Here is a 71,177-nt window from a genome sequence, read left to right as displayed (position 1 = left end):
ATCTATTTTACCCGAACGTATGAAAATATTGATACAGTCCAAGATCCCTATTAAGTTAGCAATAATATTCTCTTGCATTTATAATGAACTTCATACAGATCCAGATATAATGGGCAGACACAACACCGTCGGCAGACAAACTAAACCTATTTTTTTATTTTTAAAACACATGTTACAATGTTACATTTTCTAGAGAGATAGATTAAAAACGGAAATTCACGGATCAACTTTAGACCTTAACTGTTTTCTTATACCCTTCAAGATGTCTGATGTTAGTTTTTCTTCTTCTTCAGTTTTGTTATCTCAGTCCCGTTGTCTCAGTCATGGTGTCCACGCGCTAGGATCTGTTTTTATAAAGAAAATCCCTTATTATCTGCTGCTGTGCCTAACGGAGTTGTGATAAAAACAAACATCAACAACATATATATATATATAACAAATATTCACGCATAAAACAACTTAAGGTATCTTCAACTTCGATAACACATAAAGCAAAACATTTTTACACACGCACACTCACACACACAGAATCGAGCTTGATAGATCTCCAGACGGACGAGCAATATACATCACTGACCATACAGATCTAAACTACTGCTAAACCTGCAAAACCCAGAATTGTACACCTCAAAATGGTTTCTTTTAACTTTGTCAAACACCCACATTCCGACTAATTTGAATCAAACATAACGAAAACTCCTGTACTTAACAACCAAAGTGCTTCATTAATCAGTCTACATGCTATTCGACAAAAAGTTTTTCATTTAGGGTATCATTGCACTAGTGATAGCAGCACTTGCCATATTTCCAGGACATAAAACATCAATTTCAAAGAAAGTTATGAATTAGAATGTCCTAAATTCACTGCAGATTTCGTAGAACTGTACCCAGTAGGTATATTGTACAGTATCGTACGGTCCCCTACCATAGAATGGTTTCCAAATAAAACTGTTTAAAGTTCAAATTTAACCGTAATAATTATATTACATTTTTAATATTAGTTTAAAAAGACATTCATCTTTCAAATGTGATAATACAGTAATACGTTTAAATGTTTTTATGTTTCCATCTTCTCATGTGTATAATTTGCGTAATTAGGGCGACAAGTCACCTTATCTTCCTCATTAAATTATTCGCCTTATGCACAGTATTTGGGAAAGCAATAGCATGTTGCTCGACACGCTCATTGCGAAATACTTTCAACACATAATAATTATATCTGTTTGCTTGAATTTCTCTTTTCTAAGCGGGATATATAGGTATATTCAACGTAGGAAATTGTTCAGACTTTTAAGTAAGAAAACAAAACCTGATCACTTTTATATAAGCAAGAAGCAATAATAGTATCTGATGCATACTGTGTTTTGAATCTGCTAAATAAACTGTAAAAATACAGGGTTATTTTAATTTAGTTGGAAACAACTGGGTGAGAAAAAAGAAACTATGCACCTGTTTGTACCATGACAATGATATCCCTGTGGTTGAGTTACATTATTAGTCTCCCCACTCAATATTACCTCGTCGGGTGACAAATAATTGAATTCCCTGACTGTTGTTACCATGTCTTGCTTGAAACTGCAACCTTGATTATATTAGCCTCACATTTGCAGATATGATAGAGTGTCAGATTGTAATAAATTGATCTGCACATACTGAGTCAACCGGCTAAACGGAAGATATACAGCCACATGAATCAGTAAAGTACCAGCATGCACATCTTCAATATACACCGTATAATTATCCATATGAGCATTCCAATGAATACAAACGCACCTTAAAGTAGCCTTGAAAAGAGCTTGTTGTCCACCCTCGAGTATAAGCATTCACTATACGCTGATGACGTGGATGGTGAGTAGATGTCCGCTTAGACGATCCTCGAGCGTCGTAAAGCATCAATAACTTCTTCAACGTCTGCGGTTGGTTTAAAACTTGATTCTTTATTTATCCTTTGATTGCATTTCTCCTATAGTTGATGATTGTTAATGTTTATCGTTCGACGCATCGTTGCCAACAATTTATTTTTCCAGTTCCAGGAACTGTTCCTCATTCAAACTAAAAACCAGACTAGCCAGGAGTAGAACAAATCTGAAATTAGGAAAAGCTATAAACAAAAAGCAATAAATAAACAAGCATACTGCTGTTTCTCACTAATTCTACACAAAACTACTCTTCGAATGAAAAGAGGAAGGTAAATAAAATTTTGCATTGAATGAAAAAAGGGAACCAAATGATTATTATACCTGGTATTTCAAGACATACATTCGTTGTCATCGAATATCAGAAGAAAAGAACATATCAACGGAATAACGTTTCGAACTTAGACAAAAATGCGAACACAGTCATGTAACAGAGATCATAACTTTTTTGAATTTCAATCAATCAGCAAATGTTGTGGTTCACGTTAGAAATCATATGCATCCTTATTTTATGATAATCCTCGCTGTTAACATTTTATCCAGGTCGCAAGATGGCACATGGACTGCATATATTTGAAGCTTTAAAGCATTATTATAATTGTTGTATGTGTTACAGATATGAGAAAGCAACGTAATCCAAAAACAGATTGAATCAATACAAAAAGGAACCTTAATGATATTATAATCTTTATGACAAAATATTTTTAATCAAAGCCATACTTATAGAAATTTAAACTTTAATAAAATTTGAATTCATGAATATTCTGTTATCATATAACAGAAAAGAAAATTAGTTTTGAATTAGCATATGGTTGCAATATCTTGTGGGTCAAACAACATGCTATTTTACAAATTCATATTCATATTTACAGAACTATGTCAGCAACAATTACTACTTCGCAACAGTGCAGTACAACATATAACCTTACAATTTTAGTTCAGAGAAGCAATTTGAAAGAGACAGCTTTATTAAATTCTTATTATTGATCAGTCTTCATAAGAAATTAAAATCCGATGAATGCATACGAATCAGAAACATTAACATGTTTTACTTCAAAACTGTCTCCTACACAGAATTTACACAGAAGTCGAAACAAAGACTGAAAGAATTTAAAACATAAAATAAAGTCTATCAATAAAATCCAGTCTATCAATGCTATATTTTGAAGACATCGCAAAATTTATACTTACAAGGACTCAATCATTATCAATAATAATTTATTCGTTAAATTGTGACCAGTGATTATTCGAATGCATGTATGTGGTACATAGTTACATTTACGGTTCGGAATGCTTTTTGTGTTCTATTCGGTAATGCGAATTGAACATCTGTATCGTACCACATAGCAGAATTCTGAAATTAAATTGTTATGCAACACAAAGCAATGCATTGTTTAACTTTGTATTATTCTTTATTGTTTGCAGTAAATGTAAAGTAAACTACGTTCCAGTACAACATAGATCCTCAAAATATTACTCTCCTGCGTAGGAAGTTTGCAAGTCGAACATCGAAAGTGGAATGAAAAGAATACACCATATTGTACCAGTTCCAAACATTGACGACTTTAATAAAGCAATCACTAATGACTATCTGAAAATGTCCAAAAAGAGTGACCAGAAAGAATCGGTTCTCTATTTCTACGATATTGTGTTCTTAGGCAAGTCAATGTACTCTACTTGCCTTGGAACGATATAACCCATATAGTGTTGATGTGCAATAAAAGTCCAAACAATCGCTTATATTTTAAAGTTTTTAAAAATACATCCTATTAGCAGAAAAACCCTAAACATGCACAGTGTCCTATTCTGTAAAAGGTAGTAACCAAAATGAATATGCAAAGTTACGTCTGGAATAATATAAGTAACCAGCACGAATATGTGGATTTACCTATGTAATATATAGTTATAACCAAAAGGAATATATATGGAGTATCATATGCGGTACACAGTATTGACCTAAAGGATTATATAGTGTTACGTATGTAGTACATAGTAGTTACCATAAGGAATATATTGAGTTAAGTATGCAGTACTTATTAGTAACCAGAAGGACTATATGGAGTTACGTATGTAATACATAGCTGAAACCTGAAGGATTATACTGAGTTACGTATATAGTACATAATCATACTTTTACTTACACGCCCTAAATGGTTGTATAGTTCTTAATGGGCAAGTTAATCAAAAAGCAACGTACAAAACTTGTAATATTATAGAAAACATGTCAAGATACAAATTATTGATCCAGCCATTCTTTTAGTATCACACATTGATCAATCCTTGGTCGTTTGTAATAACACATGATCAAATTTGGCGCATGCGTTAAATTTCGTTATAAACATTGCACCAAGGAAACGGTTTATTTAGATAAATCTGGGCAAGTTAAAAAGCGAATAAAAGTTACAAAGACATATCCGACACAATCCAAATCATGTCCATATGAATTACTGAAAAGAAAATATGGGTAATTAAACTTGTCCCTTATTCGCGAATAATATACAAACACATTCAAATTTTTAAACCTGCGAAATTAAGGAAACTCTTGTGATAAGCATTATCTCTTCAGTAACAAATACAATTTTAACTTACACAATATATCCGTTTGCTGGAAAATAATGGATGAAAATGGTGAAACGTTCATATAACCGCTCATGTATATTATGTTGAAAATGGTCAAGTCACAGCCCATTCCAACTCCCTTGATTAAAGGAGATTACTGGCTCCTGGTACAGCCAGGGCGTACTTATTCTATTCTCATGACATCAGTGGGTGTCGAACGCAAGGAAAACTTAATGTACTTTGATATAGACATGTAAATCTTTGAAATCTATACAATCAAAACTAATGTTCTCACTGTTGGATAAAAAAACAACGTCACTATATTTTGAGGCCACGGCAACTACAATGAAAACTTTTTCACTCATACGGAAATTAGCTTTCGTTTCAAATATGAAATACTGAATATGAAATAATAGCATCGCAACATAAGCATCGAGAAGAATTAGCAAATTTAATTTTAAAACGAAATCGAAATTTACAATTTAAATTCTATTATAATTATCTATTTTTGTTTTCTTTTTGCATAAGTTATTTTTTCTTTAATTTATCTTCTTAATATTTCATACTTATATGAAACAGCGTTTACTAATATAACCTTTGATGATATGATATGACCCGGATTGCGTAGAATAAATTAAGCGTATTGATGACAATTCCGAATTTTGCCCTTCGGTTTTCTCTTAATAAAACTATATAAAATTTACATACACTTCTCCAGCTTATTATCCGTTCCTTAACCGGACAGTGTGATGACCAGTTTCATATTTTATACATGTTTTGACAATAATCAAATCAGTTGTACATCGTTTATGTGATAATCTTTCAGTAGAAAGAGTCTATTTGTCTATGTTAAGTTGAATTTCGTGCTGCACAAATCATTGCTGAATAAACATATTTTGATTTGTGACTCTCTATCCTATCAATTAGCTTTAATTTACACGCCAATATGCATATTTTACTTGGTGTCTATATATCAGCAGTGTTAAAAAGCAAAGTGTAGAATTCGTAATTTCTGGGTAGGACAAGGTAAATTGGAATCCATTAATTATAACACATTAGTACAATATATTATCATGACTCAGGTAATTATATATTTTCTTCACCCATCGTACAGTCATTATATTTTTCTCACGTTCCATAATTGAAAGTTTTATTAAATAATTCTTATTTGTCAATTCGTTATAAGCGTCACGCGCCTTAAAAAGAAAGTTACATACATACATACATACATACATACATACATACATACATACATACATACATACATACATACATACATACATACATACATGCAGACACAGGTAAATTAATCAGTTCACACTTGAGACAGCAATCACATTTATTTACTACCATTAACGCAGAACTGAGCAACCAACACCCACTCATCTAAGCAAATACGCGTAGGATTGCTCACACATAGACAAATATACTTCTACACTGTCCCAAATGGATTATGTGCGTGTGTGTGTGTGTGTGTGTGTGTGTGTGTGTGTGTGTGATTTGGATTTGTAACGTAGCTTGATCAATTTTGCAGTCATATAGCTACGCTGTCTGCAGTGTGACAGTTTATAGTGATGTCAGGCGGTGGAGCATCATGCCGCAGACATGTAGCATGATGTTCCACCCAGTCATATTATCCTTGTACCAGGACGACCAGTCCTAACATTAACCTCTTAATACTGAGCGCAAGCGAGGCAGCTGTTAGCACCATTTTTTTAAGTCTTTGGTATGACTAGGCCGGGGATCGAACCCACAACCTCCCGCATCCGAGGCGGTCGTTCTAACTACTTGGTCACAGGACCGGTCGCAAATAGATGAATGAAGGGAAAACGATATGTCTGTTTGCACAAATATATGTAGTCTTCTGTAGACATTCAACATGATGGAAATAAAAACAAACACACACTTAAGGACTATCTCTGGCTTATTTTAAAAATCCAAAATAAAATGTGTGTTATTGCAATGACAAGAGGCAGTGCATTGATAAAGGCGTGTGCTACTGGATGAGTTAAAGTCCCCTTTTATATTGAATGTGCACTTCTACAGTAGGAAACATAATACACCCTCCCGATTAATATGTCCTAGTGAAATACTAACATTAGTTATTTAGTACAATGTGGGCTACTAAACCAGCAATCGTCAGTTCCTTGCTAAAAGTGTGTTAATGTAATTGTTGAAGTCATGGTTTTAAGTTGTATGCTACTATAATAGCAAAATTTCATCACTAGCATGTGTGCCACTGAAACATCATTAGAAACCGTTTTCATAATAATGTTAGTACAAAAGTACAATTCACTTTTCACTGAAACGTGTCTTACTGGAACAGTAATAGTCAGTGTCTTCACTAAATTGTACGCTAGGACAGTAATGAATCGAGTACAAGTCATCATCGGAAGTCACTTTTTATATCAAATGGTGTGCTGCATGGGCAGAAAAGTCTGTGTTCTCACTTAACTATGTCGTATTGTACGAGTAAAAGTAACCTTTCCACCAAAATGTTTCCTCCTAAACACAGCAAACAATATTTCTGTCACTACATTGTGTTGACATAAGTAATGAAAATAGTAACATTTATTGTAGAAGACATTTTAGTGTAGAACCTACCTTTTTTGCTTCTGAGCACCAACTTTAATGGCGAAAATGGCTTTAGGTGTTGCAGTAGCACATAAGTTAGTGATAAATCGGGTTTTCTACTGTTTCAACAGCCCATCATTTAGCGAAAAATATTTCTCTGGTTGCAGCAGCACACAGTTAAGTGAAGAGAGTGACTTTCAATGTTGCAGTAAAAATAGTGTAGAGAAAACCTAAATATTATGTGGATGAAGTGTAATTATTGACTTATATTTGTAGTAGAACACGTTGCAGTGAAAAACACTGACCTTTGCAGTAGCACACACTGTAGTGAAAAATACTGACTTTTGCAGTACACACACTGTAGTGAAAAATACTGACTTTTGCAGTACACACGCTGTAGTGAACAATACTGACTTTCGTAGTAGCACACACTGTAGGGAAAACACTGACCTTCTCTTTGCAGTATCGCACAGTGTAGTGAACAATACTGACTTACATTTGCAGTAGCACGCACTGAAGTGAACATTATTGACGTTTACAGAAGTACACGCAGTAGTGAAAACAGACTTTCTCTTTGCAGTAGAACAAGCTGTAGTGACAACATGACATTTACTGTAGCAGAAGCACACAACGTACACAAGAAATTGATATTAACTGTTCCAGTAGTACCCACTGCATTATTGATCATAAATGTAATCCAGTGCGTGGTCTATAGTGTTTCTTGTTCTTGTCTCCATCCTTTCCACAAAAAGTTCGTAAGCGTATATACCAAATGGTATCGTCCGTCAGCGGATACGTTGAATCCATAATTCATTAGCAAACATCACAAACTGTATCGAATCCCAATGGATAGGATCAATAATAATAATGATAATAATAATGATGACTTTGTATAGCGCCTAATCTTTAGAAGCTCTAAGCGCTTTACAACATTAGACAACACTGATAAGATAAAAAACATATAATGATATGATTACCAAAACAAACACCATGAAATTAGAAAACATAAAAAAACGTGCAGAGAATATTTAAGGTAAGAAACATTTTTTGGTCTTTAAGTTTGTTCTTGCAGTCGAAATAAGGAGTTTTTAGAGCCCTTTTGAACGTGATCACTGCGTATTTGTGTTTAAGTTCAGTGGGCAATTCATTCCACGTTGCTTGGCCCTGGTATGCAAAAGAACGCTGTCCACATGACTTTGTTTTCATAGTGGGAATAATGAGTATACGATTGTCAGAAAAGGAGCGTATGTATCTTGCTGATGTCTACAGATGGGTGAGGTCGGATAGGTATGTTGGACTATAGTCCGTCAGTGAAACATAGCACAGAGAACAAACTTTGTGTTTGATTCTTGATCGAATGGATAGCCAGTGCAGGGTACAGAGCAGCTGGGAGGAGTGCTCTGATCGTGGTACTCTAAGTATGATCCGAGCAGCTGTGGTTTGAACTTTTTGATGTTTCTGGAGCAGATATTGAGATGAACCAGACAAACTTGAGTTACAATAGTCCAGTATTGAAAGTACTAATGAACACACGAGTGTTTTAGTGGCATCAACTGAAAGATATTTGCGAATTGAGCTGATGCGTTTCAGCCAAAGATCTGCAGCCTTGCATATGTTCATGACATGTTGGTGCCATGTGAGAGTACTGTCCAGAGTAACACCTAGGTTTCATACTGATCGTGTTAATTTAATGTTGGTGTTGCTGATATTTATTGTTTGAGGTATAGCATATGAATGAGAAAGTCTTTGTGTTGTGATCAAAATAGCCTCAGTTTTATCATCATTCATCTGCAGCGTGTTACATGTCATCCATGATTTCACATCAGAAATGCATCTCTCTACATCTTGGATGGTAGCATCAACTTCAGTTGGGTGGCTAGATTTGTTTATTTGGGTGTCATCAGCGTACAATTGATGAGACACTTGATGATGATCTATGACACTTGAGAGCGACTGAGTGTACAGAATGAAGAGAACAGGTCCAGGAACAGACCCCTGTGGAACACCAAAACATAGATCAACTGGGCTTGAGTGTATTCCAATTGCATATACAATTTGTGTCCTGTTGACCAAGTAGGACTTGAACCACAGTAAGGCTGTATCAGGAATGTCAAATACATGCTGTAGACGGTGAAGTAATATATCATGGTCTATTGTGTCAAATGCTGTAGACAAATCAAGAAGGGTGACGAATGTAATCTTTCCGCTATCCAACGCAGATAGAATGTCATTAACTTCTTTTAGAAGAGTAGTTTCAGTAGTGTGGCAAGGGCGATATGCAGACTGTACATTGCTAAAAAGACTGTTCGAATTTATATGAGATACAAGCTGGGATAGAACAACCGTTTCTAAGATGTTTTATATGAATGCAGAATTAGAAACTGGGCTGAAGTTCTTTAAACCGTTATGGTCTAGTGTTGGTTTCTTCAGCCAAGGCTTTACAAGGGCAGTTTTTAAAAATGATGGAAATTCCCCGGATGAGAGAGAGGTATTAATAACATCAGTTAGTGAAGGCAATACTCAAGCAGCAGTGATGTTTGAATTGTATCAAGTTCACATGACTTTGGTGCACTCTTCATCATAATTGTACGTACGAAATCCATAGAGACAGGTTCAAATGCTGCTAATGGTTGCCGCTGAAATTCTGTATCCCAACTGTGTGGTGACGACGGGTCAATTGATATTGTGGTGTCAAGCTTATCTCTAATGGTTTGTACTTTGTCACGGAAAAAATTTGCAAACATGTCCGGAAGGTCGACTGTAGAGAAGGTAGTTGGAAGTGGTGTAGATTAGTTCCTTGACATTAACTTGTTAGTAATCTCGAAGAGCACTTTGCAGCTGGAACTTTTCATGATCTTAGTAGTGTAGTGGGCTGATTTTGCAGCATGGACTATATTTGTGACATTCTTCTTAGCGGCTTCATAGATTTGCTTATGAATAGTGAGTCTGGTGGAAAGCCAAAGGCTCTCAGTTTTAAAGCGTTCTCTTTTAGCAGTGGGAAGCTGGTCCCTAACACTGCTATACCATGGAGAACACTTTTGAATTGATACTCTGCACTTGGTAGCTGGGGCATGTTTGTCAAGTAATGAACGCAGGCAGTTATCGAGTTGTTCTGCGGTAGGAGGTAAGCAAGTTGTTAGCTTAGCTTGGATGTCGTGCATTAGTTTGGTTCTATTTATCATACAGAGGTTTCTCTTAGTAGCAGATAAAGGTGAAGGGTTAGGGACTGATACGTCAACATGGCATATAATGCAGAGGTGATCTGATGCAAGGTTATGGGATACCAAGGAGAACCGTATAATGTTATCATCAGGTCTATGAAAAATCCAGTCTAACATGAGACCATGTTTATGGGTGGGTTGGTTAACTGACTGTTTGAGGTTGAATACATTAATGGAATCTATGAGTTTTGATGTGTTTGGGTTTCCGGGACAGTCTACGTCAAAGTTGAAATCTCCCAGAATAATCAGGTTGCCACCTATCGAATTTCCATAGTCCAGGAGATTCGGAGACTGCTCCAAAAAAGAGAGTCAGTCAGCCTGGTTTTTTTCTATTAGGAGGAGGCGGTATAGGCTGAAAAAATGGACTGACCTTTGCTCCAGTGTGAGTGTAGTTTGGACTAGTTCAAGCGGTGTGTGTTTGAAACTGAATGTTGTGGTGTGGTTAAGACGTTCTATCATGGAGTTCTTTGTGATGACAGCAATTCCACCTCCGCGAGAATTACGGGGGAACGACTTGATGGAGTAACCAGTGGGTGTTAGATCCGCACACTTGGGCTCATCGCCTGATATTTTTAGCCATGTATCTGTCAGGAAAATTACGTCAGTATTCTTGCCGCTGATAATATTAACTATTTCTATTTTGAATTAGGTTATCTAACGGTCGAATTTGTTTTAAATTGTTGAGCCGAAACAAGGGAGATAACTGAAATTCTTCTTTCTGTTCTACGCGGGCCAGCTTTTAAACAACATTTCCTTTTTCGCTTCTGTTTGCATTTAGGTAATGATGAATTCAGTCCCAGTTCGTTTAGTCTAGAGCACAATGTAGTGTGGAGAGCCAAAGAGTGATCAGTTAAAGCAATTAATGAGGGTCCATCGTAGCATAAACGGGTTGACTGGCGAGTATCACGTGATGGTGCTTTGTAAAATAACAGTGGAGTAAGACAGCTTAGAAAAAGTCTCGTTGTTCTCATTGCCAAAATAGGGAGATGAAGAAGCACATATGAAGTTAACAGCCAATACATAATGAACACAATAACGAATATGAAAACAGGCAAAAAGCACAAATATCATGAAAACGGCACTAAAAAACGGAACAGCTGCTTCAAGCCAGTTGAGCGATAGCGGCCATCTTGTTTTTCCCAATACATGGATCAGTCTCAACAAATAGGTTTATTATATAAATTTATCACCAAATTGATGAATATATAGATTTATCAAGGTAAACGATTGCTTATCATATTGTCATGAATATAATTATACCTAAATTTCGGTGGAAGAATCTAATACTGTTCATCAATAAATATGATAGTGTTATATTATGACATATCAAAGACAAGTATGAAAACTCATCCATGCCTTCTGAAGGATCGATCTTTATTTAATGGTAATCCAACATTTTTGCAATCATCAGAGAACATGAAAACGCTGGGTTGCTTGTCAGTTTTAGATCCAGCGTTAAGGGCGCAGTCATCAACAGAGAATAAGTCTCTGATGATGTATGTAATGACCTTGGATTGTGCTTGAAAACTCCAGAGGTTTAACAATTTGTCATCAGTTCGGTATTTGCCACTGTATACCACGTCACTCACGATTCCTGAAGGCATTAGTAAACATGGCGGAGAATACGAGACTGGAAAGTGTTGGCATTTGTGCACAACCTTCTTTCACACCGTTCGAGACAGTGAAAGGCTAGGACTTCTCGCCATTGTCCCGGACTCTAGCTACCATGCCGTCGTGGAATTTCTGCACCATGTTGATACATTTCCTTGCGCATCTGTTCTTGGACATGATCTTCCACATGTCAGTTCTGCTTACAGTGTCGAAGGCCTTTGTCAATATAGGTGGACGAAAGGGTCAACATTGTGCTCCTGCAACTGTCTAGCAGCAAACTCCTTATCGATGGTTAATTTCTCCTTCCGGAATAAGCACTATCTCTCTGATAGGAGTCCAACTACAATATTTGCTAATTACCAATCCACCGTGTAAGGAATATGCATTTCTTAGCATGCGTGCGACATAACATTTATGACTAATAAATTCACACAATTATCACATGAAATTCTTATCAAAGAATTTATGTAAAAAATTCAAAGAATAACCGAGTTATAAAATATTCACGAGAAAATAAAGGTACGTATCAAAGTACAATCGGCGTATAGATTTAATACAAATAAATTCAAACAAATAATTACGTACTCATATCATGAAAATTGCACGAGATCGCAAAAGTAATTTGAAATTAATACTACTTATAGACTCATATTAAGGAGCATATTTGTTCATTTGCTTTGTGCTTTTAAAAATCCTCGCATCTACGAAGTATAATCTTTCTCTACCTCTCAGGTTCTGTGTCCTTCAAATTTCATACACAGGTCCTTTAGAAAACTATAACGGAATTACTTTATATTCCGGGGGGCAACGAACTTTTTGCCTTTCCGCATAAAATTAAGTTGACTAATTTTTCGAGGTAGAATGCCTTAAACACTGACATTGGTCTACAAAGCACACCCCTTACTTAGCTTAGCTAATCAGGATTAAATTTATCTAACTGCCGAATATTAATGGACGTCTAACCAGGTTACAATAATTGGCTCCATTTCACCTTTATTAAATAAAGCCATTCCTGGAAACTTTCACTTTATCACACATAGTTCAAGTGGCACTTAAACGTTGTCGGATCGTCTTCACTTAGCCTTTATTTCCGTTAATTTAACCCAAAATTTACTTTGTCACATCCGTCATCTACAAAAAATATATCACGCCCTAAACAAGGTATATTACATTCACTTTAGGCTACCGCTGTAATACTGTACTTACTATACCTATCCCATTATTAAATTTAATTTGTTACGTATCACCCCGACCGCGGTAAAATTCAAAACAATAAATACCTAAGAAAAAGAAAAATGGTACAAAGAATCTTACATGCTTAGGATACATTTTGCTTTCTAAAAAATGTCTTTATTTTATATACTTATATATTAAAGCAATGGTCTCAGGTTCGACAACTAGTTTGGAGATCCCGACTCAGGAGCCTTCGCTACGGCACCTCTCGTTGCAATGTCTTATAGCAAAAATATCTTCTTAAAACGTCTTTTAAAACAAAACACATAACCCCGACAAACTTAACTTGGATGATGAAAGAAAAATAATGCCATCTGTTATACTGATTCGCAAACTTGATTGACCAGAACTTTTGCATAATTTTCATCCAACAAGGACAAACAATTGCGATTGATAAAATTAAATGAACACTAAATTTAGATTTCAAGTATGACTTCTAGTAAGTGAATTAAAGTTAAATAAACATTCCTTTAGGCACTGTAAAGTAGATATGTTTGCCTTTCCTTTATTTAACTTAGTCAGACTATTCTTCCATAGAAATTATGTAAATTAGCCCATTTATGTACGAAACTATCGAACCCTTATTTGTCCTTGAGACGTACATTAAATTAATCTAATAGCATTGTGATCTCTGTTATTGTAAACATGATACTCGTCTACGCTGATCTCAGATTTGTCCCAAACAGTCGCACATTATTGAAATATGAGTATATAATAAACAACATATTGCACTCGGCAACAGATGGAAATTCTAATTCAAATAATGCAGGTATATAACTGATGTGTCGTTTTAAATTATAGACAGCTTTTTTCTCCTTTACAATAATTTAAAATCGTAGATTAAACGTATAAAGTAAGCTGATTGTTTCAAACCAAAATGGATGCACTACTTGATTAACTGAAGCGAACGCCATCTGGCTCAATTCGCAGAATTCAATTCAACTGTCATATTGCTGCTAATTGGGTTCAGTGTGAAATGGAGATTATACCAATGGTGACTCAAAGCAAATATTGTCTTGGTTTTAAGTTACGCCTCCCGATTTGAGGTAAACAACTATGAATATGAGATATTTATTTGCCTAATACACAGAGTACATTACCCAGGAACTGATAAACCAAGATAACGCATTTAATTTATCCGGCATGAAAGTACCCTATTGCAATATATATATATATATATATATATATATATATATATATATATATATATATATATATATATATATATATATATATATATATATATATATATATATATATATATATATATATATATATATATCATACATTAAAAATGGCATGACATTAAATTAATGGTATAAAGCAATTTGATAAACCAACTATTGGTATATAAAATATTGGTCCATCCGTTGCGCAATAATAAGAATATATAAACATTCTTTCTACATCAGGCCTATAGATTAATGATGATAGATTTACTTACTCGTTAATCATAAATGACATATAAAAACAAAGATAAAAGTATTAATGTCCCTGTTTTCTAAATGAAATTAACATGGTACACAATTTCATCGGACTCCTTTCTTTTTTCCATTCCGCTCTACGCTCTCGTGCGTAAGGGATACAGTAAGCAAAAAAATGTAGAGTGAGAGAGAAAAACATATTGCGCTGGATGAACATATTTAAACTGAACTTTTACCAAGTAACCTACAGTAATCTGGATCGCCATGACGGTATGCTTACGCTTTCCTTGGGAACAATCTACAGTGTTCATATGTCAATGATACTTTGTTGCAATGGCCAGTTGACACAAAACCTATAAAATTAATGGGTTACCATGCACAAATACTAAAGTGTATTTAATTCTTTGTTGTTTTTGTTGTTTATTAAAACTATCCTAATGTTCTAAAATTCGATTATTAATTGCTAAATATAAATAGCACATTGGATACTACTGACAGATCAACCTGTTGGAGGAACTCGTAAGGCATTAAAATTTCTTTAATAATTTCAGAAATCTGTAATTTATTCTTTAAAGTACGATCACCTTGCTTCATATCTTTTAGCAACATATTTTAGGAATCCCTACTGAAACCAACAAATTTTGACAATATCATTAAAAATGGGAAAATGTTGTATTAAATCCTACCCAGTAAGGGGTAGAGTTTTTGATTTGGAATTGGAAGCTAAAAGTGATGGATTTAGAGTCCTGAAAACTTCAGTTTTAGAATGAAATAATGCAAATGCAGAGAGATAGGACAGAGGTATACAAATGCAGAGAGAGAGAGAGACCAATGTTAAGTCAGAGTGCCAAGAAGGAAATAAAATACAAACGCCAATAGAGAGAGAGAGAGAGAGAGAAGAGAAGAAAAAAATACTAAAGCAGAGAGAAAAAGAAGTGATCCACTTGCAAATTTAAATGCAAAACGAGAATAAAGAAATCGAAGTGCAACTGAAAATAAAAGAAATTAAACTGCTTTTAATGTTTTCAGCTGACTATATCATATATAATGAAGGGTTATGAGTTGGTACATGAAGCATAGAGACAAAGGTTAGAAACTGTATACATTTTACTTGACAGACATAAGTCGAATTCACAAGGGAAAAAGAACGATTATTCAATAGGTGGTGCTCAGCCTATATAGTTGAATAAGTTATGGCAATTTCAGATAACTCGTTTCTGATATAAGATTACAAGACTTTTATCATAATAAAATCATGGCGATCTTGATGAGAAACAGGCCGAAGCTTTGGTAGATATTGCTCGTACATCTGCCTGTTATTACTTGAGGCACAACCATGTTTTCTGGTCAAAGACCATCTCACTCCAATACGTTTAGTTCAAACTTTCAACGTAACCCAGCTGTTAGGAAATCTATGACTAACAAGGCAGATCTGATTATTTTCTTATCAGATGCTTGACCTTTGCCTGAGAAGTCTCCTAATGAAAGTGTTCTTATTCAGGGAGTAGAGGGTTTCCTTGTAAATATTCCTACTAACTGAGTAAATGTATCATTAGATTTTATCACAGTACCTGTGAGAGTCGGAACAGTGACGACTGTATCGACGTGGGTATTAATTTATTATTCGACAATGATCTAACTTGAGATAAGGTTGTGGTTAAACCTGTTGTAGCTAACAATCTTTGTTTGGATCAAAATGTTGATCCTGTTGCAAATTAAAACATGATGTATACCCTACTAGTGCAGTTATTGAAGTTGGGGTAAAAAGAGCTCTTGACTGATCAAGAAATTATTCCTTTGGGTGACACATGTATTTGTCAGACTTTGGTTGACGTCACATTTTCTCCTCATATTGATAGATGAAGATGTATTGCTAACAGTGATGCTCTTTTAGTACGAATTCTCTTTATTCTAATCGGGTTACAAAGAACAATTACTCTTTCAGGAAGAGGAACTAGGTCCCCAGATTTTCTGTTTGTATGCGATCGCTCTTAGTGCAGATGCAACCATACAAGTGTATTTTTTATGTGAATAAATTCGGTCCTTATGAAAAAATGGAGACCACCCGATGTACCCAGTAGTGTTAAGTGCTCAGTGAGCTAACAAATTGTTGCTCCTAACTCTTTGTTGTTCCTTAATCTGACTCAAGCCCAAGAAACGCCTTTGGCTGTTCATTTTAGGGTTGATAAGACGTCTCACAAGATCTTGAATAATTTGCATTGTAAGCGATATTATGTGAATATGAATAGTTGTCTCTGGATGCTCCAACACGAACAAATAGTCTACCATGACCCTGAGATTGTAGATACTACACATGTAAAACTGAATAATTACATGACTATTTGATAAAGATATTCAACATGTGTTGTCTATTGATTTCTTAGAACCATGTAAAAGGAAATGGAATTCACCGAGTATAGTATCGAAGCGAGATTATATTCTCCGCACGTTTACCGACTGTAACAAAAGTGAACAGGGTCAGCAAAATAGATTCCTTCCCAAGAATCGATCACTGCATTTGCGAAATTAGAAATGCAAAATATTTGACCAAACTTGACCTTTTGAAAGGATTCTAGAAAATTCTACACACAGAAGAAGCAAAGAGAATGTCAGTGTTTGTAAGTCCAGATAAATTGTATCAATGTAATGTGATGCCGCTTTGTACGAAAGGTTCTGCATTACATTTCCAGCTCAAAATGAGCATGATAGCATCTTGTCCAGACAATTGTGAAGCTTACATCAATGACGTCATCATATGCAACTACATCTAGAAAGATCACTTGGAACCATTTGTAAATTCTTTGATGGACGTGGTAATGCAACTTTGACAATTAATTTAAGTTAGTTGTGCCAGAGTTATGTTACATGGTAGGAAATATTTACCAATATGTTCAAGTTAAATCGATAAAAAATTAAGATTAAATCTATCACTAAATCGCATGTGCCTTTCGTTAAAAAGCAATAATGTTACTTTTTAGTATGGCAGGATATTATTCACAAGTAGGCAGCAGGTTTACCTTGTTGAATAGGCAACAAAATTCTCAAAGTCAACCCATGTTCCGGGGCAGAAATAGGTGTTAATTGTATGAGGCAACTACTTCATTGACTTGTCGTAAACATTACCTTGAGTAGCTTGGTTTTTATAACCAATCAAAAAGCGTAAAACATTTTTATTGGCTCTAGCACTATCCCATGCCGGCAAATTATAGTACATATAGTACTTTCAAGGTCAAGTGAATTTCGGGTTTGAGTGTTACCTTCTGCTTGATTTCTTACATGATTTATGTATCATAAGATATTTGGACAGTACATTGCAAGTGTTGTAAACGTGTTTGTGTTTTTGTCTCACATAAACTGATGGGCATATGTGGATTGTGTCTACGTTCTTGTATTGTCGAGTTGGTTCACGAAGGAAAGGGTAATACTGTCTTACATTACTATATTAGTTATGGGTGTGATTGGACATGAAACCTAAATAAATCTTCAAATATTTAGCCATTAACAATTGGTCAAATAATTTAGTTACATATTTTATCTAAATTTGAATAGAATTAGTTTTTTACTAGGTACACTCAAACCCATGTTAATCAGTAACATATCGCTAGTGTAAAAGACACTCTGGTGATATGAGACTAGTTTATAGTGATTTCTAGAATAATTGTTGTAAGGTACCTAGAAAAGTGTTTGACACGTGTTTGTATAACTAAGCTTACAGAGCAGATGTTAAATTTTAAGACGCGTTTGAATCTAAACTAAACTGTTTAGTTTCCCAACAATGTCTGGCCATTATAGATCGAATCATTATTTTCGTTTCCTTATTCTTCCACAAAGAAGAAAAATGCTGACCAAAAGCACTAAAAGAAAACGCAAGACATAATGAAATTACAAAAGAAGTTCAGAGTTTATATTGGGATTGGCATACAATTATAACGTTTATAGCTAGATGTCATTTTATGTCACTTTATAATATATTTGTCTGATGTTATTAGCGTCAATAACCAGTATTAGGTGTCAAATGTTGTTCTTCTTTGTGTGATCCGCATTTGGCTTCTTGTTTTTCTATAAGCCAAAATGTTCAGATATTATCTTATGTATCTTCTTTATAGCTACGAAACTAAATTATCAATAAACAATACATATGTCACCAACCCCCCCCCCCCCCATAAATTATCTTTGACCTGTGTTAACTCTAGGATTGTATGCTCTAGCTGTGATATAATGAGGCATGTACATAGTATATATTGTCATGATAAACTAAAATTTCCTGGACGTACATCTATATGTCATTGTGATGAGCAGAACTAAATTTGAAATCCATATTTGTCTGTACGTAAGTCTTATTTCTATATTAAAGGTTGTTTATACAATACTAGCAAAAAATTACATTATTCATTTGTTTTATTCCAATAACACACGATGATCAGTCAAGTTGTAACTAAATGTCTTGCGCAAGGGAGGAAGTGTAATGAAGAAGAAGACATATAAGCCAATCCGATGCTTATTCTGGTAGACAAAGATATTTTTGCAATATTACTGGAGCCTTCCATAATTTCTGAACTGTGATTCAAAGTGTTTACCGAACAAGTTTACGCGCAGTAATGCCTGAAGTGACATTGAAGTAGTCTTAACCTGGTGAATATACATGGAGTAATGTCTGTAATGTAACCTAAGTAGTGTTCACTGAGTAAATGCTGAACTGTTATTCGTGTAGATTTCATTCCAAAACACTTTCTATGAAAACTGTAGCGCTGTAGTCGAATAATGTATAATATCACGTTAAAACATATCTGAACTGTTATTCAAGCAGTGTTGAAGCATACGCCCATTTTGCGCAGATTTTAAATATGTCCCTGAAATGGCTGGTATCTAATTAAAATAATTGCAATCCGGACAATGACCTGTCGCCTTTTGGGTTGGTGGTTCTTTCCCGGGTTTACCTAGTTCGTGCTCCACCAAATATGCTGGCTGTCATGTGCAGCCTACCGTGTTCCTAAAAATAGCGTTAAACGTACACACAAATGGACTTCTCTGCAACTACTCTTTACTTATCTTCATCATTCGGGTTAATGTCCTTTTGTTTTCAACGTAGTCGTCATTTAGGAACAAAACTCATTATCAAAATATACCCAAATATAATCCAAAATAGATGTATGTCTGTAAACCAGGTTTACCCCAAACTCTGACAAAGCAATTCTAAGTCCGAAACAGGGAAAAAAAAAACGGTTATTACCAGAAACATACATGTTTTTAGTGGCATGAAAACTTTAAGCAGACCATGTCAGTGTGCAGACAAAAAAAGTTAAAGTTATATGTGTCTACCCCAAATTTTTAGAATTAATTATGTTGACATGTTCTTCTCACTAGAATGGTCAAAATACAAACTAATGCATAAACTATAGAATTAGTGCTGCAGTGGCAAGAACATTATTGAGACATTGTATTCATGATTATTTTAATCTGTGTAAACTAAGATGGTTCTAACTCGTACATTAGCTAGTCAATCATACTAACATGAATTATGAACAAATGCACAGATGGTAAATAATTAGAATATCGTCTAATATTACTTACCTAGTAGGCAAAAGAGACCAACTATATCATTTTAAGCTCTGAGATTTTCTTTCGAGTGAAAGCATTTTATGTTCTCTTTCTTCAAATGATTTTAATCCGATTCTTTTGGCGGTAAAAATCGGAGTAAGAATGCTTTTATTGAAGATGTGTAAGAGCCGAAAAATGAATGGTCGATTACTAAAAAAAATAATATTCCGCAAATATATTTGTGCAGCCATGATGCACATTCCCAATGTATACATTTATGTATGTATAGGCCATACTAGAGATTGGAGAGGGTCAATTGCCCAGGGACTCGGCGATTTTCATGGGCCAAACCATCAACTGTTTTAAAAATTATTTAATTAATAGCTGCAGCAAGTTATAATTTGTTCCTTGCAAGAGTCTAAGTTATAGTAAAATTCTACAGGTTCCATATGGAAAACAATAAAGAGGTTTTTATATACAAAATGTTGAAGTAATTTTGGAGCTCATGACTTAAGTGCCCAGAGGCCTGAAATTTCTGTGGGCGGGTACATGCTCTGGCGTCTTTAGTTTGTCCTAAATATCTTAAGAGAAGTTGTAGTGCTTAATGGCTTGGTTCTGATTTATGTTGATTGTCTATACATACACTGAAAATATAATTACTTAGTATAAAAAAAACGTGTCTGCTTGTCCCCTCAGTATCATTGTTATAAGAACTCGATTCACCGGAAAATATTTATGATGGTGAGCATGCAGGAATTATGCGTGTTTCATGTGAATGAGAACTATCGTATTGCTATAGACCAGGCAGACCCTAACAGGCACAGATAACCATGGATCACTGACAAGTTGTGTCGCTGGAAACATCTAAATAGTCTTGTTATCCGCATTGACACGGAAAGCTAGATGGCATAAGTTAGGACAGGATACTTAATATCAACACTCAGTTACAATCTCTTCAACAGTGTTAACCATTGTTCAATAAAATATGCTAATGGATTAGAATGATTACCTTTGCACTGGTCAGTTAAGTCATGGTATGTGAATGTTATGCAGTGCCTAATATATGTTTTCATTAAAAGAATAAAAGACCAACTCGTTCTTGTCTCAATATACACATATCTCCTGGCAATATATTTTTAAATATAAATAATATACGTCCTTTAAAGCAGTCACTACAGAAAAGACATGATCAATAACAGAAACGTAACCATGTCAACGTTTTATATGATTCGCATATGATTCGTTTGGGAATTAGAAGACTTAGCACTGAAGTGACGATACTCATTCGGTACCATAAACTATATTAAGCAAATGTGAAAGTATTGAAACCATCATCCGTAAAAGTCAGCTGATTGCTTTCCATTAAATTTTTATTCCGAATATGAAGGCAGTTGAAACGAGTTATAGAAACACTTTACTAGTTGCATGACATCTTGCCTATATAAACTGTTGCACAAGAACAGCCAAACCCCGCTGTCACAATTCAAGCATCAAGCTGTTCTTGCACTGAGTAGATTACCTGAAATCGATCACACAAGAGCGTACAGTCCCATCAACTGCGACAAGAAATGTCTATGTAGAGCAAACATTCAATAGATGTCGAGCATATCCTCCCCACAAACCGTGGCACATTGTCAGCTTCCTGTGAACCTCTGACATATCATGTCAACAAAAATTTAAAACCCACTGGTCATCTTAAACACTGCTAAAGATAAAACTGACGATTGCATAATAAATAGCTGCTAACACACATCGTCGAGTAAAAATCACGTCAATATGCCCTGCAATGTGACATCTTAGATCTTGCCGAAACCAATACTCCAGGAGTGGTAAACGTTCAGAATGTAAGATGTTACTTTGAAGGTGAAACCAAAAGAAAAAATCGAATGACTTGTGACTATCGAACTGAAACACGATGACTACATGCATCCAAAATGCAAATTCAACAATTACACATTAGTTTGGTAACTTCGGAGTCTTGATACTGCACAAAAGTGTTCCTTCTAGATCACTTAATAATTATCACGGATCGCCAGCTGACAAGGCAAACACCATGAGAAAAAAATACGTAATACTACACTTGATGATTTCAAAGATATTTACATAAAGAATACGTCATTTATCTTTTCAAAGGATCATCAAAATCAAACAAGATAATTATAGCATTTACTTCTGTCCAAGTATTTCGTCAGAAACCAAATCAGTTATCATCTCTGATTGTGCGCCTTAATTGATTAAACCCCTCCGACGAGACTGGGTTAACCCTAGCCAGAAATATAACCTCCACGGGAACACGGTCTTGTTTTCTGATACTACCTAGTTCCCAGAGAGTCTAATTCCCTTATTCATGTGATCCCTTCGTTACACTTAACAACATGAATTCAGCTGATCACCAACGTCAAACTGTCACGTGATCAAATGAAAATATCCGCATATGAAGAAAGCTCGTAAATCCAACCTTGGCAAATTAAGTCCTTCCATTTTTGCTAGTCAATGATTCAATACAAAGTCTACTAATGTTTTCGGTTTCGGTTTGATCTATAGAAGTCATTATATTGTGTCCAAGACTATGCAGCAATTTGGTCATATAATTATTTTTACAAATATGTATACTTTTAGGCGAAGCATACGTAAAGGAGTGCACGCAACAATAACTTATTAATACTGCACATTCAGTTGATTCAGCTAAAATATCCTTCTCCAAATAATTCCTTTATAAATTGTACGTCAAAATTAATATAAGATTATATATGAGAGATTCAATTTTGCCAACGATTAAGATGAAAATAATAACTCTCTTCAACCGAGATGAGGGGTAACGGTAATGATTGGTTTGCAAACAGTGCACATTTCACACACACTGCTATATGAAGGCATTATCCATATTTCAACACTTCTTGACCTTTGCGTTTATTAATTTGCTCTTTATAAATGTATGTTTCCAGCAAGGAGCATAATGACTTCAATATGATCTCGTTCTTGATTCATGCAATTAAATGACACTGGGAAAACATGCGTAAGGACATAAAAGTAGGAATCTAATATATATTTATTTGAAATTCATAAGCTACACTACAGCTGCAAAGCATAAAGAAAAGCAGCGTTGCACATAATAATTTAGTCAAAGGCACTCACTCGACAAGCTCACTCACAAATGTACTGCGCAGGTCAAAGACTATATGAATCAACATAAAGAACAAATACAATTAAAATAAAACAAACTTTCAATCATTTTCATTGAAAAATGTTTTGGAATACGTGCTGTGTAGTAATTTACGTGTGATGTTTCTCTGCTGAAATATATTATGTGTTTATTCCTCGCAAGAAATAAGACCCTAATTAAATAAAATGATCGTTGATGAAAGAAGGTCAACAACAATTCTGAAACTGGACCCATCTGTTTCTATGTCAAACATTTCTTTCTTTCTTCCTGTATTCACTTCCCTGCAACGAAACATCAATGTCAGCGCAGTTTATAATACAACGATAAAATGTATAGCCTCTAATACTTCGTGACATTATATGATATAATTGAATTGAAGCCGTTCATATTGTAGCACTGTTATATATAAAACAACAACAGGTAACCAAAATAATTTAGAATTTATTACAAGCATTAAACAAAATTGGTTGATATATTTCCCATGAATATTTAAGTTAGCATCTCATTTGACTCGTTTAAATGACTCGTCATAAATTAAAACTACCCTTATACAAATACTCCAGTTTCCCCGTATTTCTTCAAACAGACCTGTACGAGAGCGAATATGGTTTTCAATCTTTGATGCATGGCGGTTATGTCCCTTGGCAACAACAGCGGGAATAGTGGATCGTCTTTGGTTGCATCGTAAAACACCTCTGTTAAGTTCGCTGAGTACTTCAGTAGACTCTTGTACAAGTTTTTTCTAATGCTGAAAGAGATAATTAATAACAATTATGATCTATAGTTATTATCGTAGAAGTGGCAGTATTAGCAATGATAGTAGTAGTAGTAGTTGTAGTAGTAATAATACTAGTATCGAGTTTGATAGTGCATGTACATAACAATGACAAGTGACGATTACGAAACTGACAATACTAGAGATGATGACCCCATCAACGACGATTAAGATATTCACGACTATGATAGTGATGATGTCAATGAACATTGTTGCAAAACTGATCCAGAATAGTTTATTCGTAAAAGGTGTTCAAGCTCCGATTTATGTACATTTAGTTTTTCCTCATTTTTATTGGATATAATATTATAGTCCAGAGGTGCAGATTTTTGTCCAATGTAAAATGTTATGAACTTCCAACGATTTACATATTCATTTCTTGGTCCACAATTAGATATCACTGGTCAACAATTTTTTAAAAGTCGTCTGATTCAGAGATAAAATGTGCTATTTATTATGGATTTTGATGTGCTGAAGTAAAATATGACGATTAAACAAATAACTTATTGACTACTGCTTCCAGGATATTTAAGTTTTTAATTTTAAGTTTGTGTAAATTGTGTAGATAGCAGAGTTGTAATATCAAATTGTAAGCCTATGTCTTTTAATGTGTTTATGGTCGCTTTACATGATAATATTTCACCTGTTTTGTTATGGTTCTCGTCGCTCACCTTCCTTTATCATAGCTTCACCTAACGATGGTAATTGAAAGCTAGTTGTGTTTTGTCATTCTCTTTGAAAAAGTTCTTAATGAGACCAAGCTTGATGTGCAAGGGTAGTCACAAACTCTTCCTTGATTGAACAAGTGGTGGAAGCTGAACATGTTCCTCCCAGGCTACAATAACTCTCGGAGTGGCTATTCTCTCTTGATGTAGTGGGAACCCCTTGCATGACTACCCTATTATCAGCGAAAACAGCAGTAATTTGTGTATCTAGTATGCAGACCAAGCACAAGAGCTAGGACTTTCAAATCGCCTCAGAGCTGCCAGTGATTATGGTCATACTTTATGCACCTCAAACGTTGTTTCATATTTCCATAGGTTTCCTTCATAAGAACTGCATAACCAACCGGAATTAAGGGCAGGACATTGCCATTATGCAGCAAAACTGATTTAAGACTCGTCTTCGATGAATCAATGAACAGTCTCCATTAATCTGGATCATGAACGATTTTGAGGGCTGCCATTGATGTTGTTGCAATATACACGAAGAGGAATGGGAAAAGATCATGTTGACGGTCACGGAACATGGCAATTCTAATATCACCTGCCAAATGATTCCACTGTTGTGGAGCTCAACAGTCTTCCTTACTCTCGGATATTTCCACATCTCTGACAAGGTCATTCAGTTCAACCTGTGTTATGAGGTGTGGATCAGACTAGGAGGATGTGAGAAAAAATGGTTTAGGTGACATTAATGGTTCAGGATTAGAAGTTTCACATCTTCCTCATTCTCATTTGACTTAAGTGGGAATGATTCTGGTGAATCAGGAACCGGTAGTCCTTCTGCGTAGCTGATTCAATGTTTGGATAATGGACAGCCCTCTTTTACTTCTTTGACATACCTTTCACAGCCGGAAGCATCATGCAGAAGTAACAATTGCTGATATGATATGTTGGGTCTCTCCAAGTCATTGGCACTGCAAAAGGTGTATATTTACTTTTCCGATTCATCCATTAGCAAATATTTGTTGCACAAGTGTTGCAGCATATGTGTGGGGCCAACCTCTTGTCCCGATCTCCAATTTTGCATCCATAACAAAGGTGATAGGCTTTTTTAACCATAGCGATTATACTACACTTTTGTGATGCAACAGTCACTTCACCACAAACATAGCAGAAGTTATCTTCATTTGTGTACGATGGATCTCTGCTCGCTTTGCCTAAGCAGAACTGTGTCTCTTTGTAAAATCAAACACTGACAAATAAGAGAGCAGGACACTATGATTTTTAAAGCTGATATAGGGTAATTTGTTTAGCAGAATGATGTAATCTTAGTTATGATTACATCACCCGTGACGTCTAGGAATAACATCATGCGATTAGTTTCATGTATGACGCAATATCAGCTTCAGATTGCATCATTAATTGTGTGGCCTACAATTCAAGAACTGTCCAAACCCAGTCACGAATTTATTCATAGATCCAGTCAAAGATGTACTTTTGTTATTTCTGGTTTAAATTGAGATCCCTTCCCTTTATAACTCACTTACCCTCCGCTATTCGCAAGTCAAAGGTCGTACATACCAAGGCATTATCATATATTTAACACTAGAACTAATCAATAATTTTAAGCATCATTTTCATTCTCAGTGACCCAGAATTAGTAAAGTTTGGCTACATGTATTTCCGAAGCTTTTCGGCTGTAGACCAGTGTAAATAAAGGATTTTGTTTATGTCTTCGCTTACTTCCAGAGGTCTATGCCTATCCGAAATATGCCAACACAGTCATATTATACGGCATAACAACATTTGTGGCTTCGTTTGGTGCAGATGTTATTGGAGGGAAGTACCATGCTGAGGAACACACCAGCATCGTCGACTCTTTGATCCAGTGGTATCACGTATTCGGTTGCTAACCACTAATCACCCCCACCCCTTCATAAAAACGGATAATGGATATGGGGAAGATGAAGAAAAATAATTTTCTACTCTCCTGATACATCTTCCACCAACGAAACCTCTCTATTGAATTTTATAATTAGGAAAGAAACATCACTTAACTCTCTTCGACACACTACGTCATGTAATAGCTTTGTAACATTCAGTCGCAAACAGCAAAGAGGATGTAAAATCCGATCACTTTTATAACAGCCTTGAAAAAGATAAAAGCTTGAAACTCGGCATAAATGCAATTCTTTGCTTACCCAGACTAATATCGGACTCGTATTGTATCCATTTATTACGTCATGTTAGAATTATCGACAGTGGTGCCATAAATAAAATTAATAATATGACTTTCAAATAGTACGATAAACTTTACACAACTTTGAAATAAGTGTTTAAGCTACACCGTTGTTACTTTTTATTCCGAATTTCATGCAATAAATCGGCTGTGTATTTGTGTATTTTACATTCAGCTTTAACAATGAAACATACATCATGTCATATTTTTAAATATTTTTGAGCTTAAGAATTTACTTGTTTATTCTAAATATTTAATAAAGTTATAGCTCTATTAAATTGTAATATATATATATATATATATATATATATATATATATATATATATATATATATATATATATATATATATATATATATATCTCACAATTAGTTTAATTTTTAATGAAAATGATTTTATACATAACTAGAGGAATCGTGGTTCTGAATAGTCTCACAGTGATAATTGATAACGGCTTGCTTACAATAGTAAAATACCAACAGGCAAGGAAATCTCTTACGGATTGTATATTTTGCCGCAAAACGTACGTAGTAAACGACGATTAAGAAATTGAAGCAAAACATAAAGCAGGACACTATATTCTTTGAAAATGATTCTAGATGCGTTGTCGAGGACATTCGTGTATGAAAAATATTTCTTGACGCAAAGTCAAGAATTTTGCTCTTTGAAAAATCTTACTGACGCATAGTAGAAGACTTTGTCTTTTGAAAATATTGCTGGATACATAGTATAGGACTTTCTTAAGGTGGGCAATATCCTGTTTGGAATTACTACTAGACACATAACCTAGGGGTTTCTTGAGGTGAGGATAATTATACTTCTAAGCATATAATCGAATAATCGAGGACATTTGTTTCAATGGGAATGTTTGATCTCATTGTATAATTTAAGTGGTATAACTGACACTCAATGACAAAAAAAGCTCTAAAGGCACATTTTTCTGGTTCATCTTTGTGTTAAGCTGAAACAAGTTTATGGCCTTAACAGTATTGGTAGATAACAATTTTCCAATAGATATTTCGGCAAAAACGATTGAATTTTGCTGGATCTTTTACACTTTTATACGTACCTGCAGCACTGATAAATTGGTGCTAGAAGAACTGGATCATCTCTGTTGCAGAATCTGCAAGACGGAAGCTATCTAATGTTTATATCCCACATACATTGCTTTTTGGAAAAAAATGAACATTCATATATACTGTTATGATTATCTATATTTTTAACTCATGGTACATGATTGTGTCTGTATTTATGTAATATAGATTCATGGATTTAAGTTATAATGTGTGTGTGTGTGTGTGTGTGTGTGTGTGTGATTTGGATTTTTAACGTAGCTTTTATAATTGTTTCAGTCATGTCGCTACGGTATCTGCAGCGTGACAGTTTATAGTGATGTCTAGAACTGGGGCATCATGCTACAGACATGTAGCATGATGTCGAACCCAGTCATATTATTCTGACACCAGGCCGAACAGTCCTAACACTATCTTCTTAATGCTGAGCGCCAAGCGAGGCAGCTGATAGTACTATTTGTATAAGTCGTTGGTACGGTTCGGCCGAGGATCGAACCCACGACCTCCTGCATAATTGTAATGATAACTATAGTCAAGATATTAGATAGATAAATTGTGTACATGGCTATACAATTCCATTTTAATATATTAAGATTGTAGACTGTGTAGGATCTTTAATGTTATTGAGGTAGGCGTTTACGATGATTACAAATTTCGATGTTTTTATCCCACAGACATTGCCCTTGTAAAAAATACATACATACATACATACATACATACATACATACATACGTACATACGTACGTACGTACGTACGTACATACATACATACATACATACATACTTGTTTACGTACCTACATGTGAGTATTAATATAAACCAATCGATTAATGTCACCTCTAAGCCTTTAATTCTGAAGGTTAGATTTTTTATTGTCAAAATGACTGACATCATTTCTTTTGAAAACAATATTCTCCAAAATATTGATCTTAAAATAGTACATAAATGTTCCGATTTATGTTGCGATAGTGAATTAATACGAACACCACATGTGTCCTATGGACCAATCCATAGGTGTTATCATGCATGTTGTACATGATAACTGATAGAGGAAAACGTTTTTATTTATAGTCCTATTGTGATGCATTTTTGTATTTTCTTTTCATAAAGTTAGAATTATATCTTAGAAATATATCAAAGATTTGACTTCGCAGGTTAAGGCTTTTACCCTTTTCCAGCTGAGTTTCACGTGGCTTGTGTGCATGTGTGCGTGTGTTTTTGTTTATGTGTGTGTGTGTGTGTGTGTGTGTGAGAGAGAGAGAGAGAGAGAGAGAGTATGGATGGGTGGGTTTAGGATTCCCGAATATATGTGTCATTTTACAGCCTGGATTGTGATGTAACATCCTTTAGACACTCTTCAAACGATATTTTGTTTTCTGTTTATACAGTTAGTTAACCTACTTTTGTTACATTAAAAAGGTCTTGATTAAACTGGGACTCTGTCAACCATATTTTGAACTTGATCCTCCAATGCATAAGTATGATAATCATATTGTATTTAGTAAGCTTTTCCCGATGTCACATTGTATGAAGTGAGATATTTCAACCGTTTCGATTAAAAGTAATGTAATACTTTAATACGTGTGACTGTTCTACGTTAGAATATTAAATGCGCCCATTAAGCATTTGAAATATTTTCATTTAAGAGCCCTTTATCTCATCTTCTGCGATATATCTATCTATCTATCTATCTATCTATCTATCTATCTATCTATCTACCTATCTATCTATCTATCTATCTATCTATCTATAAATAAATACCTATATTTGATTAAATTGAATATCGTCCGTATAATTCATCAGCTATTTTGTTTGTGTGTGAGCATGTGATTAGGATTTTTAACGTAGCTTTAACAATGTTTCAGTTAAATCACTACGATGTCTGCAGTATCTCAATTTATAGCGATGTCTAGCACTGGAGCATCATGCTGCAGACATGTGGCATCATGTCGCACCAAGTCACATTATCCTGACACCAGGCCGACCAGTTTTTTTTTTTTAAAAAAGTCTTCGAAATGAGTCTACCAGGGTTCTAACCCGAGACAGTCTAACCACTAGGTCATCGGAGCGGCCAATCAAATTTTGCAATATAAATTTTAGACATATGCAAAAGCTAGTAATAATATTATTTTCTACGAATATAATGATATTCTTAGTGATAAATATAAACTCTGCTGATAAAATCTTACACTTAAATAAAAGTTGTCTTTGACTCAAACTTACGACATGCCGTAATCAATCATAATATTCAAGTAAATCGTTTTATTCCCAGTAGCGATGTAGGTATGTTTTCCGCCATCGTAATTCAGCAATAGGAAATCAATGGCAGCCATGTCCAGAATGTGTACAAATGAAACCGTATCTGACTTGTAAGGCTCCCTCCCTCTAAATCGATCACAATATCTTCTGTTACCAGGTAAAATGGCCGAAAAGCTGAATAATAAAGTGATATTTTACACTGATATTTTGTATTATTCCCTGCATATACTTTGCATGGTTCGGGAAGCCATCCCAGTGACTACGACACAGTCCATCATACGTGTGCTACAAAAAATAATGATTTACTCAAACGCATATAAATTTAATCCCAATTTTCAACCGAATACTAAATTTAATATTGACTCCTTCAAAAGGATATTGAGCAACAAATACAAAAAGTCTGAATATATTTATCGCATCCAGTATCTACAGCACAAAGATATAAGAAAACGCAAACACACACACACACACACACACATACACACACACACACATATATATATATATATATATATATATATATATATATATATATATATATATATATATATATATATATATACAGATAATACTTTAAAAATATCTTGCATTACCACCTTTGAAACTACTCTGCTTTATAGATAGATAGATAGATAGGTAGATAGATAGATAGATAGATAGATAGATACTACATGTTTCTTTCTGATTTCCCCAACAACTACATACAATTAGATCATACCTCTGTCACTGCACACATGCTTAATTTCATTTAAGACATCTCTGATTTTAATTAAAACTCTTAAATAGTATGGATCATTGACAGAGATGTTTGTATAGTTTCCATGCGGCATCAAACTAAACTAATTTTCTGACAAGTAATAATATTTCATTTTCTTTTGAATGGTCATGTTTGGTCTTTCGTTGTCAAATCAACATAGATATATGACTACAGTTGCAACAATAGGAAACTGATCACTATATATTTTTGTCTTGGTATGTTCTATCAATAATAAATTCTCTTTTTAAACTTGAAAATGTGCATATGACGATACTAACTTGTTATTATTGTCCAACCAGTAAAACTAGAAATAATGACACAGTTTTGGAACAGATCGAAACAAATGAGATACAGTCTCTAAGGAATCATTGCCTATGGAGCACATGCTTGTAGGGACATTTCCAGTTTCGATCAAGAATGTATTTGTTGGTATAATTCTATGCATTTGTTAGTTTGCAGCCATCTTAATCTAAGAAACAGTTAATTTAAATGGCAAGACAAAGTATTCATTTCAATCACTCTTGTAATAAACTCATATCCTAGATTCCATCTCAATACTGATGTTAGACACGATGGCATGAAATTCATGATGCCAATCATTTAGTTTCTGATGTATTCTTTCTCAGTCCTTTTTCGTAATGAGCCAAATCATGACTTTATGTAAAAAGGGGCCATATATATTTCAATTAATGTTTATACCGAGTTTGTTGGAAAGAAACTAAGAATGCCGTGAAAATCTAGGATGCTGGTATTCATTTCAAATTCATTACATAAATCATCTATGTTAATCCATGCCCCGTTTTTCTTAACTAAATCAGTTACATACGAAATTCCCCCTTTCACCCTGTGTATGTATATAACACTAGAATGTAAAACTATACTATTAGGATTCACCCTGGATTGGAGTTTTAAGAAAATATTTTACACTAATATTTGTATTTATATTTATTGATCAGACAATTTTATATTGTGGTTTATCCAATCGTCCAATCGATACACATAAACTAAAAGTTTCGTCGGATTACGATTTTTGTAAAGACTTCTCAAAATCGGCTGATGACATTATTTCATGTAGAAAAGTAAGTATTAATATTTACTTACTTTTCTAGATAGCCTCCCATGGCATGAAATTCATGATGCCAACTGCCTTTTTTATTTGCTCGTTGTAGAACAGTTCCAACCTTAATCCAGTAGATAACAGCTCCGTATATAACACCCTTTTCGAAGCAATACCTAGATCTTGGTTTCAGATAACAACGCCATTTGATGCATACATCTCCATCTGTAGGATAAATAAAGGTAACTAAGAAAGAAAAATGATTACATACATTTTCCGTACAGATTTTTAATAATAATGGTATATAGTATCGGATTACAAGAGATAATTTGGCACTATCCGAGTTAGATGCATTTGATGTATACATCACTATCTGCAAGGTAAATAAAGGTGACGAAGAAATATGATGGGGAAAGGTTTCCATAAAGTTTTGAATATAAAATTTTATAATTTCCGATTATAAGCGATAAAGTTTTAGTCAACGATTTCCATGTATCTGATTTATAACTTTCACAACGCTAAAGATACAATTATTTGATATTAATATTGGTCGTCAAGCTAAATATACAATTATTTGATATTAATATTGGTCGTCAAGCTAAAGATACAATTATTTGATATTAATATTGGTCGTCAAGCTAAAGACACAATTATTTGATATCAATATTGGTCGTCAAGCTAAAGATACAGTTATTTGATATTAATATTGGTCGTCAATCCTTTATAGCGATTTCGCTTAATAAACTTCACCTCAGCTTCTTGTCCACTGCCAGTCAGGTTCCATGTCTCCGTGCTTACCTTCTTGTACAGTCACCGATTTTCTAAGCCCTTCGGTGGCAACAGATGATATTTCCTGATTCCATGAGACACGTCTTCCAGTAGCATATGGCATGTTCCCCAGTCGGAATAATCTGTCATTCATATATATATATATATATATATATATATATATATATATATATATATATATATATATATATATATATATATATATATATATATACTACAAGCTTAAATAGCTTACATTATGAAATATAGCCCTTGGTCTACATGGAAAAATACAATGAGAATAGTTCAGTGAAAAGCAATTTAAATATGGCATATAACCCATAACATAAATCCATTTTGTTAAGGATATGCAAATTTAATGTTAGGTATTAAAAAGTTCTTGCGCCCTTATATGTGATATTTTCCATTTGGATCGTATAAACAAGACTTTTATGTCATACCTGTTCAGTGCAAAACCAGCTACCTCATACTCGGGATGTTCACATCCGGATACACATTTTGCACTTTCTTTCACTGTCTTATTTCTGAGGAAAATAGAAGATACTGTAACCACTGTGGGCATAAATTGGAATGAATTGACTATTCAATAAATAAGTTTAAATTGCGTAGTCAATTTCATATGCGTTTTACTGCAACTGATTACTTTGGTCTAGGGATAAAACTATAAATCTGTGACAAGTCGTTCTTCACAACCTACGGTACAATACATATCAATATGCGTTTATATCTGACGTAAGCATCTAGTACTTTATTCATAGCCGTCGAGGGCAAAATTAACTTTGAAAAGGTACGTTTCATACTGTATCGGTGTACGTATTATAAACTCAAACATAAGGATAGATCAATGCATTGGGGGAAATGTCAGGTGCAAAGAATTTACTTCCTACTACATGGATTTAGTAATCCTTTACAGTACCTCTGTACTCCTAAATGATGGTGACGTAGTTTAATGACCAACTAACTTCAAATTGTATGTTACATGGTAACCATTTGGTACACTTAAAATTATATATTTTTACCGAATAAATGACAATAAGTTATTTAATTTAGTAACAAATGTTAGTAGCATAGTGGCTCAATTTAGAGTCAAACGGGACTCAGGCTAATCCGATTAATACGTTTATAGAGAAAACGAGGACTTAGCATTAGACTGCCGTCTTGAAATGAATCAAAAGAATAAAAATATTGTCTAAAAAAGTTTTATAGGTCTTCTCAAGATTATTTTGCCAGGCTAGAAACGTAACCCAGTGACTTGTTAGGTCTAACTTGGTGGAAAAGGTAACTCTATGACTTGTTAAGTCTAATTCGGTGGGAAGTGTAAGGATATGACTTGTTGGGACTAATTGGATGGAAAAAGTAACTATGACTTGTTAGGTTTAATTTGGTGGGAAATGTAACTATGACTTGTTCAATCTAATTCGGTGGGAAATGTAATAGGTTGGAGTTTGCCATCTCTTTAACAGAAGTGAATATTAAGTGGTGAGTTTTCAAGCCTGTGTTTTTATGACGCTTATTGAAAATGAATTAAATTCAGTTGCAAGAATTGATACGTTTTGTTAAGGAGAGCAAGTGTATAAAATAAATCACATTGAACACATCCTTTTTCGCTGAGTAGAAAGCATATATATCGAACTGCCCACCCCCGCCCTTGTCCATTTGGGTAAGGCTCCACTTTTTAATTTTTCATTATTCGATTTAGCAACGTATCACAACACCTCATTCAAAGAGAAACTGTAGTGCCGGCCCTATCTGTTTATTTCGACTGAAATGGCGGTGCATACCCTTAGTGATAGGCTAGCTTCATTTTTGATTTCGCAATACATTGGTCATAAGTTAGTAGATACTTCCTTGAGGAAAATCGATGTCATTTAGTGAAATGTCATTTTAAATCACATTGAGAGAAAGAAAAAAAGAGAGAATTTTAACATGGAGCGGGGGTGGGATGCATGTGTGTATGTCAGAGAGAAATGTAAGATGGAGCGGGTGGGTACATGTGTGTGCATGAGAGAGAATTTTAACATGGAGCAGGTGGGTGCATGTGTGTGCGTGAGAGAGAATTTTAACATGGAGCAGGTGGGTGCATGTATGTGCGTGAGAGAGAAGGTAATCTAGTGTATCTAAAACCTCTTTGCAGGTCTGAATCGTAACATTTAATGAGACTGTCAGTTTTTGCATGTTTGAGAGCACTTTGCTCAAATATCAAATTTGAGATCATTAAATTTATGCTTGTGAATATTTTATTCATAATTAAAAAAGATCAATTCGAGGGAAAAGACAATTATTTGTTTACACATTTACCTGAGAAAATAAAATGTACATTGAAATTTCAAAGCATATCATAAATATTGTAATGATTGTCTTTATTTTCATTGTTGAGAATGTACAGTTAAATGAAATCAAAAACATGCAGTGACTAAAACACTCACGACAAATATGCTTATCGTCTTGCAGAATCAGAACTTTTTTAAATTACAAATGATTTAAATATGTGGATGTCAGATTTTTTTTTATTTTTTATTTTACTAAGGGTGGATGTGATGTCCTAACTAAAATCCCCTATTTTATTGTCACTGATTTAGATTTTGGCGTTAAATAACACAGCGTCAACCACATTTGCATTGATACATTTCTTAAAAAATGAGTGATAGACCTGTAGTTATTTGCTATTTAAAGTCAAACCCATCATAAAGGTCACATTTACTTAGCCATTACCTGTTAATTTCCCTCTGACAAATTTCTTATATAAATTTCCTGTATAGAACAGTCAACTGCCTTCCGCGATCAGGTGGTTAATGTTTCCTAACCAAACAATGGTTTGTCCCTGCTTTCACCGGTCACTAGAGCGCATCAATATTGAAAGTTCAGCATATGCGAACGGAATTTCCGCTTTGATATGGGGATATCAAGGGAAACGATGTGTAGACATTTATTATCTTTCTTTTGCTCGTGACTCCAGTCACGTTGATTGCTTAACACAAACGTATCAATATGTCAAATTCACCAGAGTGTCAGGTTTTATCATTAGAGTTGAGGGTCCGAGCAAAGTAGTGAATAGGGGCGATTCAGGGACTATAGGGACTATCATTAAAAACCACCCTTGGGGGAATATAGGGACTGTAAATTTAACATGGGGAAAAGTAGACTTGCCTTATAGGGAAAATGGGAATTTAATATGGGAATATAGTGTGGGCCTGTCTAGGGACAAGGGAATTTAACATGGGAATATAGTCTGGGCCTATCTAGGGACAAGGGGAAATGGAACAGGGTCGGGACCCTATTTTAATATGGTCCCGACCTTATGGGTCTATGGAAATGGAACATGGGCAATTGAAACAGGGAGGGTCTCTATTTTTTATTAAAAATGGGGTAGGCAATGAAGGTCAAGATCTTTTCTTTTGGTTTTATGTTAATATACCCTTAATATTAACAAAGAGGGCATCTGTGAGATCTTCTTCTCAAGCTGCGCCTGACTGCAGGGCCATATACTAATACTCTCTTTAGGCATCCTTGCCTCTCCACATATATCCTTCTTATCCACAGGCTGGTGTCTGTCCTGTGGACAACTGTCCACTTGGATCGGACATACATCAGTATTTCCGTCCAGAACATCTTGGATGAAATGATAGTTGATGACTCCACGGTAGTCCACATGTTGGGGTTCGGAGAACAGGTGAAGAAATGCAGTGAAATGGGCTTATTTATAGGAAAGGGAGGATCGAAACGGATTGAGTTAGTTCACCAATCCAAACAAGCGTTACAAAATTCAGTCACCACACGTCCAATCCGAAGAGAGTAGTCCGTGACGTCACATTTCCTATATAGATTCCCTAGCGCCTGTGCACAGTCAATCCAATCGACAGTTTTTCAACATGACGGAAACTCAGAAAACGATAATTTGGGGTGCACCAGCCGTGGAGACTACCCAAGGAAACCCGGACTTATTTTCAGAAGAGGTGAATTGGGATTTTGTGGATTTTCTTACCTCGCAAGAATTTGTTCTGGAACCTTTGCCACCTTCTCCTTCATTACCGCACGTCGAAAATTTTAGACAGAGACAGAAAGAAGAATTGGAGAAATTTATACAACAGCAAAAGGAAACGGAACAAGCTTTTCTCCTACAGCAACAGCAGCAAGAAGAAGAGGTAAGAAAAAAATAACAACAAGAAGAAGTAGCAGCAAAGAAACAAGGGTATGAAAGTCAAACGGTCACGGTGCTGTTAGACATTTTAGCAGAGTTAAGAAGTCTGAAACAAATGTATCAGACTTCTGTATTACGACCGAAGAAAATACGACCTTCCCGAGCTAAAAACTCCAACCCTGTGACTAAGCCTACCGTACCACCCTTAGTGATTTCAACCAAATCATCATTATCAACATTACGCAGTCCAGAAGTAGGCCTTGGCCGTGGCAAAGGTTTCAGATAGTTAAAATTGATTGCTTAAACTCACCCCCTAACCCCAAAGGCCCCTTTCAGGGCCACCCATTTCTCACGAAAAGAGATAGACTTTCAATTGCCAATAACTAAAAATAAACAACATTTTTACCCTTATCGTACGTGACTGTGCATGAGTGCGTGAGTGTAGCTTCTTATTTTTAAAATCAAAACCTAAAGACACTTATCTTTATATCTAATTTATTTTTTTAATAAATATTTACAATCCAATTCACAATTCACAACATAAAAGCACTTTTTAAAAAGGTGTATAGACTTCTTCTGTCTGTTTGTTCACTCTCTCTGTTTTTTTAATTTCTTCACCGTCACAATCTTTTCATCTTCTTCCTCCTCACTTTCTTCCCTTCTTCTTCTTTTCTTCTCCTGTTTCTTTTTCTTCACTTGTCTGCTTTCTTCCTCTTCATCACTTCCCTCTTCTTCTTGCTTATGTTGTTTCTTAGGGCAGTCTGGAGACCAATCTCCTTTTTCTTGACAATGATAACAGGTATCTTGACTTTTCTCTCTTTTAACCCCTGTTTTGCTTTTTTGACGGTCTGGACACTCTGAAGACCAATGCCATTTCTTCTGACAGATATAGCACGTATCTTGACTTTTATCTCGAAAGGAAGGAGAGTAGTCCGACGGCTGGTCTGAAGAAAATTTTCGGATGACCCCTCACAAAGCTCTGATGAAACGTTCGATCTGTGTATTCTCTTCCATCGTTGTGCTCGATTTGAGAGTGAAATGAATAGTGAAAGGACAAGACACATACCCTTTATATACGCTAGTCTGCCATGAATATAAAGTAGCCCATGGTGTTTAAACTTTAGTCATTTGACTTTTTGCTATCAAGATGAAACGATCCAATTCATTTGAGAAGAAAGAAGAAGAAAGTAAGAGGCAGAAACGTGATCTATCGCCTCGTACAAAAGCTGAAGTCCTGGCACAAATTCATGCCAGTGATTTTGAAGAGGACATGAATGAACCAGAATCGAAACCCAAAGAGTTTTCCTCTAAACAAAGTTCACCACCCTTAATCAACCCTATAAAATACTATTCCATTCGAGAGACGGAAAAGCGTCCCTCTAGAAAATTTAGAACCACGTCTTACAAATACACTATTTCAAGTCCGAAGTACCGTTAGAGAAAGCAGAAGGGGTCATCACCGAAATGTGGGATTCTTTGCTCACCACACTCAAGCGACAATGTCAACCCAAAGAAGACGATCGCTTGAGACTTTCCATACAACACGACGGCTTGAAATCCCCTGTTTGGATCGAGTTTAGCAGCCCTGGAGAATTGACCACTTCCAAAGTCATGAATTAGATTCAGCACGTGCAACAATCTAATGACCAGTTTGACATCAGCGGTGGAAAAGCCACACTGGACATGATCCACGTCTCTCCTCTTCAAGGGACAGGACAACGCAAAAAGGTGTTATTGGTTAACGGTCTTCGCAGCACCAAAAAGAGCCTCGTCCAAATTCACAATTCTCAAGACCATGATGTCTTTAGCCAGGACTATCGTGGTGGGACGAACCTATGTCGACAAAAACGACACGGCAGAATGGAAAAGGACCTGGAAGAACATTCGAAAATCGAACCGAACCAAACAACGAAATGAAGCAGAACTCCTGTTACAACAAGCCGGTCTGTCGAAGGACACACCCTGTGGCATTCCTGAGATGCAAAAATTGCAAGATGTCCTAACTCCACGCTACACCTTGAAAGTGCACCTTCAAGAAGTGCGCGGGTCTCTGTTGTTTCGAGGGAAAGACTTTAAGGATGGAAAATACATTCACCTCTATCATCACGATGAACATTTCGATACCATTACCAGTGTCACCGCATTCCTGGGATACAGTTATTACTGTGAGAAATGCGACTATGGCTATAACAATCGAGAGCAACACAAACATTGTGGATCGAAATGTTCAGGATGTTTGGCCTCTCAACCCTGTCTAAACTAAGGACAAGAATGACTGCATTGTCCTGCTTGTCTGCGCACGTTTGTCAGTCCTGCCTGTTACCAATAACATTTAAAGACAAAAAGTTCACAGAAGAAATGCGCTTGTCAACTGCTGAGAGTGTGCGATACCTGTGGACAAGGCCTATGTGCCAATACTGCCAAGGAACACGTATGTCGAAGAAAGAAAAAATGTCACATTTGTCACCACATCGTTGACTTGGAACACGAATGCTACGTGCAAAAATACCAACCCCAACCAGAGAAAGAGGACGGTCACAAAAAGAAAGGCAATTTCGTCTTTTTCGATTTTGAATGCATGGAAGAGACCGGCATTCACGTTCTTAATTTCTGCGTGGCTCATCGAGCGTGCGAGAAGTGAATTCAAGAACCTATCTTCAGTCATTGCCTTCACTGCAGCAACATTTCTGGAGAGCGTGAAAAATCTTTCGAGGAACGAACACGCTAGCCGATTTTGCACAATGGGTCTTAGACCCCATCGACAAGACGTGGAGCCAACAGGACATCGAACGTTACGGAGATTGTCATCATCATGCGAAGGTGATGGCTCACAATTTCTCCGGATACAATGGACAGTTTCTTTTCAGATACTATACGGGACATGGTAGCGTCCTAAAGTCACTTTGAACGGAGCTAAAATCAATTTCATGCAAGTGGAACAAGTACAGTTTAAAGATTCGATGAGTTACTTGGCCATGCCTTTGAGCCGAATGCCTAAAACGTTTGGAATGACAGAAATGGCTAAAGGGTACTTTCCACACTTTTTTAACACGGAAGCTAATCAACATGCCGTTCTACCCCATTTGCCTGTGGCTCACTATTACGACCCCGACAACATGCGTACCGAACAACGAGAAGCTTTCTATGCTTGGTACCAGATCCTTGCCTCCGATCCTTTCGACTTTCAGGAAGAAATGTTAAAGTATTGTCGTTCCGATGTGAACATTTTACGGCGATGCTGTGGAAAATTTCGAGAACTGTTCATGGAACACGGAGGGTTCGATCCTTTGAAAGAAGCTTACACCATTGCCAAAGCGTGTTCCTTAGTGTACCGGCAACGATTCATGCCTGAAAACACCGTGGCTGTCATCAGTCCTCAAACGACCAACTATGTCAAACGTCAATACTCGGTCAAAGCCCTCCGCTGGTTACATTACTTGTGCGACAAGGAAGACAAATGGATTCAGCATGCCCGCAACGGAGGGGGCGAAAAGACCATCGGAACGCATTCGTTCGATGGCTGGGACTTAGAAAACCCCAAGATCGTGTACGAGTTTAACGGTTGCTTATTTCACGGATGCCCCGTCTGTTACACTGATCGTGGCACTAAAAATCAGTTTTTACAACGAACCATGGAAGACCTGTAACAGGCCACTTGTCATCGACGCCTAAAGTTAGAACAGAAAGGATACCAAGTGGTGGAAATGTGAGAACACGAGTACGATCACCGTTTGAAAACCGATCCCGAGTTTAAACGCATCGTGGAAAGTTACCAGTTCATGGACCCTCTGAACCCGAGGGATAGTTCGTACGGAGGAAGGACCAATGCCATCTGTTTGCTGTACCAAGTCGACGAAGAGAAAGGAGAAGAAATTAAATACTTGGACGTGTGTTCCCTGTATCCCTACGTGTGCAAATATTGTCGCTTTCCTGCAGGGCACCGCAATTGCTAACGGAACACATCGACCCGAAAAACATTCGACAATACGAAGTCTTGATCAAATGTAAAGTTTTGCCTCCCACTGACTTGTACCATCCCGTGTTACCTCACCATTGCCAAGACAAACTGATGTTTCCCTTGTCCCGTACTTGTGCTGAAACGTGCAACCAGGATCAACCTTGTCATCACACCCAGGAAGAACGGGCCTTGACGGGAACCTGGGTCAGCGTAGAATTTTTTAAAGCTCTGGACATGGGATACAAGCCGTGCGGTCTTGAGAAGATGAACACTTTAAAGTGACCACCTATCAGCCCAACAAGACTGTACGTTTACCCACTCACCACATCGTCAGTCGACCCTTGGAAAAAGTCTATCAAATCGTGTACCAGAAGCGAGTGCGGCTTCCCAACCACTTTACTTTATCGTATGGACATGTTGGTATTGGTCTCTATATAAAAAGGGACAATGTCCAAGATCGATAGTTCCTTGTGCCTGCCAAGGTCAAGCGAACAAGATGAATACTTTCAGAGAAACACAAAACAAGTTCAGACAGGCATAATTCAAGTTTGGGGCCTCTGAAGTGGAATGCGATTGTGAGCCTTGCGATGGCTCCGATGCTGTACGCTTTGACCTTGGCGATGCCGTAAAGCATCATGGGAACTTTAGTGTCACTACCCCTGTCATGGAGAGTGATGCTGTACGTGTCAAACCTGAGGGATGCGAAAGCGATGCCCTCGACCTCTTGGACACTTTACTGGGTTTCGTTTTAAATGTGGATGTCCACCTTCACGTCTACCACCCTACGGATGTCATCCAGCCCTGAGCAAACTCCTGTCCATGTCACCCTACCCTCATCGAAACGAACCTGTGAAAGACGAATATTCGTTCCCTGTGCGTTTGTCGAAATACTGCAACTTTGAAAATCGTTTTCAATCGTTCAAAGGAAAATTGCCAAAGTATCTGGGAGGACCCACCCCCGAAGAATTAGCCAGATCCGGATTTTTCTACTTGGGCGAAGGGGATGAAGTCAAGTGGTTCAGTTTCGGTGTGTCACTTCACCACTGGGAACGACGAGATTCGGCCTACCTGGAACATGCTCGATAGTCTCCCAGTTGTCACTGTTTACCTTTAGCAGGACAATATATTTAAATGGATACTTTACAAGAGAACATTCGTGTTTTGTCTGTGGAGTTGAGAGAACACATTTACCGAGAACTGGTCAATATACAAGTGAAACGGTAAGAACAGTTACATCCGTTATGTCACCGATTTTTAAATCACTGGTACCTGAATGCTATACAAGGACTGATTCAGTTGAAAGTGTTCCATTTGACAAACCTTGATCAAAGACTCCATGGTTTCTATGTACTACATAGTAAACTTACTGCATCGAATTCCAGAGGAAGAGATAAAGACTTACCAACATCTTTTACAGAATGTCAACTTAGTGAAAGAGGAAACTTTTGAACGAATTGTAACGTGTAAATTAGTGACTAAACGATTTAAATTCGACACTGAAGTCAAACCATGTCTGTGCAAACGGTACATTTATTGTGTCAGACAAAAGAGGATTTAGTATGACCTATTCATGGATACTTTACAACAGAACATTCGTGGCTTGCCTGTTTAGTTGAGATAACGCATTTACCGATAACTGGTCATAATACAAGTCAAACATAAAGAACAATTCCATCCGTTACGTCATCGGTGTTTCAACCACTGGTACCTAAATGGTATAAGAGAACTGATTCGTCATAAATTGTTTCAGTGGTCAGACCTTGTTCAACACTTTGAGTTAGTGAATGATCGAAATGTTCATCATTTTGGTTACTTCGAGATTACCTAGTGCAACGCATTGAGGAAGACGATTTAAAGGATTACCAACACATTTTACGTGGAATCTGCTTAGCGGAAGAGAAAACGTCTAAACAAACTCTGAAGTGTAGGTTACAGTAAGCAAGATTTAGATTTCCTACTGAAGAACGAAGATCTCTGGGTAGAAAGTGCGTGTATTGCTTAATAAATAAAGAGACTATAAAAACAGGAATCCATGCCACGACTTTTATCACATGTGATTGAACAGACTGCGTGGAAGGAACTCAATGACAATATTCAAGCCGTGGGTGTGTCTTAGTGACTTGTTTGCTGAGATTTAGTTTATCAGCCGATTCCTTGTGGACTCTTTACGAACAGTACTTACCACCCAAATGGCCTTAAATGGTCACGAAAGAATCATTTTTCTCAAAGCCTTGCGTTTTCATCTGGATACTTCTCAACCTCTACGGGAAAGAAAGATTCGTCAACTTTTAGCTACCGAAGACGTGTATGGCGATGTGTGTGTAGCTTGTGAAATACACCCCCATTGGACAGATGTCCGTGCCTAAAAAAAAGGGGGGTTTTGAGGCCTCGACCCAAGAAGTGGCCCAGTATGCACGAGAGTTATTCAAGGAAAAAAGTTTCTTTTCAACCTGTTTTAGTGACAGTGCTAGAAGAAGAAGAACCCGTCACCCAGGACAGGACTGTCGTGGACATACCTGAAAGACCCTTTCGGGAGGACACTTGTGTGACCTTACCCTAGATAGAACTGGTCAGAACATTGCCCAAAACATTTTGTACAGACACTTGTTTCTATTCCACGTTCATCGTTTTGATGTGGACTTAAGCCTTTGGCTTTTATGTATTTTTGTCTTTCGCATTCATGTTTAAAACATTCAATAAACGTGTCCTGAAAAAGTATATAAACTCTTGTCTTGTCTGTTTTCGTGTCACAAGTGACATTTATGACACTATGGCTACCTCTGCTGTCTCTGCTCCCTCTTCCTTTATTGTCAAAGTCATCGACGAACACTTAGACCGTGCCAGTTGGGAGGCTTTGTATCTTTGCCATCCCTTTAACATACTCATTTCTGGACCTAGCGGTTCAAGCGAAACCGAATTTGTCAAACGTTTGATCGAACATAAACATCATTTGATCGATCTTCCACCTCAGCGCATCGTGTGGTGTTACAAAGAGTGGCAATGGACGTACAGCCTTTTGCGACAAAGTCAATTCGATTCCATCGTGTTTGTGGAAGGCGTTCCTAAAGAAGACGACGGAATCGTCTCGGACTCCCGTCAAACCCATTTGGTCATTTTCGACGACATGTTAGGAGAAGACGAAGAAGAAATTAAACTGTGGTTCACGCGCAAAGGGCAGCACCGTAATGTCAATGTCGTTTACATCACTCAAAATTTGTTTCAGCAAAGTAAAGCCCATCGCACCATCAGTCTCAATGCGCATTACGTGGTCTTGTATAAAAGCCCTCGAGATAAATCGCAAGTGCAAGTCTTAGCCAAATGGCTAGGAACACCTTGGCTGACTCAGGCATACGACGATGCCACTCAAACTCCACACGCCTATTTACTGGTCGATTTGAAACCTAAGACCCCCGATGATTTGCGATTTCGTACCCAATTGTTTCACCACTGGTGTCAAGACGGAGAGCCTGTCCTGTACACGTCTCGGTCTTCTACTTAATCCCTACAAAAGATCTATAAAAACCTCAGACACTTTTCAATTGTCTCACACAGTTTGAACATGACGTCCCTTCAGTTGCATCTTCCCGTCAAATTGATTCGTGCCTTGTATGGTATCAGTAGAGAAAAAAATCCACAAATACGGGCTCGTGTCTTGAAGCTAGTCTCAGAGAAGTCTTACGATGGTTCACGGTGACAGCACGTCAATTACTACAAGGGATCATTCAGATTCCTCATCAAACCAAACGCTTTTTGATCGAAAGAATGTCGCTTTGACCCAACTGGCCGATTCCCGCATCGATACTCAGACCAAAAAACAAATTATTTTGAAACCTGGAGGGAGCGGTACTCTAGGAGGGGTCATCATTCGCTCTCTTTCTTAAGATGGGATCCTAATGTTCCCAAAGTTCTCCCTAGAAAAAAGTCAAACAAAGCTCCAAAAAGAAGAAAATGAGCCACGGTGTCAAGACCAGGTCCACAAGGAAACCCGTGTCCCCAAGAACTTCTCCAGTGGCGGGACCCTCCTCTTACCAATCACCACCCCGGAAATAGAAAAGCCCCCAGAAAAGGAAACAGAGAAAAAGTCCCCAGAAAAAGACAAGCGCAAAGAAAACTGGTCGCAAGAGAAGCATTTCGGCCAGGACGCAACCTTACACTCGCAAACCACGACCTGCAGCGTCCGTGACCGCGTCTCCGGTAGACTCAGGTTCATTCACTTCTCCGTTGTTGACACCAAGAACTGAAAGGTACTTGGAGACGCTGATCACACCAAGAACTTCTCTGTTGATGACCCCAAGAACTTCCCCAGTGGCAGGACCCTCCAATTTAGCGGCAGTGTCCGCTGCTCACAAAGTACCTTCTCCAAAAATCAAAGTCCAAGAGAGATCGGGCATGTTCCAAAGTTTACTGGATTTGTCAAAGCAGGAACTGGCTAAAAAGAAAGAGACAAAAGCAGACTCGTCATCCGACAAAACGCTTAGCCAAGCATTACCCTAAGAAAAGGTACCGTCGTTCAAAGAAAAAGAGGCGTCAACAAAGGGGAGGATTTTGGAAAAACATTGTCACTTTAATGACAAAGCGATTGTTCCAAAAAAAGATAAAAGGGCGTGTGTTAAGTCATCGACGTTAGTGTATGTTTGGTGAATGACCCGGAACCCACAAAGCAAAGATATCAAAATCCTGAAAACATTCCTCTTCTAAACCCCAAGGAAAGAAAAGGAAAGGACTATCTACACGTTTAGTCAGCTTCTCCACCAATGCGAGAAAAACCTCATTCAAACGGCTTCCAAAGAGGTCATCGATAACGTGTGCGAATATTGTTTGAACGTGTTGAAAGGCACGATCCCTTTGTCCAAACACCAGAAATAATGCTTAGGCAAACATCGTCACGTTCTTCGCCAAATGGTTCAAAAGAAAATTCTCATTCGTCAAAAGAAGAAGATGTTGGTCCAAAGTGGAAGAATTTTACCGCTCTTGTTAGGCCCATTGCTGAAAGGTGTCTTGGGAACCGTATTGGGACAACTGGTGGGAGCAAGATAAAAAGGCCCTCTGGAATCCCAAGATCTCAGAATCAACCCCTAACATCCCATGGAAGGACGAAAACTAGCTTTAGTGCCTTACAAACGGTGGATGGAATACCATCATTGGCAAGAACAACGGACCCCGCATTTACCTCACAATCCAACTTTGAGCGAGATGTCCCAATTACAGCACGAACTGCAGTCCTTGATTGATCGCCAAAATATGTCCGAAACAGAAAAATCGCAAAGGTACGGTCAACTCTTGCAACGACTGCAACTCATTCACCAAAAAGCTTTAGACGAAACAACTCTTCCCACACTGAAAGATTTTAAGACCTTGATGAAAAGTCCATCCCCCACACCATCACCACCAACACTACTACCATCACCAGGGGTCAGCAGAGACGCTTCCCACGAAGACCTGAGGAAGAAGAGATACGAGAAGTGTTTCAAACGTCGTCAGCTGCTCCCATTTCTAGTAAGATTGCAGCGTCCTTGTTGACATCGTCCCCCACACCCCAACGAGAAGAAATGAAACCTAGGGTTAAAAAGATGATGTCCACTCCTCCTTCGACAGAAGTGAAAAGTAAAGAAGGGAAACCAGAAGTGAAAAAAGAAAAGAAGCCCAAAGTCATTCCATTATCACCTCCGCCACTACCTTCGACTTCTACTCCCGTAGCCCATCGGACACGTAAATCCGTTTCCAAACCACCCTATCGTCCCACCCAAAGTAGCATCCTCGAAGAGTGGGTGCCTTATTAACAAACAAAAGAATGGAGAAGGTATTAGCCAGCATTTATTACGATCCCTCCCATCCTGCAGGTTACGGAGGAGTTCAAAAATTGTATCGTACTGCCAAAACGCGACTGAAAAGTCTCCGTTTACCTCAAGTGCAACGATGGTTACAAGAACGAGCTACCTATACTTTACACAAACCCATTCGACGCAAGATTTCCAGACGTCGCACCCGAGTGGAAGGCATCGATCATCAATGGCAAGCCGATTTAGCCGATGTCTCTCATTTGGCCAGCTACAATCGCGGCTACAAATATTTGTTTTGTGTCATAGACGTCTTTTCCAAATTTGCCTGTATTGTGCCCTTGACTTCCAAATCGAGCAGTGAGTTAGTGCGAGCCCTGCAACGAGTGTTGAAACAAAGCGGTCGTCACCCTCTTCGATGGCAAACGAACAAAGGTACCGAACTCTGAACCAAGCTTTCCAAAAAGAATTAAAGAAACGGGACATTCATTTTTTTGCCACCGAGAATCCCGAAACCAAAGCCAGCATTGTGGAACGTTTTCAACGCACTTTGAAAGAACGCATGTGGAAATATTTTACTCATCACCACGCTCTGAAGTACACCAACATCTTACCGCACCTGGTGTAAGCATACAACCAATCTTGCCATCGAAGAATTGAACGTGCCTCGTAAGAGGTGTCTCCCGACAACGAAGTGCTGGTGTCTGATCGCCTGTTTGGTCCGTCCCCGACGAGGGCTGTCCCCAAGAAAAATGGAGTGTTGACCGTAGGAGATTGGGTGCTCATTGGCAAAACCAAACGCACTTTCGACAACGGTTACTTACCGAACTGGACTACCGAATTGTTTCGTGTCACTGGACGAGTGCATGGCCGTCATCCTGTCGCATATAAATTGGAAGACATGAACGAAGAAGTGCTCAAATGAACGTTTTACTTACCCGAGTTACAACATGTCACCAAAAAAGAAGACGACGTGTACGACATCGAAAGCATTCTCGAACGCAGAACCCGTAAAGTGGGTAAACAATGTGTCAAAGAAGTCAAAGTACGTTGGAAAGGATATCCAACCAGTTTTGATTCTTAGATCGACGCTTCGCAAGTCATCGACTATAAAAAGAAGTGACCATCATGCCCTTTCACACAGACGCAGCTACTGCGACCACTCCTTCACCCAGTTCTTCTCTGCAAGATTTACAAAAACAACCCTTGTGGGTGTGGTGTGGAGAACGTGTGCCTAAAACGCAAATAGTCCTTTTCTGCCAAATCTTCGTGGTGTATTGTGTCATCGGTGCAGCCATCGCCCATTTGTGTTTGTAACAAGGAGACAAACAATTGTGGACCATTTTATTGAGCAGTTGCATCGCTTACCTGCTTCCAATCCATCCCTGAAATTATCTTCGAACGGCAACAACGGGAACCTTGTGTCCAGTGCCAGTGTCAGTCACCACTCCAACAACAACATCCCCATTTTGGGCGGAGACACGCCTCTGACTTCCAATAACTCTTCGGACAGCCACATAACTCTGGAATTATGAACAATAGCAACCAATTTTACTTAACCTTACCCAGCGACAGTTCCATGGAGGTGTTTCTCAGCAACACTTTGTGCTGTTACACGGCCAAATTACCTCAGGCCATCGAATTAGATCACGAAGCCCATTTGGAAGTGGCTTTGGTAGAAATGATTTACCCAACACGAATCAAAAACATCACTGAAACTCAAAACACTTTTGACGTCGAAATTCTGGACCAAACAGTGCTGCATACCATGATTACCATTAATCGACATAAATCACTTCCGAAGCACACAGTACCCCGTAGGAGCAGTGACACTTTTCCTCCTTTGTACATTTATCACTTTAAAAGTAACCCAGGCCATTATTTTAGTGGTCAACATCTGGTGGAGGGAATCGCTGACAAATTCCATGCAGCATTTGACAAACTTCTGACCGCACTAAACAAAACGTGTCACCAATGAGTACCATAAAGTGTCTCATCGTCTACTAATCAAATTTGAAAATGAGGAAAAAAGTATGCGTATTAAATTTTGCTCTGAACTGTATGACATTTCGGATGGAGACCTCAATATGGTCACGCATAAGCAGACCAAAAGGATTCACATCGCAGACATTGACAAAAACGGGCACTTTGCGAGGTATATTCGTTTCCCGGTAGAACTGAACCAGGGACTGAATTTGATCTTTGTGTACTCCGATGTGGTGGAGTATAACGTGGTGGGACACACCTCCGTACCGTTACTGCGTCTCATTCCTTTCAAAGTGGATAGTACCACGAACAATGACCAGGAAGGTGCAAAAACCTATCACGTACACCGCGAATTTGTACATCCTCATTATTTGCCTGTCAGCAAGTCTTATTTGGACACGGTCAACATTGCTATAAAAGGAGATCTGGGACAAAATATTCCATTCACCAAACGAAAAGTCACGAAGAAACTCCATTTTCGAAAACGGTTATCTCACGACTCGTAAGTCATGTATCCAGTGTACCGACGGGTTGCTCCACAGCGCGGACACGGTTTAGAAGATATGTTGAAATCAGCCTTTCTTTCGGTGGCTCCGGTGTTGAAACCGATGGTGACACGCGGATTGCATGCCTTGAACGATGCCGCACTGACGAAAGGCAAAGAATTTCTCCAAAATGTCATCATCGACAAACAAAACCCGAAAGAAGCCTTCTTGAAGGCAGGAAAAAATGTCTTCTTGCAAACGGGCAAAGACCTATTTTGGCCGACGAGAAACACCTATAAATGCCCTGCAAGCTACCGAGTCAAGCATTCCCGCTTCCCTGAAGCCACAGCAAGGACAAGGCAGAAACAGACGAAGAAGAAAACACCCTTTTACAAGACTTCACACGCCTAAAGCTAGAAAGACAAAGAAAAGAAGAACCGTTCGAGACTTAGACGTTTTTCATTATTAAATTATTGAGAAAGCGCAAAAATGATGCACCGAGAGTCATGCGCCTGTTCTAAGTTGGAACTGTATCTGTTTGCCATGCCACCCACCATGATGACGATGCAAGAATCCCAATGGGTGGTATTTCACCCCGTTTCCTCTTTGACGGATTCAGCTCCCATCGAGTTTGAAATCAAAGGACAGCCCAAAGATTACATCGATCTGAATGGCAGTTACTTGTACTTGAAAGTCAAAGTTCTAGATAAGAATGATGGTGCAATAGAAGACACTGAGAATATAGCTCCCGTCAACAATTTAATGCATTCCTTGTTCTGCTCAGTGGACTTGTACTTGAATAACAAATTGGTCAGCAGCAGCATGGATACTTACCCTTATCGTGCCTACCTGGAAAATCTCATTGACGTACGGAATAGATGTCAATAATACTTATATCAATACCTGTGTGGTATGGGAACCTGACGAAGCGAACAAGTTTGACACAATAAATAAAGCAATGACGGCTTTGAGGAAAGACGAAGCAAAATCTTAAATAAGGAAAGTTTAGAACTGATGGATCGTTTGCATTTGGACATGTGGTTGCAAGAGAAATATTTGCTGAACGGTGTAAATATTCGCTTGAGACTGAATCGCAGCAGTACCGCTTTCATTTGTTGGCTGATACTGATGCTATTACTGGTGGCAATCCCAAAAGCAAATTCGAGGACGTACGACGCGTGGAAGTGTTACCTAAAGTGGGAAATGACATCAGTAACACTTTGAGCAGAACGACCGCCAAGTATCCGATACGACGTGTGGACGTGGAAACGTTCACCATTCCCACTAACCATCATTCCATGATTGAAGATCATCTGTTTCAAGGACAGTTACCCAAGCGTTTAATCCTTGGTATGGTCGAGAATTCAGCTTTCAACGGAGCCTTCACTGAAAATCCTTTCAACTTTCAACACTTCGCCGTGAAGAAAATCGAAGACAGTCGCGATGGCAAGACCTTGTGTACCCGACCTTTAGAACCTGACCTTCGTGAGACGAAGAAGAATTATTTGAGATCGTACTTGTCCCTGTACAAAGCCACCAGCCAGTTAGGAACAAACACCAGTCACCGTATTACGTACGACGATTATGCAGGAGGCTAAGCATTGTGGGCTTTTGATTTCAGTCCAGACCAGGGCAGTGACGAGGGACATTTCCACCCTATAAAATCTGGTCAGATTCGTGTGGAACTTCAGTTTGCAAAGCCACTGGACAAGACAGTGAACGTCATCCTGTATGCAGAATTTGATAATACGATAGGAATCAACAGTTTGAGAGAAGTCATTCTAGATTATTAGAAACCATGGAAGACTGTTATCCCTCTTTACCTACTGGAGAAACCTTGGAATGGAATGTGAGGATACTGTGGAAGAAGAAGAAGAATCCCAAGACAAAGACGACGAAGTCATCATGATGAAGTCAGAACAAGAAGCGTATTTAGTTTCTTGTTTTGCTACAGTCCTGGCAGATAAAATGAAGGAATTGATCAAGGAAGAGTGCTGTGGATGTCACAACGATCATCCCAGTCAAATTCAACACGATAAATGTCTGATGTTGAGTCAAGAAGAAAGATTGAACGAGGATCTGGACAAGGCTTGGGGTCTCAACGAGATATAATTCGTGTTGAATGAATGGTATAAAGGCTTGGATAAATATTCTTCTCCTCCATTAACGTCTCTGGAGAGCCGTCGCATCGAAACTCTCTTTGACCAGAAAAACGCATTTTACTTCTCAGACATTTTCAAGCAAAAAGTCAGGATCGAATGGATCACTTATCATTACCTGTGAAGAACAATAAACATTGATACCTGGGAACTTTATTACCTTTTGAATCACGGTTCGTATATGGCTTCTTGAAATCCTGTCGTCTGTGCTAAAGATGAACTCCCTCATCGCAAACTTCAAAACCATCAAGCTTATGTGATCAACACGGACGGCAGTCATCTCCCAGGAACTCACTGGGTAGCCGTCTACTTTCATCAAGAAGGATGTGTGGAATATTTCGATTCGTATGGATTGCCTCCTTTGGAAGATGATATCATTGACTTTATGAGAAGAAATGCTCAGACCACACGATTCAATAATCTGAAATTACAAGGCACATATTCCTTGGTGTGTGGACAATATTGTGTGTATTTTCTGCATCATCGCAGCTTGGGCTATTCCTTAGAACATTTAGTGACTCGTTTTGATCCTCGTTCTTCTTCTAGAAACGATGTGAAAGTAGATAAATGGTTTTGTGACCATTATGCTTAACTTTTGTCTCAAGCTAGGAAACGTAGTGTCCATCAATGGCCTAATGACTTCCAACAGTGGAAATCACAATTTCATTCACAACGTTGTCAGCCTTGTTTAAAGTAGAATATTAGTTAAACAAATGTTTCTTGTTTGAAAAATGTTTGATGTTATATTAAATAGTTATAGTTGAAAAATTTTGTTACTTGTTAGTGTTAAGTGATTTTGAATAAAAAAATGCTGTGTTTTGAAGAAAAAATGTCTTTTTGGTTGGTTTTTGCTATAGGAATCATGATTCATGCTCTTTGACGTCTCTCTATCCCTCTCATGACACTCATTGAACGCTCCGACTAGGAAACCGTGTAGGGATGTTTTCCTTCACGTCCGCGCGTTAACGATAAAACCGGGGGAAGTCTCCATTCTAACCATCCATTATCGACTCATCCTCATACGAAGAGGTGCTCCATACTAGCTAAGCTAAACGAAGCCTACGTGAATTTGCTTAGGGTCAGACACAGTCTGATACCGAAGCCAGAAGAGGTAAAGAATGTGAGAATCTTAAAAGTCACTGAAGACCTGATAGGAGAGCTCTTCAGAGAAGAAACTGACAAGGAGAAAGAAGAATGGACAGAGAAGTACAGACTTCAGAAACAGCAGAGAGAGCAGCAACAGCAACAAAAGCAGCAGCAGCAACAGCATCCTGAACCTGACAGAGGCTTTGTCGACTGTCGTATCGATACCAAAGAGTTCTTCTCTTTCCGAAGAAGCAGACCTTATCCTGGGAGAAAGCCTATCGTCAGCGGAGGCCGCAATCTTAGAACCTAAAAAAGATTGCCATAGCAATAAAAAACATTTCCCTTTTCCTCTAAAAAAGAAATAACAATCGATTGCCTATAATAAGTAGAAAAAATAGAAGTGCGTGTATAAGCACATGAATTATTTATCTTGCTTAGAAAGTGTTTGTGTGTGTGTGTGTCTGTGTGTCTGTGTGTGTGTGTGTGTGTGTGTGTAGTATTTTATTTATGTGGCTTGTCAAATATTGTTAGAATAGTTGGTTGGTTAGTTGGATTAGAGTATTGTTCGTTCTTTTGAACATGTACCACTTGTTTATTCACGCACTGCGTGACTTTTAATTACTCCTGGGAGAAGGAAAAGGAGCCTCATCCCCAGGCTTTAATGTACTCACAGAGTACTTTTTAATTTAGCCACTCAGGTGTCGGACTAACTAGTCCTTAACATCCTGACTGAAAGGCTAATAAACATGAGTGGGAATAGTCACTCCACACACTCATGTTTCTTAGTTAGATTGAAATGCCTCAGGTGTCAACCAAAGCAGTATGTGAAGCCCGCTACGATTGGTCGGCAGCGATGACGTCACATTGGGACAACTGGTCTTGTTGCAGGTGGAAATCGTTCCAAATACTGCCACGTGTACGTTGTCCGAGCGTGGTAAAGGAGGAAAGGTACTCGGAAAGCCAGCCATGGATGTCATGTACTCTTAAAAACCCAGCCCGTACTTATTGCAAATCATGTCCAGTGTTACTAATAGACAAAATATACCAATAATGTGTTCGCCACCTCTGCAATTAATCAAATCATAAGAGCTATAAAATTTGAATAAAATTTTCCGAACAAGATTGAATTTATCGTACATAGTGTACATACTTATTGAAATTAAAAACCAATCGGTCAAGTCTAAACGACTTATAGCAATTGAGTAACGCATGGTAAAAGATGTAAGAATAGTTGATCCAGGAGGGATACCAAGCCAAAATGGATCCCTATTAGATATTTAGAGTCAATTTTTGTAGCCCTAAGAAGGGCTTTTGTTTTTAGGCAAACGTTCCCCGTCTGTCCTCTGCTTCCCTGCATTGCTTTCTTCGTTAGTTTCCCCTGGAAAGGCATAATAATGAAGTTTAGGGATGTATTTAGCCTCATCGGTCAGCTGGCGTAAGGAGAACTCTGAGTAAGCTTCATAATAGAGCGCCAATTAATGTATTGGATTGCACTGACGAAGTGGCCGGCTTTTTTTATATCATCAATTGCCTTTCCCAGTTCCATATTCCGGTAGACAGAGCCTTCCTTTTTTTCCGCTCTGTTTACGTGGTGCAGGTTCCTCAGCTTCATCGCCGCTGGATGATGATACTTCCAGGGCCGCTGCCAGCGTGGAAGTTTCAAATTATTCGGGGTCGTCTGGCAACATTGCCTGGATTTGGCTGAGTATGTTAGTAGAAATAGCTGTGGAAGCTTGATTTAAAATTTCAACCAGATGTTATTTAAGAGAGAAGGAGACGGTTAAGAGTAGATCAGGAAGGCAGTATAGATAAAGAATTTTATTTAAACAAATTCTTTTTTTTCTTCTTGAATTCCTTTTCTTATTTTGATTCCTTATCTTATTGGTTTGGAGTGAAAACTTGCTTTATGGTTGTTTATGTTATTATGGAGTCCTGTTTTTATTAATTCCTATTTTCCTATTTTAATTTTTTGTTGCCTTAATTGGTTTTTATTGTTCATACTATGATCGGCTGTCAGTCTGTGAACCCACGAGACCTAGCAGGCCGTCATAATTCCCGAACAGTGATTTTGTAATATTCGTCCTTAACTGGTTTTCATTATTCGGGCTATGGACGCCTGTGTCAGTCTGTGAACCTACGAAACCTAGCAGTCCGTCATAAATCCCAGACAGTGATTAATTTTATTTTTAAAAATTGGTTTTTTTTTTTATTAGATTCGTCCTTAACTGGCTTTTATTATTCGGGTTATGAACGGCTGTGTCAGTCTGTGAACCCACGAGACCTAGCAGGCCGTCATAATTCATAAACAGTGATTTTGTAATATTCGTCCTTAACTGGTTTTTATTATTTCGGGATATGAACGGCTGTGTCAGTCTGTGAACCCACGAGACCGAGCCGGCCGTCATAATTCCCAAACAGTGATTTGAAATATTTATGACTGGTCTTTGATTTACTTTCTTAGATTTTGTTGATTAGATTGGATTCGTGTATAAGATTTATGATATTTTCGAATGCTAGATTAATATTGGGGTTTGTGTTCATCTAGAATTCTGGGTATGTTGCAAGGGATCCAATATTATGCTGTTTAAATTTAAACTTAGCCCTTTCTTTTTCAAGTGTGTGGCAGTTGTTAAAAATATGCCCTATGTCTTCTGGGACCCTGCAGTGATAGCAGTTAGGGTTATGTGGCTGTGGTGCTATGGACTGTCCGAAGCTGTTAGGCAGCTTGGTTTTGCCCGTGAGTGTTCTATTTATGAATAGTTGTTCACTGCCTTTTGTTTTGGGTGGTTTCCTATTTCTACAGACTTCTTTAATAATGGTTTTTAGTTTCCTGCCTTGAGTGCTTGTGTTCCATAATTCCTGCCATTTATTATCAATGAGGGTTTCAGATATGCTATTGAGTTCGCATATGCTATAATCTAGGTTGATGTGAGTGGTTTCGTTTAGTTTTTGTTTAGCTGTTATATCTGCCATATCGTTACCTGGTATGTTAATATGGGATGGTATCCACATAAATTCTACTTGTAAGTTATTATTGTTCAGTATTTTTAACAATAAATTGGTTTGCCTAAGATAGTTTTCTCTTGATTTGCAGAACTGGCCAGTGTCCTCCTTACCCGCAGCTACCACAGTGCCGATTGTGACACGGACCATTCCCTCGTGGCCAGCAAGGTGCGAATATTACCCAAGAAGCTGCACCACGCCAAGACGAAGGGTCACCCACGTATCAACACCTGCTGTGCAAGCAACCCAGAGAAAACACAGCAGTTCATCAGCAAACTGAAGGAAGCCCTCACCAAAGTGACACCTGATGACACCATTGATTCCAAGTGGTCCCATATCCATGACTCTGTGTACAATTCAGCCATCACAGCTTACGGGAAGAGGGAGCGAAAGAATGTCGACTGGTATGAGGCAAACTGGGAGGAGATGGAGCCCGTGACTGAGGCAAAGAGGAAAGCCCTCCTGGCATACAAGGCTGCACCTAGCCCCAGAACACTACAAGCCCTCAGGATTGCAAGGAATAACGCCCAGAAGACCGCCCGCCGCTGTGCCAACACCTACTGGCTGAACCTTTGCAACAGTATACAGACAGCTGCTGACACCGGGGATACAAGAGGAATGTATGAGGGTATCAAAAAGGCGACAGGCCCCCCAGCTACAAGACCGCCCCCCTCAAGTCCAAGACGGGCGAAGTCATCACAGACCAGGGGAAACAACTGCAGCGATGGGTTGAGCACTATCTTGAGCTATATGCAACCCAAAACAATGTCACTGGAACTGCCCTGGACGCCATTCCAGACCTGCCTGTCATGGAGGAGCTAGACACACAGCCCACCCTGGAAGAGCTCGGAAAAGCCATCGATTGCCTTGCCTGTGGGAAGGCTCCTGGAAGCGACGGCATTCCGCCTGAAGTCCTCAAGAGCGGAAAACCAGCACTGCTCCAGACCCTACACACACTCCTCTGCCTTTGCTGGGAACAGGGATACATCCCACAGGACATGCGTGACGCCAACATCGTCACTTTGTACAAAAACAAAGGAGACCGTAGCGACTGCAACAACTATCGGGGCATCTCCCTCCTCAGCATCGTCGGAAAGGCCTTTGCCCGTGTTGCCTTGGCACGCTTGCAGATCCTAGCCTCCCGCGTCTACCCAGAATCCCAGTGTGGATTTCGAGCCGGCAGGTCAACTGTAGACATGATCTTCTCACTACGTCAGCTGCAGGAGAAGTGTCGCGAGCAGCGGATGCCCCTCTACATTGCCTTCATAGACCTGACGAAGGCGTTTGACATGGTTAGTCGGAGTGGACTCTTCAGACTCCTGCAGAAGATCGGCTGCCCCCCACGTCTGCTTGCTGTCATTATGTCGTTCCACGAGAACATGCACAGCACAGTGTGCTTCAATGGCGCAACATCTGAAGCATTCCCAGTCGTTAGCGGAGTCAAACAAGGCTGTGTCCTTGCACCGACGCTCTTTGCCATCTTCTTCTCCATGCTTCTCCAGTACGCATTCAAGGACTGCAGCGAGGGAGTGTACATCCATACCAGGGCTGACGGCAAGCTATTCAACATTGCCCGTCTCCGTGCTAAGACTAAAGTCACAGAGGTACTCATCCGTGAATTGCTCTTTGCCGACGATGCAGCCTTGACATCACACACGGAAGATGGACTTCAGCAGCTGGCATGCTGCCTCTCCCATGCATGTAAGGAATTTGGACTGACCATCAGTTTGAAGAAAACAAATGTCATGGCACAGGACACAGACTCCCCTCCCTCTGTCTCCATCGATGGGTACAATTTGGAAGTTGTCGAGAACTTCACATACCTCGGGTCTAACATCTCCAGCTCACTCTCCATTGATACTGAGGTGGGCGGCAGGATTGCCAAGGCAGCAGCAGTGATGGCCAGACTTAACCAGAGGGTCTGGAACAACCCCAACCTCACAGAGAAGACCAAACTGCGTGTCTACCAAGCGTGCGTGCTCAGCTCACTTCTCTACAGCAGCGAAACATGGACCACCTATGCAAGACACGAGAGGAAACTCAACAGCTTCCACCTGAGATGTCTGCGGCGCATTCTGCACATCCAGTGGCAGGACAAAGTACCCAACACAGAGGTTCTAGAACGCGCCAACATGAACAGCATGTTCTCCATACTCAGCGAGAGGCGCCTTCGCTGGCTCGGCCATGTCAAGAGAATGGACCCAGGTCGCATTCCCAAGGACCTGTTATATGGGGAGTTAGCAGAAGGTGCACGACCAACTGGACGACCACATCTGCGTTACAAAGATGTTTGCAAGAAGGATATGAAGACAGCAAACATCAATGTCAACGACTGGGAGAGCTGTGCAAACAACCGTTCCAGCTGGCGTCTAGCTGTCAGGCAGGGAGTTCAAAACGCAGAGGAAAAGAGAAGAATAAAGCAAGCTGAAAAGCGAGCTAAAAAGAAGGATAAGCAAAAGCGTACTTTGGAGCTATGCCATCGTCTCTCGTAGACGGACGGATGCCAAGATATCTGCCATATCGTTACCTGGTATGTTAATATGGGATGGTATCCACATAAATTCTACTTGTAAGTTATTATTGTTCAGTATTTTTAACAATAAATTGGTTTGCCTAAGATAGTTTTCTCTTGATTTGGTGTTGTTATTAAGTATTGAGTTTATGACGCTTAGCGAGCCACTTATTATTACCGCTCGGGGTATTTTGTTCTCTTTGATCCATTTGAGTGCTTCAAGTATGGCCCAGAATTCAGCTGTTTATATGCAGCAGAGGTTAGGTAGTCTTCGTCCTACTTTAATGTTAAGTTCGGGGAATACGTAAGCTGCTGCTGTTCTGGGCGGTTCTGTTATTTTGGATCCATCAGTGTAAATCTTAATGTAGTTGCAATATTTTGAGTTGATTTCTTCTGTACAGATTGTGTTTAGTTTGAGTTCCTGTTCGTTTTTATAGCTAGCCGGGTTGGATGTGTGTCGGGGTGTGTTGTTAGCCTATTTGTATATCTGAGGGTGAGTTCTTGTCTTCTAATGTGGAGCGGCAGTTCTCCAGTTAAGATCTGAAGCTCCACAATTGATGTGGATGGTAGTGCTCCAGTGCAAATAATTAGGGCATTTTTTTGTATGCTATCTAGTTTCTTGAGGTTATTTTGGGGTGCCGAGTTGTAAATTTGGCATCCGTAATCTAGTTTAAATTTAACTAACGATTTATATAATGCTAGTAAGATTTCTTGATTGGGTCCCCAGGTGGTTCCTTTAAGGGTTGTAAGGAGGTTAAGGTCTTTATTGCACCTTTTGACTAGTTCGTTTATGTGGTGTCCCCAGTTTAGCTTGGAGTCTTAATGCATTCCTAACAATCGTGCTACTTTTACGAATTTAATTTCTTGATTTTGGATGGTGAGTTTGGGAAACTGATTTTGTAATTTACGTTTGGTGGTGAATAATACTGCTATGGTTTTTTCATGGGATAATTTGAAACCCCATTTATTAGCCCATTTCCCTATTTTGTTAAAACTTGTATGAGTATCGCTGATTACTTTGTGGTTTTAGGGGTTTCCTGCTCTCCTTAATCCATTTTCATCAGCAAATTGTGAGAGTTCAATCATTTTTGTTGTTAAGTTGGTGTCCAAGTCATTAATCATGATGTTGAAAATGGTTGGGCTGAGTACGCTCCCTTGTGGTATACCGTTTTAAAGTGTGTGTGGTTCAGAGTAGGTGTCGCCGACTCTGGTTGATATTTTACGGTCAGCGAGGAAGTTTTCAATGAATTTAAACATTCGACCTGTGAGAGCGTAGTGGTTGAGTTTGGCTAATAAGCCTTTGGTCCATACAAGGTCGAATGCCTTTTCGAGGTCAAGAAATACTGCAATTAAATTCCAATCAGCTTTGCGTTTGGAGTTGAACGCTAATTTGATGGCAGTTAGTTTAGAATAGTGATGGGTAGTATAAAAAATGAGTGATTGTTTCTTTTAGGACGGCAATTTTTCGGTCATGATGTAGGTAATATAAGTTTTGGGTTTTATGGGATGTTTTCCTTCACGTTCACGCGTTTTAAGTGATGATCTAGGTAATATAAGTTTTGGGTTTTAGGGGGATGTTTTCCTTCACGTCCGCGCTTTTCGTATAAATACAAAACAAGTCGGCAGTCGGGCTACCCATCGTTGACCTGTTAACAACAAGACAATGAATACAAGGATTGTAAAACTTTGTAGAACTCCAGATGCCAGGCGTATAGTGAATGAGCTGGCTGCGGAGGCCATTGTTGAAGAAGGGAGAATAAAAGAGGAAGAGGGGCAAAAAAGCAAAAAAGAAGAGGAGGAAAAGCAAATAGGAGAGAGGATGGCCTACAATATACCAGAGACAGAGGATTGGGGTACTGAAGCCGATCATCCTCCCTCTGCGCTCCCAGTCAAAATAGTAAACTGGGAGAAAGATTGTACGTTTAGATGTGTCTGCGGTGCTAGGCCGGGGAGGTGTAACCATTAACCAGGTGCCCTGGAGTTAAAAAAACAGCCCTTTTCAGGGCTACCCAAACCTTTAGAAAAGAAATAGTAATCGATTTGCCAACGTGTGTATGTGGGGTAGTGTGAATATAAACACTCACTCTTTTTTCCTAGTGTGAGTGTATGTGTTTGTGTTTGTAAGCGCTCACGTACGTTTGTGTGGATAGTAGATAAATAGGTTATGTAAGTGATTAAGTAAGTTTGTGTGGATAGTAGATAATGGATATGTTTATGCCGCTTGGTGTGTGTGGATAGTATAGTTTGGGTTTGATTTGGCTGCTTTGCGTATGTGGATAGTAGATTATGGTTATGTTTTTGCTGCTTGGCGTGTGTGGATAGTATAGTTTGGGTTTGATTTGGCTGCTTTGCGCGTGTGTGTGTGTGGATAGTATGCAATGAGGTTAGGTTATATGGTTCATCAACTTTGTGCGAATAGTAGATAATATGAGAAGAGAAATATGGGGATGTTTTCCTTGACGTACGCGCGTTTTAAGTGATGATGTAGGTAATATAAGATTTGGGCCTTAGGAGGGATGTTTTCCTTCACGTCCGCGCTTTTCCTATAAGAACTCATAGCATTCGTCGTTCGCGACATTCTACGGAATAAGCGAAAAGAAAATGGTAGCTGTATCTGACCTGTTCAACAACTTTAAGGAAACATACTACTGGATGATAGACAGTGAATATGTAGTGGAAAGAATTGAAAGAGAATGGAGGATAAGAAACAGTCTGGACTTTGCTAACAAACTAAAAGTAGCCAGGGAGAAGATAGAGGAGTTAATAGAAGAAGAAGGTGAAGAAGTTGAGAGGATTTATTAATCCTCCCTATGTCAAAATTGGAAAGTAAAAGAGGCCTTGGATAATGTTGTAGAAGTAAGGTGCATTTTGGAAGGAATGGTGAAATGTTCAGATTAGTCCGTTGTCAAAAGGGGTCTGGAAAAGCTGAAGAAAGCTGAAGAACTAATCAGAAAAGTGATGGTGGAAGAAGTAAAGAAGATAAAGGAGAAATGGAGTAAAGAAGGAAAGGATAAGAAAAATTTAAAGAAAAAGGAAGAGTTTGAGAGGCTCAATCAGAATTGGATAAAAATTCAGGAAAAGTTCAGAGCTCTAGGCCAGGGGTCGGCAACCTAAGGCACGCGTGCCATAGGTAGCACGTCAAGAGGTTTTTGTGGCACGCAAACGGCAGCCCAAAATATCAATTTTAACAGTGTTACTCTTTTACTGGTGGCACGCGCTCATTCATTTTGTAATTAAAATGGGGGATAAGTGGCACGCAATGTAAAAAAAAAGGTTGCCGACCCCAGCTCTAGGCCATCCTGACTGGATGCCAGAAAAGGAGAAGACAGGAATAGTGGCAAAAGTGAGAAGATGGTTGAAGAAGTGGAGGAGTTAGTAGAAGAAGAAGAAGAAACCCAAAGGCCCTTTTCAGGGCCCCTTCATAGGTCTCGAAAAGATCTTGACTTTCATTGCCTACCCTATTTTTTTATAAAAAAATAGAGAACCTCCCTGTTTCAATTACTCATGTTCCATTTCCATATACCCATAAGGTCGGGACCGTATTAAAATAGGGTCCCGACCCTGTTCCATTTCGCCTTGTCCCTAGATAGGCCAACGCTATATTCCCATGTTAAATTCCCCTTGTGCCTAGACAGGCCCACACTATATTCCCATGGTAAATTCCCATTGTCCCTATAAGGCAAGCCTACTTTTCCCCATGTTAAATTTACAGTCCCTATATCCCCCCAGGGTGGTTTTTAATGATAGTCCCTATAGTCCCTGAATCGACCCTATTCATTACTGAGCAATTTGTTTGCTAGATTTAAGAAAGGTAGTTTTGTTATCGAACCAGAAATGGCAGTCACCTTTTGTGTCAGTGTGACAGTTATAGTTAGATATCTTCATCCATTGTCTATGAATTAAAGCTATCTAAGAATACAACTGCTCGTTTTTTAAATGAGATACGAGTTACATACTTTTCTTCAGGCTCAGTGCAAGATTAAAACGAGCAAAGGCATGGTCTCCGTTCATCGGTCACAAAGAAAATACTCGTACTGAGACTCTGGACACGATAACGTTCCATACATCGTTATAATGACTACCACTATGCAGTTTGTTTAACTAATGACAATCAAGAAAGTGGAGCGTCCACAAGCTTAGCTTAGCTGTTATGGTGTGGATTCTTCCCAAATTTGCCCACGAGTACTTTGCACTCGATTATTCCCGCTGGGGTCGTATATCTTCCATTCCACAATACAATACCCCTGTGGCCAGTACGGCGTATGTTAGGGATCAGCAATAACACCTTTACAATACAAATGTACATACAAGTTACCTGACATTTAAATGTACTGACGATTGTACATGGACTTGAAATAGTGTGTGTGTGTGTGTGTGTGTGTGTGTGTGTGTGTGTGTGTGTTGAAAGTTGAAACCACGACAAAACTCGTTTACATGACATGTTACGTTAATGCCCTTGGGATTGTTTACTGGCGCACTAAGATTGCTCTACGCCATTTCTTTGCAGTCTGCACCAGTCGCTAAAACAATTGCACTACCATTCGTTGATATCAACTGAAACGTTGCTGGGGACCACTTTAAAAATCTAGGATTGCAAACGATTCTGTTGATTCGAGACTAACTTGGGCGATTTGTAACTAGAGCAACACCAAAGGCGGTTTCGGCTAACTTCATGGACTCGCATGCGTGAGCGTGTGATGTTATGAAATATGCATGGGTCTTAGAAGGCTTTGACTTAGATCAATCACACAAATCCAAATCAGCTATTATCGCTCGACTAATACATTTTATTAGACTTGGTACAGGTCCAGAACTAATAAACCTAAACAAATGGCAGACAGACTCCGAACTGTTGCATTTACCTCCAATATAGACCTAATATTTACAATGTTATACTTCCAGCCAGAGATATTAATCCGAAGAAAATTATAGATAATGTTTTCGACAACAATTCTTTTCCTTGTATATTCCACAATGGCGGCCAAGCGTTAGTTTCCCGTTTGGCACTACGTGCTTCTTTCGCTCTTTGGAGTTCATTTTGGCTCTAACGTGACACACGCTACTACATATGTTCCCGATCGTGAGCTTTCGATATGTTTGAATTCAAGCATTAACAATCCATATCTGATCTACATAATTCGAACTGCTCCAAACGTAAGTCAATTCCTCACGCACTGAACTGGTCTGTTGGATGATAAGTAACAGGACGCGATCAAATATATCTTCCGAAGCAACCAAATGTTTTAAACGTTCAAGTAGGATTTGTGCGAGCCACGAATAGACAATGCAATTTTGTCCTACACTGAATTGTTCTGTTTCTTTATATTTTTTTTATGTGACGCAACACAAGGTGGAATTTTATGCTAAGTTGGTTTGCTCAGTTTAGAAGTAAAGAGATTAGTTTAATAACAGCCGCACGCATGATATAATGACATTTAAATGAACTGATATTGTACATAATACGAGTGCCGAGAACATGATTCGTAACTGTGACCGGGGTAAAATGAAGATATAATGCCACGTGACCCATTAAAGTAAAAACATACGATTTTTCTACATAAACCTAACACATCCTTAATTGTCTATAAAAACATACAAATGCATACAAACTCACGTAAGAGCGGGCTTGAAAAGAACCTGCTGTCCACCCTCCAATATAAGCATCCACTTATATGCCGATGACGTTCTGGATGAATATAGGTCCGCTTTGACGATCTTGGCGTGTCGTAAAGCATCTATAACTTCTTTAACATCTGTAGTTGGTTTATATATTGATTCTTCATTTATCGTTTGGCTGCATTTCTCCCATATTTTATAATAAGTTTTGTTTAAAGTTTGTTGCATCCGGTATTCATATCGACCTTCCGATAGAATGAGAAATCTTCTATCCACATCTACCACAAATATTTTTTCCCTTTTCCAAGAGCTGTTTAATGTCCAAACGATAAATAGAATAGCTAAAAGTAGCCCAAATCTGTAAAGATAATGGACTTCAAAAAATAAACATACAGAACATACTAATGATTCTGACTAACTCTGCACAAAAACTGCTGTACAAAAACGAAAGAAATAGCTTCTATATTACATTGAATGAAATAAAAATCAATATAGTTGGCATATCAATAAATACATCCCTTTTTTAAAATATCATAAATAAAGAAAATATCAAATTTACTAATGTGTAGAAATTAGACAAAAAGGGGAAATTGCATAATAATCAAAAGAAAATTACGAACTGGAACTCCATATCTTGCCACCAATTGGAGGTGTGAAATTAAAGTGGTATGTAACAACAGTAATGGGTCAATTCAGTCTTTTCTTCACTAAAGTATTTTAACGTTTTTGTTATTGTTTTTAATATTTTGTCATAATTATAATTATAAACCCCTTTGAATATAATAGCAATCCTCGAAATGATTCGTCCTGTGTAGTCTTTTCCCAAGCCCTACATGTATCAAAAAGTGAAAATAAATATAAAAAACGACAATGAAGATAAAGGTACACATGACATATCCAACCCAAACAAGTGATGACTTTAATACATGTAGATTGTTCGTTAATGACAATCTGATAATATCAAAGATTGGTGACCAGAACATGTCCATTTTACAACGCATCAACTACAAGTGTGTGTCCTTAGGCAAGTCATTTTACACCACTTCCGTCTGCAAGATATAACCCTTAAAGTGTTTTGATATGCGGTAACAGCGTAAACAATTGCTTACTTTTTTCTATGTTAATTATATTAGTAGAAATATGTGGAGTAACGAATCTAATTAATAGCAGTAACAACAAGAATAATGTGGAGCTTCGAATGTAATGAACTGTAGTAACCAGTAGAAATACGTGGAAGTCCGTATGCTGGTTGTTGTTGTTGGTGTAGGGTTTAACGCCATTTTTCAGCACACGATAGGTATACATGGCGGCCAGTATTAATGGTGGAGGAAGAAGCCGGGATATCCCGGGAAAGAACCGCAGACCCTCGAAAGGCTACTGGCAAGCTTTCTTTCATACCCACATTGGCCGAATCCGAGACTCGAACCCACGCAGACAGAGTTGAGATGGCAGTGATCCGTAACGGAGAACGCTTTAGACCACTCGGCCACTCGGGACCCCGAAGTCCGTATGTAATACACAGTAGTAACCAGTATCAATATGTGGAGTTACGTATTTAATACTGTGTAGAATGTAGTAACAAGAATGATTATGTGTTGTTATATACATAATACACAGTAGTAACAAGAAGGAGTATGTGGAATTATATACATAATAGACAGTAGTAACAAGAAGGAGTATGTGGAGTTATATTCATAATACACAGTAGTAAGAAGAAGGAGTATGTGGAGTTATATACATAATAGACAGTAGTAACAAGAATGAGTACGTGGAGTTATATACATAATACACTGTAGCAACAAGAAGGAGTATGTGGAGTTGCACAGTAACAACAAGACGGAGTATGTGGCGTTACCTACAGAATGCACAGTAACAACAAGAAGGAGTATGTGGCGTCACATGCATAATACATAATAACAACAAGAAGAAATATGTGGCGGTATATCAATAATGCAAAAAAAAAACAACAAGAAGGAGTATGTGGCGTTACCTACATAATACACAGTAACAACAAGAAGGAGTATGTGGAGTTACATACATAATACACAGTAACCACAAGAAGGAGTATGTGGCGGTATATACATAATGCACAGTAGCAACAAGAAGGAGTATGTGGCGCTACATACATAATACACAGTAACAACAAGAAGGAGTATGTGGCGTTACATACATAACAACAAGAAGGAGTATATGTCGTTACATACATTATACACAGCAACAACAAGAAGGAGTATGTAGCGTCACATACATAATGTAATGAATAGTAGTAGCCAATATATGTGAAGGTATCAATGCAATACATAACATTAACCAGATGGAATATGTTGAGAAATTCCCAACGTGTTATTAAGGTACAGATATAATTAGTCTGACAACTGTTCCTAGCTTTTATTTGATGCCACTCAACGCACATTTAATGACGATTATCACAAAAATTGCTATTGTATCAATTTTTGATTATCAAATTTTGATCCCTCAAAAGCAGTCTACTTTGCCAACCGAAAAATTAAGTATTTTCCAGATTTTGACTTTTCCGGTCACATTCGCATACATCTGTCATATATCATCCTTATCTTGCAGTTAACTTAGCATCAAACGCCTCTTTGTCGAATAGTATCGATTGTATACTTCAATCTGCTTTCATGTGTAATGGGCACTCGAAGTTTAAGTACACATATAATCTAAATATTCCTGTCTAAATATAATCAAAGTAAGATTTATCTGGTTTATATTCACCCACCTCAAGAATACAGATTTGAACTTTGTTTATCATTTACTATAGATGAGTCTACAAAAACGTGACGAACAATTCCCTGAAGCAAATATATTTTTTCTCGTCTACAATGTGTGTATATATATATATATATATATATATATATATATATATATATATATATATATATACAAAACAGAAACACCATATTTTGAAATCATATTACCTACGATTGGTGACTAAAGTAAACCATTTTGTTTTAGATGATATCAGAAGAAAATGAATTCATCGTCTCAATCGCATTAAATAAGACGTCACATTATCTATATTGCCTTTTTTACTTTTAATCAATTTTACCACCGTGAATAAGTCACCCTATCTCATATGCACATGCGTACACGCAAACACTCTCTTAGTTAAATATTGCTAGGTTTCAAGGGGAACTTGTAACTTGTACGATTTCTCGCAGCCGTTATGCCCTTTAAGTAACCATTTATGAGAATACGTTATGATCAATTTATGGCTAAAAATGGCTGATTTGTTCCTGGCACATTATCTGACTAACAGTGTAGAGCATAATGAGCAAGCGTCTTGTCCGCGTGAATGATTAAAAAATACAGGCAATTAAATTTTCGACCTATGTGCGAATCTTTGCAAAGACATTCGAACTTTTAAACCTGTACGATTATGGAAACAATTGAGGTAATCATTGTCGTTTTAGATACAAATTCAAATATCGATTTGCTGGTCGAATAATGGATGCAAATGGGGAAGGGTTAATCTAACCACTAGGGCATATTACCATGAAAAAAGGTCCAATCACAGCCCATCCCTTGAATGAAGAAGAGTAAACAATGACTGACTGCTTTAGAACCAGTAAGCACATTTCTCCATTCAACCTTTGAAAATATCACACATGGTTTAGAAAACATATAACGTTATAATAAGAATTCAGAATGTTGATTTTCTGCTTCTATCTTAATTATAATATATTTGCAGTCCGCTTCTCCAAATTATTATCTCTTCGTTAACGGTACAATGTGATGAAAAGTTAAAATTGTATGCAGCATGTTTTGGCAATAGTCAGATCTGTTATAAACCGCTTAGGTTACAACCTTTCAATAAAGGAGGCTGCTTTGTTGGTTTATTAAAGTTCGTGGTTCACAAGGTATTGTGAAATAAACTTAATTCGATTGTGACGCTATCCTGTCAATAAGCCTTAAAAATGATTTTCATGTCAATATGCATACATTGTCAAGTGTATATTGATATCAAAAATATTAAAAAGTATTGTGCTTAATTTCAATTTCTAGGTAGCAACATGTATAGAATAAATTATTATTTACAAAACACTAACGCAATCCATTACAATGACTCACGAAATTAAATTTCGTATTCGTTAATTGTACACGTGTTATATTCTTCTCACGTGCAATAATTGAAACAGATTTATTGCAATAATTGCTATCTATTAATTCTTGAGCAACGTCACTCGACTTAAAAAGGTTTATCTTATTAAATTATTGCTGACTAAAGTACTACGAAATACACGAAAATAAGAAAGGAAAAACTTGTATACAAAGACAAAATAAATAAAATATTTTACCTAAGACAGGAAAAGAGCTTGTATGGATGAACTTGCATCTTGAGGAATTCAGACAAATGTAAGTTGTCCGATAATAACCGAAATGTTGCGCATGCCTATAAAATAGGTTCTTTGAAATCAGTCTCTGTCACCTGTCACATATGCCCTTGCTCCATCAGTGATATAGCGGGATGATTCAGAATCTAACTTCAATTAGAATTGCGCTATAGGTTCTTTCATGGAACGGATGATATTAGGTAAGGCGGGAATTTAACAGTACGCCGTCTTGTCTGCAGATTTAACATACTTTGCTCGATATTCTGTTATAAGGTATTGTAACATTAGTACATACATTTAACATAAGCGGATCAATATAGGGTCAAAAACATGTATGGTATCTAACTCTGCATGTAATGTTACACGTACGTCGGTTTAACATTGCTGGATTCTCTGGGTAAAGATAGAAAATGGAATGTTACAGTTTAAAGTGAATATGGTCAAGATTGGAAAGGAAATGCTAAAGACATATCCATGAATTTAAATATTATAGGACTCTGTAGGGTCAGTATAATAAATATAATGTTACAACTAGCCCTGTTCCAGAAGACGATGCACAAGAATAGAAGTGCTCATCAATTTACGTCATTTATTTTGCTTTATTAAAGTTCGTGCTTCACAATGTATTGTGAAATAAACTTAATTCGATTGGGACGCTATCCTGTCAATAAGCATTAAGAACGATTTTCACGTCAACATGAATACACTGTCAGGTGTACATTAATACACTGTCAAGTGTACATTAATATCAGCAATATAAAAAGTATTGTGCTTAATTTCAATTTCTAGGTAGCAACATGTATAGAATAAATTATTATTTACAAAACACTAACGCAATCCATTACAATGACTCACGAAATTAAATTTCGTATTCGTTAATTGTACGTGTTCTTCTCACGTGCAATAATTGAAACAGTTTTGTTGCAATAATTGCTATCAATTAATTCTTGAGCACGCTACTTGACTTAAAAGAACTTATATTATTAAATTATTGCTGACTAAAGTGCTACGAAATACACGAAAACATGAAAGGAAAAGTTTGTATACAAAGACAAAATAAATAAAATATTTTACCTAAGACAGGAAAAGAGCTTGTATGGATGAACTTGCATCTTGAGGAATTCAGACAAATGTAAGTTGTGCGATAATAACCGATACGTTGCGCATGCCAATAAAATAGGTTCCTTGAAATCAGTCTCTGTCACCTGGCACATATGTCCTTGCCCCATCAGTGATATATCGGGATGATTCAGAATCTGACTTCAATTATGCACAATAGGTTCTTTCATTGAACGGATGATATTAGGTAAGGCGGGAATTTAACAGTACACCGTCTTGTCTGCCGATTGAACATATTTTGCTCGATATTGTTGTAAGGTAATGTAAGATTGGTCCATAAATTTAACATAAGCGGATCAATATCCAGTCAAACACGTGTATGGTATCTAACTCTACATGTAATGTTGTTACACGTACGTAGGTTTAACATTACATGATTCTTTGGGTAAAGATAGAAAATGGAATGTTACAGTTTAAAGTGAATATGGTCAAGATTGGAAAGGAAATGATAAAGATCTGTCCATGGGTTTAAATATTATATGACTCTATAGGGTCAGTATAATAAATATCATGTTACAACTATCCCTGTTCCTGAAGACGATGCATAAGAATGAAGTTCTCATCAATTTACGTCAGCATAAATTTGATACACTAATCAACCGTACTAGTCGTTTTATCATTACGTTAAAACTGTGTATTTGTTTTAAACAAATCTAATACGCTGAATGAAATGTAATATATATATGTTTGGGAGGAGAGCTAAATGTGACACAATGTCAAATTAAATCAGAATTTAGCGTACGGCTATGCTTACTGTAAGGTTGTGACATCTTCGTTTTCAGTTTCAAAAGAACAAAAATACAAAACATTGAAGTTATGTACTGTACATTTTGAAACCATACAGCTTTCTGTAAGCAAAGTCTGAGTATCCGATCAATATCGAAGATTAAAGGTCACGGGCCATACTCCAACATTTTCCTATTTATATCAGATTTGCATTACATGATTAAAAATAGTAATACTTGCACACAAAAAACAAAACAAAAATTATCAAGGGTAAAGAAGAAATAATAATTTGATTACTAGAAATAGAAGTATACAACGCTGTTACTTCCACTTAGTTACGATTTCCCACCTATAGAGGACGCAACCGGAAATGACGTACATTTATCCCTACAAGACGAAGTACATGCTTCTTGTTGTTGAAAAATAAAACACTATAAACTATGAATAGGGAATATTTTAGATGAAAACTAATTTACTGTTCAGCCTTATATAGGTATGCGTGTACGACGCACTAGATTGTGTCGCTTTCAAAACTGTTCAATTGTTTCAATTTATTTTGAAAATTCCTGTTAATACAGGTTAAAAGAATCAAAGCTGGCTTCCCTGTGTCTGCAGACTTTATTCTTAAAAAAAGACGAAAGAAATCGGCACACTTAAAAAATCCAACGGAACCAGACTTGACTTCCTTTTGTCGGCAGACTTCAGAAGAAAAAATCGGCACACTAAAAAGATACCAACGTCAATTTTCCGGGGTTGGTTTGCATTGTAATAAAATAACTTATGTATATGATATCCTGTCGGTAAATTTAAAGAATGATTTTTTGCTCCATGCCAGTTGTGTTTATCACCCAGGTTTCTATTTGTTTGCCATATGTAATCACTATTGATGTTTGCAGGGGAAATAGTATACACAATAATAACTTGTTTTAATAATACTTTTTTAACCCATGCTAGCAAAAAGATTATCATTTGCACTCACATTAAATGTATTTTTTTTTAAAATGATTTTTTTAATTATTCGCGAGATACCGACTTATAGTTAACCTGGATACAATACAATCTGGGTCAATTTGCAATAAGTAACTTATCATGCGTAAATGGCAGGTGCCTTCAAGCAATCGGGTGATACGTTCGTCTCATTTGCGATTTTGTTATTTGACATAAGAGATACACACTACACTAAGGATGCATACGCAAGCCGGCATCAGCTACATATACGGAGTTCGTGGATATATATTTTTAAAATAATTTTCGCATGATGAAAAAAGAAAGAATACATGATAACAACGTAAGGTTACTTTCTTTCATTTCATTTTCAAACAAGTGTATGTTGATCAATTTATTTTGTATTGTTAGAGTGTGTGAGGGGGACACAAATTAAACACAAAATTATTTCCTTTCTAA

General features: G+C 37.7%; 1 protein-coding gene across 4 annotated transcripts; it reads right to left on the bottom strand.

Annotated features, from left to right (window-relative positions):
• Positions 1 to 23,107: 23,107 nt before the first annotated feature.
• LOC149800019 (glycosaminoglycan xylosylkinase-like) lies at positions 23,108 to 68,330 on the bottom strand. 4 transcript variants are annotated; one of them, XM_089957169.1, is made up of 9 exons: positions 67,893 to 68,330; positions 63,572 to 63,931; positions 33,294 to 33,377; positions 32,863 to 32,975; positions 32,109 to 32,289; positions 30,215 to 30,424; positions 27,988 to 28,041; positions 23,828 to 23,987; positions 23,108 to 23,520 (listed from the first exon to the last, which is right to left on the bottom strand). In XM_089957169.1, the coding sequence occupies exons 1-9, from the start codon at positions 67,928 to 67,930 to the stop codon at positions 23,485 to 23,487; spliced, it is 1,236 nt and encodes a 411-aa protein (XP_089813295.1). In that variant the 5' UTR covers positions 67,931 to 68,330; the 3' UTR covers positions 23,108 to 23,484. The 4 variants fall into 4 exon arrangements, with proteins under 4 accessions (XP_089813295.1, XP_089813294.1, XP_089813297.1 ...); XM_089957168.1 differs by lacking the exon at positions 23,108 to 23,520 and having other exon boundaries at positions 23,668 to 23,987; XM_089957171.1 differs by lacking the exons at positions 23,108 to 23,520; positions 30,215 to 30,424 and having other exon boundaries at positions 23,668 to 23,987.
• Between the last annotated feature and the right edge of the window lie 2,847 nt (positions 68,331 to 71,177).

This window comes from Sinohyriopsis cumingii, chromosome 5 (genome assembly GCF_028554795.1).
Source record: "Sinohyriopsis cumingii isolate HCF-2022 chromosome 5, ASM2855479v2, whole genome shotgun sequence".
NCBI lineage: Eukaryota > Metazoa > Mollusca > Bivalvia > Unionida > Unionidae > Sinohyriopsis > Sinohyriopsis cumingii.
This window is presented reverse-complemented; position numbering and strand designations above follow the sequence as displayed.

Bases quoted from the DNA above. Each gene is read 5' to 3' on its own strand.
- LOC149800019 (XM_089957168.1), bottom strand. From the start codon at position 67,930: ATGCAAGTTCATCCATACAAGCTCTTTTCCTGTCTTAG. The intron at 33,378-63,571 runs GTGAGTTTGTAT...TATTTTCCTCAG, and splicing joins CTTTTCAAGCCCGCTCTTAC to AAATAAGACAGTGAAAGAAA. The intron at 23,988-27,987 runs GTACGTATAAAA...TATCTCTTTCAG, and splicing joins CCAATTTATCAGTGCTGCAG to CATTAGAAAAAACTTGTACA.